This window comes from Pipra filicauda, unplaced genomic scaffold, assembly GCF_003945595.2.
Source record: "Pipra filicauda isolate LSUMZ 115617 unplaced genomic scaffold, ASM394559v2 scaffold475_size475193_pilon, whole genome shotgun sequence".
NCBI lineage: Eukaryota > Metazoa > Chordata > Aves > Passeriformes > Pipridae > Pipra > Pipra filicauda.
Window position 1 is genome coordinate 410,737 of NW_024104615.1, and position 64,391 is coordinate 475,127.

Consider the following 64,391-nt stretch of genomic DNA (forward strand, 5'->3'; position numbering starts at 1 on the left):
TGATCCCGTGCAAGAGTATACTGGGGAGTATTGCTGTGTCTCAGAGAGAAGTGGGATGTCATGGAAGCAGTTCTTTGTAAGTTGGTTTTATCATGGGAACTGACCTGATACCTTAAAAAACCTTCACAAGCCCCAAGGATTTGAAAGCTTCCTAACATGAAGGTAATCCTGCACACAGTACAGTGACCTATATCAAGATGAGGACCTGGTAACACCACACACAGATGCAGCTTCACAGTTTGAAGAGGCTTTTGTTGCAGAGGCAGCACTACAGATCTTACTGGCATTCCTGCTGAAAGCTTGGAAGGGATCTGATGACATTCAGTACAGCCTCCTGTCATGAAGACGCATGCATTTTTATAGTCTACTGTGAAAAATTTTGGTAGAATACATGACATTCCTTGATAGACTGTTCCAGAACATTAACACATTTATAGCTTGATTTTTTTTCCTAATATTTAACCAAAGTAGTATTTGCTGAAACTTCAGCTGCAATTTCCCTTGGTTTGTTGTGATAAGCAGAGATAATAATTGATCACTGACCCCTTTCCTTATAATAATCTTTTACATTTTACCATTTTGAAAGGTTATCAGCATTACCTCTCCCCAGTCACAGTCATCTCTTTTCCAAAAGTAACAAATCCTTTCCTCTTTCATTTCTCACAGATAATGCTTTTTAAATGCTTCTGACTATTCTTATTGTTCTTTTTGGGAATGTCTTCCTTTTAATGTCTGGTGCTTTGACCTCTCCAAATGAGGTCACACCAGTGCTACAAAGAGTAAATTTTGCTCAGTTCAGTGACACTCCTGCTAATACATCCCAGAGGGAGATTGATTTTCTATGCCACAGTGCCTCACTGACTGCGTGTTTTTTCAGTTTGTGACCCAATCCCAATCCCTGTTCTGCAGCTCTGCTACCTTGCCAGGCATTGGCCATTTTGTGCTTGATTTTGTCTTATTATCATCGTCTGCACTTACTTCTACTAAACTTCACTTTGTTGACTTTAGATCTTCAGTTTCTCCATTCAGGCTGGTTCTGCATTTGGTACAAATCCAACAATTACATTTGCAGGCACTGTTTTTACCTGTAGAGATTCTGCTGCTCAGCAAGTGTCCCAGCAAAGCAGAACCAAGGCTGGAGTGGAGCTCTCCAGGACTGGGGTTCCTCATTAAGGAAGGCCTCTCAGGAGCATGTAGACGAGGAATAGCAGTAACGTTAGACATGCAACACTTGCTATCACTGTATTAGTTTTCTTTTGCTATAACTCTAAGATTAAAAAAAAAAAGAAAAACCCCACCTTCATTATTCTGCTGGTAACATCCCTCAAATGCTTTGGTCTTTCAGATGTTGGTATCTGCCTACAAACAAAAGACTGGGTCCCATGCACACTCAGCAGGCCTCAGCTGAACTGATCCCTTTTAACTGGCTGCATTCTGAAAGCAGTTCACACACTAATGGGAGAGAATGTCATAGTCCGGGAAAGTCTTTGTAACTCGATGGACCTACGAACTCTTGAAAGCATACTTAATTGTACTGAGTGGAACAGCTTGCTTTTAAAATGCAACTGTTGTTAAGACCTGTAGATAGCAAATTAGAGCTAATGTACAATGACTTTTAAAAGTATATAAGCCAGCAGATGCATACATTAAAAATAATGCACAGAGCAACAACAGAGAAAAGATATTCCTGAACTTTTTGAAAAGACATAAGTTAAATAATAATATTATTGTAATAGGCAGGAATCGGCCTAAATTGCTGTCCCAGTGGCCAAGTGGTGCTGCTAGTAAAATGCCTGCACAGATACCATGTCATAGCAGATGACACGAGTATTTCACAGTGCTGAAAGGAATGTTCTGTTTCTCCACCCCACAGCAAAAGAAAAGACATTGCTTGCTAAAGTACTTAATACATTTGAAGTATGCTCACTTGAGACTAAAGACAAGCTTTTTTTCTCTTATGACTCATCTTAACCTCGTTATAATTTCTTTAATAACAGCTCCCTTCAAGTATATTTTGTATATAAGAACTTGAGCCAAGTGTGTTTGACCAAGTGGGTATTCATCTTATCAAGACAGTTTATAAAGAAAAAGTTATGTAAATGTTTCTCTTAATTTATAAAATGCGCCACAATTCTGTTTTTTGAACTGTGTTATACTGGCCTAAGATCCTACAAGTGAAAAACTATCCAGAACTGAATTTTACTTGATCACAGAGAACACCCCTGGCATAGGCAGGGGATTTCCCACACTATCTCTGTTTCTCTTGACTTCTTTTCATTCACTGTCTAGGATAGAGAGTATTCACACATAATACTGTTCTACTTTTAATTTTCTATAGCGTGCTTTGGGGTCAGACTCTTGTTTGGATCATAGACTGAACTCAGCAGCCGATAGCAACTGAAATTCCAATCTAGTCTAAGGAGAACAAGTACTTTTGCCCCAGTCAGGGCCTTAATATGCCCCATGGAACAAGAACTCAAATACTTCTTCATATACATGCTCTGCACACACACCACCACTGCTTCTGGTTAGAATGTGTATTAAGAATGGTATGAATTTTATTTTATGGATCAATTGTTACTAAAAATAATTACACAGCATTAGGCAGCAGCCACTTTCAAAAATGTCATTATCACAACTGCTGGATTAATCTAAAAAGGAATACCAAAGTGATTCATTTGTATTAAGGGAGAATAGGCTGCAGGCTATGATTTCAAAAATCAATATTTTTTTTAATACAGAGGAATAAAACAAATGTATTAGGGTGCAGTGGCTTATTAAAAAACACTCTCAAACAATTCTGATGACATGTCATTAAGACCACCAATGGACAAGAAGAGCCTGGTCAGTGGTCTTCTCCAGCCATCAGTACCCATTTAGTCAGTACTCTGGGACCAGTAGCCGTGGCAAACACTTCCTGAAAAATTACTGTGCAGGTTCAAATGTGCCAAAGGGCTCTGATTTGCAATACATGGGGAGTTTCATTCTCACAGATCTGTGTCTCATAACTTGCTTGGAAATTTTTGCCCATAGGTGAGCCAACGGAAACAGCTTTCAGCCGTTGCACTTCAGAGTCTGGTACAGTAGCTTAAATTACTACCATTTCACTAAAACTGTGCAAACTAATGTGTCAGGCTATAAACCACGTCAACTGGGAAGCCATAAGGTACCATATCCTGAGCTACACTGTGCCCAACAATGCAATGGCTACAGCAGCTCCCATATCAGACAAGCAAGGCAGACTGCCCCAGGCAATGCTCCTGAAACAATATCAACAGCTTTGTCCACTGTAGCACCGATACCACTTCATGATTTAGATTCTTGTGCTGTTATGGTGGTAAGAGGTAAAAAAGGCTACAGGATAGATGTAACAGAAGTCAGGTTCAAGGTGAGCTAAACCAGTGTAGTTATTTCCTACCTGTAGAGATCAGCAGTTTAGTGTGAAACACTGTTTTTTCTGTGAAAGCATATAGACTCAAACTACCTACAATTATGCACTGCAGACATTTGAACGCTATCTAGTTTTGATTCATTGATCAAATATATTACATAACACACAGAATCTGTCACACAAAACCCGAGACAGAACCGTCAAATTTCACACATTCCTTTTGGTGTAAATGTGCGAGACACAAACCCATTCCCAAACTTACTGGAATATGAGATAAACCTAAAGATACATTTGGGCTGTGACTGTGAAAAATAAGTCTATTTTCTGTTGCAAATATGATTAGATATGCATTAAATATGTGTATACTGTTAGATATGTTCTGTATGTTAATAAGTTGGGCCATAACAGACTAGCAGAGAATCTACTATTCTCTGCAATTGGAAGAACTTTTCTTTCATTGCGGTTTGTCTGGTTTCACATTTGCTTTTCTAGCTTCTATGGTTGCCTTCCTTGCTTTGGCAAAAGATCATCTGCAGATTGCTCTTTTTTTGTCTCATTATGAAATATACAATATCTCATTCTGAGGAGAGAAATGTATACAACTTGCTCTAGAAGCAAACCGTGCAGATTGAAAGAAAATGGTTTAAAATACAGTCACTAGAAGAAGAAAGTATAAGCAGTCTTGGAATTTTAATTGTTTCTGATCACGGAGAAAAACATATATGGTTTTGGGGAGCCTACTCAATAATAAATGTAGAGGACAGTAAACAAAAGCTTGTTAGTGGGATAGTCTTTCCACCTGCAAAATAAAACAAAGAATTCTAATTTTAAAAACCCAACTCAAAAATTAACATTCAAAGATCAAAGACAAACCATGAAAATGTTTTATCTCAGTGTCATATGAAGATTTCTAACATTAGATTTCTAACAGTAGAAAAAGGGTAGAATACATGCTAAATAAAGGAAACAGGAAATAGAAGAAAATGCAGTCATAAAACAAAATTGCCCATGTTCCTGTATCCATACCAGTATCAGAGGAAAATGAATTCTAGATGGAGCAGAATTTTTTTTCATTGGTATTGTTGTGTATATTTCTCCAGACAGATTAATAACAGCTGCTACTTCTTCAGCAGCCTAGCTACAGCTGTACAGAAACGTGAAGAAAAGTTCAAGTTATTTTAAGCTGCAAGGATGAAGTTTTCAAGGTGGTCTCTTAGGCAGCAGCAATCTCAATCAGAAAACTGTCTTACAATTTCTGTCCACAGTTCTCAGCTGCACAATGCCACGGCAGCTGGTCATGCTGGTAAGGATATATCATGTCAGGAAAATTCACAGCCACTAATGATTGTGTTACTGTGTTAATTATTGTGTTGCTGTAATTACTTCTGCCCTACTGTGGTAATGCCTGTAGCCACAGGACCTCATTACATTAGGCATTGTATAAGAAGATGAAAATTGGATGGTCAGGTGTTTACATCATGTTAATAGAGGCGGTGGCATAGGGTGCAAGGAAATGGTTGGATGACGGTACTCACTGAAATAAAAGGTGTGCACAGAATAGCGGATGTCATCCTGATCTTGGGATTTGCAGCAAAGAACTTAAGACAGGATTGTGGGGTAGAAGTTTAAACAAAATACCTTTGGATAACAAATGACCTAATGTAGCAAAAGATTTATCTCTATTATTGTGAGCTGATTTATCAAAATAAATGTTTAATTGCAGTGATTAAAACAGTCAAGTGTGCAGCTGTTTACTCCATCTACAGAATTAAATTGAGATAAAACACAAGGGTCTACACTTTTTCCATGTTTGTTTTTGTCAGATCCATAAAAAGCAGACTTTACCAAGTTCATTCAGCATGTCTTTCATGTGACTGATTTCATCTTCCTACAGTAGAGTGTCAAAATGTGGCAGCTGACCATACTTATCTATTTTTAGAAATAGATATAAAATTGAAACTAATCAGCCTTATTGTGGTAGACTTTCCACAGACACAGTGCAGATACTCCTTGATCCAAAAGGGCAGATGAAGAATGGGGAGAAAGCGCACAGAAAGCTAAGTGCAGTTTAGCTAATTTTTTTTAAAGAGCAGAACAGGGCTTTCTACCACCAGCTCTCAGAAAAGCCCAGCATGCTTTTCACTACTCATTTTGCTGTTTTCCTCCATCCTTCTGTAGCTCCAACTAAAACACCTGTGTTTTCCCAGATTCTCCTTTTCCCCTTGGATACATTTCCCTGGTAGATTTTGAGGATTGGCTGTGTTTGTTTGGAATTTCCATATGTCTGGTAGACAGAACTGGTGGCACACTGTACTTGTGTGTGATTAGAAATCCCTGGTATGAGTCTACCATGTCAGTCCCTGTGCGATGTCTGTGCTTCAGTGGGTGAGACATGAGTAGCAACAGTACTTGGCAAACTCTCTGCAGAGGACATCCCAGGCAGGCACACAACAGTCCCATCCCTGACAAATTACTGCTTTTTTGTTCCTGTGCCTGTTGCTGCCAAGAGCCTGATGCATGTCAGTGTGAGGACAGCAGGACAGATGCAGCCAACCAGTGACACCATTAGCTCTGATCGGCCTTTGCAGGCTCTTGCTTGAGCTCTTGCTGCTCAGCCCTCCTTAGCCTGGCCACCACACAGTACTGCTTCCAGTGCATCCCAGCTGCCTTCTGTCCCTGGTTATTCCTGCAGCATGTGAAGCAGCCAGCTCATTCAGCCTTGGTCTCTTTTCAGCCTGGCCCCATTCAGCTTGATGGCCTGCAAGGCCAGCTTGGGTAAGGCCTGTGTGACCACACTGCAGGCCCCACTCTGGGTTCACAGTCATATTCATAGAATCACAAAACCATTAAGGTTGGAAAAAACTCTTAAGGTCATCGAGTCCAACCCTTAACTCAGCACTGCCATGTTCACCACTAAACCATGTCCCCAAGTGCCACATTTATATGTTTTTTGAACACTTCCAGGGCAGCCTTTTCTGACTACCTTTTCAGTGAGGAATTTTTTCCTAATGTCCAATCTAAACCTCCCCTGTGCAACTTGGGGCCATTTCCTCTTTTTCTATCACTTGTAACTTGGAAGAAGAGACGGACTCCCACCTGGCTACAGCATCCTTTCAGGTGTTTGTAAGGAGTGATAAGGTCCCCCTGAACCTCCTTTTCTCCAGGCTAAAAAACCCTAGCTCCCCCAGATGGTCCTCATCAGACTTTTGCTCCAGACTCTTCACCAGTTTCATTGCCCTTTTTCTGGACACACTTCAGCACTTCAATGTCTGTCTTGTAGTGAGGAGCCCAAAACTGAACACGGTATGTGATGTGCAGCATTCAAATCACTGAATGATAACAGCATCCAGCTTCAGGGGCTTTTTTGCATTCCCCTGCCACAGTTACATTTCCAAGGCAGGTTTTTATCCCTGTGTCCTGATGCAAGATGGAGGACTGTTCACTTCCCTGCTGACACAAAACACCCTCCACATGGAGCAACTTTCATAGAATCAAAGGATCATAGAATATGCTGGGTTGGAAAGAACCTATCAGAATCAAGTCCAACTCCTGGCCCTGTGCAGGACACCCCAAGAATCACACCATGTGCCTGAGAACGTTGTCCAAAAACACTTCTTGAACTCAGACAGGCTTGGTGCTGTGACCACTTCCCTGAGGAGCCTGTTCCTGTGCTCAGCCACCCTCTGGGTGAAAAACCTTTTCCTGATATCTAACCTAAACCTCCCTTGAGTCAGCTTCATGTCTGAACTTTGTTCAGGCTGAGGGCTGTGGTTCCCAGGTGTAAGTCAAGGAGAAACTAAATCTCCGTCGATGCACACCCATTGCAGAAACGCGATTTTTTCATAAACCCTGGGCTCCGGCAGCTCCCCCACCTCAACAGGGAACAGGGAGGCCGCTCTTTTCTCTCCAGTTGAGGCTGGGCACATTTGGGCTTCCCAAGCTTCCGCGCGGGTGCCTGTCTGCGGGAGGCGGTGCGGGCTGCCAGCGGCTGGGAGCGGGCGAGCTTCCCACGCTGCCCACGAGATGTCCTCCCTGCACCAACACAAGCCCTGCAGCGCCAGCCTGAGAGCGGCTTTATGCAGAGGCATGGAGCCAGATAAACTCCTAAATTCAATATTTATGATGATCCCTTTTCCCCAGCGTGGTCCAATTTGGGTTCCCGTGTGCTGAAGCACGTGCAGACTCCGGTCGCAGGGGTGGCCCCGATCTGCACGTCCCCCGGAGTACCCCAGGTGCCGTCCCTCTCCTGAATCCTGCTGCATGGCTTTGGACATCTAATGAGATAAAAGACTTTATACTAAAAATAATAAACAGGTAGAGAGAAAATAGCGTATTTGGCAAAATGTTTATCGTATTATTGACTCTGATTTCTGTTAATTCCCAGATTTTGATGATGATGGCAGGCGCCATCTCCCTTCCCATTCCTCCACGCTGCCCTTGTGTAAAACCAGGGGCAACATGTGACAGTCAGGGGGTATAAAACAAAACAAAGAAATGCAACTGTTCTGTATATGGGGTCATATCACAGCCAGAGCACAGAGGTGACAAGAGAAGCAATGAGAGGTCAGTGTCAGCATGGGACACCATCTGTTTTAAATTCTAGTTTTAAGTTAACACTGCTTGGCCTCTGTACTCAGCAACCAGACTTTTCTGTCCCTGCAGGCAGATACAAGTAGGTGGAGGAAAGTACATCAGTTGTTTTTGGATATGGTTCAGAGACCCCAAGCCCAAAATGGGTGACCTCCACTGACTGTGAACTGATCAATTCTGTGCATTCAAACAAAAAAAAAGGTAGTCCTGCCTAATCTCTCCAGATGATTTTCCCGCAGCTGTGGAAATGCCACTACATTCTACTTAGCTCTCACAATATTCACAGGGTTGTCTTTCTTTAAAAAAGTTATTTGCATTCAAGGATAGAAAAGGGAATATATGTGATATTAAAATAGTAAAATATGTCCAAATGTCTTATAATTTGAGAGTCAAATATCTTTCACTATTGAGGAAAATGCAGAAACATCTGGTTTAATTATCCCAAATTTAACTAAACTTTGAATACAACTCAGACTATTTTAGATGTAAAAGCCCATCAGTGACAACACTTACAGAAATGTAAGAGTATTTTGGGCAATATGAAAACGAACCATTTAATTACTAGAAAGACGGAAGGGGAAGTTATAAAATTTATAAAGTTATAAAATTCACTTTTAGACTTAAAAGTGGTTCATTCTAGTTCCTGGTATGCCAGTATTAAATTCCACATATAATTAACCCTTAAGGACCGTAAGATATTTCCTGAATAAGTACTTTCTAAAATCCTGGTTGAGAGAAGAACCTCATAGACTGACAGAGACTATGGAAATTTTGTGCCCTATGAAAAAAGCAAAATCTAGATCAAAAGTGAAGAACTCCTATATACTCTTCCACTTCTCCAAAAAGGCTTCTAGATAGGAATACCACTCATTTTAAATGCTAATATCACTCTGTCTTTAGACGTTCATAAACTTCATATTATCAGAAGCCAGGAGCATGTACTGGGAGCTATAATTCTTCACATGCACTTTTCTCACGTTCCTTCCCAATTTCCCACTGTACAAACCAGCATATTTTGGCCAATCAAGAATGAAAATTCTTATGTTATTTCCCAGCATACTTCAAGGAATTGGTTTGTAGTCACAGCAGACTTTTCAGGATGACTGTGTGATGACTGGGAGAGCAATATGAGGTTAGAATAAACCAATGACAAATGCCCACAAGAAAATGAGCATGCCCCTTTTGATAATTGTTGCTCCTCTCCTGAGATTACCTGCTGCTGTCTTCCTCCTGGGACTGTATAGGATGTTTTAGATAAGCTGAGGCCAGGTCCTGAAGTATCTTGAATACAGACACCAAAACATTAGACTGCTCTGAACTATATCTGCTTTGTCTCTACAAGCACTACTATGGAAAGTGCTTGTAGAGTCAAAAGGCCAAGTCTGAAAAGATGCATCCTGTATCAATCATATTTTCATTCTTTACTGCTCAGAGTACCTAAATACTGAAAGTTTCAAGTCCTAGTACTCCACTGCTGGAGACTAGCCAAGACTTACATCATAATGTCTCTTTTAAAGAGATATAGAGCTTCAGAGGAAAAAAAAATACACTCATCCTGGGTAAGTTATATAAGTATTATTTTAGCAGTGTAATTATACTAGTCCAATTGTATAGACAACTATTTAGGTTGTGTTTGTGAGTGACTCTTTTCTCTTATATAACTACTCACTATAAAACAGTATTCAAACCAATGCTTTTAGTTTCAGAATATGTTGAATAGTAGGAGGTTGTGGTTCAGCTGCCAAGCAAATCAGAGATGCACACTCTCCCTGGGTATGAACAAAGGAGACAGTTCAATAGCAAGCTCGTTCAGGGACTTGAGAGTAGTTATTTCACAGCTTCTGACCCTAGATCTTTAGAGTCACTGTTCAGAGGAACAAATCAGGTGCTCTGTGCTTCTTCCAAAGATAATACAACAAGGTGAAACTACAAGTCTTAAATGCAGCAACCCAGAGATGGAGAAAGCAAGTATGTACCCCAAATTTCCTTGCATTTACTAATGCATGCTTTCTTAGACTCCTTTCATAAAGTTGTGTTCTGCAATGTGTAACTGCAATGTGGGATTTCTATTTGGTTAGTTCATACCATGCTGCTGTCAGCATTTTCCCTTGGTGACTGCTGCTGTGTTTCTCATAACATCTATTCTCATGTTGGAAAAAGGTAGGGTTTAACAAGCCCTGTGGAGACACCTTAGGAAATGGGAAGATAATGCTCTATACATACATTTGCAGATATTATTGTCTAGAGACATGAATTCTTCTGCTGAGAGAATATAGAAAAGCCTCTTCTCTTTCAGACTAAAAACTCAAATTGTCACAGCAAAAAAATTCAAAATCAGTTTTCAAAGGTCCAGATCTGTTTGGTTTTTTACCTTTCCAAAAATTTCCTTCATGTTCCCCAAGTCTTGCTAGACTAATGTTTGGGGTGGCTGGGCACCTCAGGACTGAACACTGAGGATTTCCCCATTGCTGGCTCCAAGCAGTCCTCAGGTGGCATTTGTAAAAACTGAGAACAGAAGACAAGTTTGCAAGGAGCCACATGCCTGGCTCCAGAGCTGTGTGCTCTCAACTTGCCGTTGCCCCTTGCTCAGTCAAACTGGCAGATTCTCTTCATGCCCTCTCAGCAGACAGTTGTTCTATTCAATTTTTGCTAAAACATCTTCCCACAAAACACTTCAACTTTGATAGATCAGCACTTTCAGATGAAAAATAGTTCTACCTAAAAATAAACATCTACTTTAGCTTTGAGAGCTGTAGATTAGATAATTGTATCTGCAAGTACTGACTTTGAAGCTTAGATATAAACATCTCCTTAATACCCAACCAAGCTCTGCTAAGAAGAAAGGATGACTTAGAGGGCAATGCAGAAGCTGGAAGAGCCTGAGGCTTGAGATTAAACCCTAGCTTAATACTGGTTGATAGTACATCCTATGACTCCCAGAAGGGATGACACAATACAGCGGAGAGGGACCAGCTTTTGGTCGTGTTGTTTTCTGTTCCTGTTAATTATGTCCTAGACTGAGGTATTTGTACTCTGCACGTGTCTGCTAATGGCAAAGAACCTGTTACAGTCACATTAAAAACATTTTGCAATCTGTCCTGAGTAAAAAGCTAGAGCAATGTTATGTCTTTTTACAAAGAATGTGCTTCCACTTGGGTTCACTTCATAAATTACATTCTAGATGTTTTTATCACACTATATTGACGCCTAAAAGTGAACTCTAAAATTCATAGCTATCTTCCTCTCCTATTTCAACTAAAATGGTTTCTTTTTATACCTTTCTATGGCGAACAGTGACAAGCTATTTGTCTTAAAAAAAGTTAAAGGCAGCACCTGGAAGATTTAAAGTTCATACCACCCAGCCACCATGTGGATTATATTCTCAACATCATGAATTTAGGGTAGGGAAAATGTATGAAAAGCAGCTGAATATCTGACCCAGGTTCCCCTTGGTTTTATGCAACCCTGCACAGAAGAGGGAGCACAGTCAAAGGCACTCCAGCCCTTGGCTCTAACATACAGCAATGCTGAAAGTATGTGAAAATGCACTGGCTTCATAATGACTCAAAACTGTAGATAAGGCATATATGGTCCTATGACTGTGAACATAGAGGGAGTGCTGCTAGGGCAGTGGTTTGAACATAGATTTAAAAACTGTGAAATGTTTCTGTCAACTGCTCTGATCCCATACCTGCAGTTGCGCAGCTCATTGGCTACACGTCTAATTACCGGCATTTTCTCTTTGGATAATATGAAAAGGTCTACTCTACAAAGCGTATCCTAATAATTCAAAATTTTAAAATGGTTTTAATTTCTTAATAAATGCAATTAAAATTTAATTTGGCAATATTGTATGAGGTTTCCTTAATCATATGCGACATCTATTACATACATTATCCAATGTACATAATCTTTCAGAGCCTACAAGCAGTATATCAAAACCTCCATGTTGCAAAGAGCAACATCACATCTGAAGAGAGGGGACATCAGCACTGGTCCCACCCAGTTGAGGCTGGGTTAAATGGACAGCTGAATCCTTCTGTGGCACAGAACTGTCTGTTCCACTACATTGCTCCAGTGGCTGAGGGTTCAGATCACTGCCCAGACTCAGTGCCTCTGCTACTCCATAACTCATCACGTGACACAGAAACAGCAGAGCAACTTCAACAGCTCATGAGTTGCTCAAGGCTCTAAAGTCACATTTGGACATTCTGGATAGAGGATATGAATCATGAGAAGTCTGAGAGCTTACACCAGTGTTAGTACTCACAAATGAACAACTTCTCAGCTGAACACTAGGTAAAGGACAGAAGGAGAAATTCTCAGTTCCATCCTGTAGTTCAGCCTACTTGAAGGAGTTGTACTGGTCTAAAGGCTGTAGTAGTCATTTTGGTGACATCGTTTATTAAAAAAAAAAAAAAAAACTACAAGAAATTTGGTAAGCCTCTCTGGTCCCCATCATCCTCAAGGCTGTCAGAAGACTATCTTCTTCTAATTACTGTGAGCTACAGCAAAGCAGTATGTGCTGCTTAGGTGACACTCGTATGCCAAGGCCCTTTAAGACTCTGCACAGTAGCCTACCTTATCCTCATTGCACAGCAAAGCTACATCACTTGCTGTACTTGCTGCAATCATAAAGTACAGCTTGCCCCAAAGCATACTTTGATCTCTGTTACTGCTCTATTCAGAAATTTGTTTTTCTTTCTCCCGGATTGCAAATCTCTACTATCTGCAAGTGTGAACTACCAAACAAGTTTATTATCCCTCTGCAACATTTTTGAAGCTATTAAAGCATGCAGAGATGCAAAAAAAGGGAAGAAAATCTGGTCCAGAAAGTGGGAAGACTGTTGAAATTATGGTGTCATATTTTGAAATTCTCCTAGGAGGAAATACATGGTTAACAGCAAATATACGTGCTGGTTATTTAAGAACTCCCCGCTTACATATCTTTGTTCCTGACAGTTAATACACTCAAGTTTAATTAGATTGTTATTAATCATTGCTAGTTTCTTGCCCAAATCATATTAAAATTTAATTGGTATGCTTCTTACTTAGATACTTTTGTTTACCCTATTTTTCTCTTCCTCCAGGAAACCCGGGTTTAGCCACAGAGCCCCATTCCACTAACCTCAAAAACAACCCATTCCTTTTTATATCTTCATTTTTTTCCTGTTATTATGCTCTTTTATCCTGTTGTATTTTTATTCCTCTCCAGCTACTGAGGAGCTACTTTCCTGAGCACCAGCATTACATACAGCTTGAATCTTGAGATAAATGTAATAACTCCGAAGAGTTTGGGCAGGTATATCTGTGCTCTAAGGCCTTAAATTAGAAATGAGCACCAAATTTAGATCAAATCAGTTATACAAATCAGCTGTTTATATAATTTTTTTCTTGTATCCTGAGTATGATAGTATCCTGTGGTGGCATATGCAATCAATAGAAGCCAGTTGTCTCTCTGACATTCACTGCAGGTTAATAAAAAAAGGTTAATAAAAAACAGAAGGAACACACTAAGATCTCATTTTCTCCTCCTCCTCATCTATGTCGGTGTTGAAGAACTGGTTATAATTAGAACTCTTAAATCTTATGAATGTAAGTGCTGAAGGACTCTTTAGAGCTTTGGAAGGAGTTGCTTGGAAGGATTTGAGAAAGCTCTAGAGAACAGTCCTTCCTCCCTATAGCTTGTTAACTAGTACCATGATGGAGGGAATGTATTTTGTATTGGTAAAGATCTATACACACCTTCTGTTTTCCCCGGACACTTGAGTGAATATTGAACTCCTGACTCAACCACACAGAGGAATGGTGAAATTCTTAAAACATGTCTGAATCTCCTGGTACCTGATGAGCTAAAGGATTTTTTCTGAGCAGAACAAAAAGTAATTACTTTAATAAAATGTTATATTAAAAACATAATATATGTAAAATAGTTAAATGAAAAACCTTAAGACATATTTATGATAGAAGGCAGGACCCCACATGTATATAGGTGAAATTATTATGTTTTCATGTTAAAAAGCTACAGTTTAGTTCAATCCAAGTTGAACTTGGGTCTCTCATTTTGCAAATCTTGATTACAAGTAGCTTTACCCCGAAGAATGCTGGATAATACTTGATCATTTATTTGCCTTCCTATATTCCTCAAGGCCAAATGAAAAGCTATCTGTTTCCCTAAGTTAAAATACAAAATGGTTCAGTCTTGGCTCTGAGTAGAATATTATTGATTCATCACGTTTCAAGCAAGATGTTGCCTGACCTCAAACCCCTCATAACTTGGATCAGATGAAAGGATTTTGGATGATGACCACAGACTCACCAATATTTGTAGGCTGAACGTGTAGCTGGATTTGTGATGGCTGGACATGGATTGGCTTCCATATAATTTGTCTTTTTATCATTTCTATTAACATTTTCTGTTTGTCAGGTAAAGCATCAGCATGTAGTGCCTTATAACACATTTGCCACATAATGAGGCTAATGAACACAGAAGTATTTTAGCAACTTCATCTATTGTGCTTTCACCAGTTGATAGATAATTGCCATAATGGGACACTTTGCTATTTTGATCTCCTAGAGCATGAAATCCCATTACATATGTACACTAATCAGGGCTGTCTATCAGTCCTTGCTCACATGAATAACTGTTTACAGACTCTGTTCCAAAACACTTTGCCCCACGCTCTCTTTTCCTAAGGTTTCTGCCACTTTCACCTCCCTTTTCCTAAATATAAGATTTTAATGTAATTAACTGAAATAAAGAATTAGTTTCTTCCTATGTCATACCTTTCTTCTCCTCCTCCTTAAATCCTCTTCGAGTCACCAAAGGAGGGGAGAAGAAAGTTTTCAGAAATAATTTCATAGTGTCAGAGGATAATGCACGTTGGAAGGGATCTACAGAAGTTCTCTAGTCAAACATCGTGACCAAATAAGGGTCAGCTATGAGATCAGACCATGTTACTCAAGGGTTTATTCAGGCAGATGTTGTAAACCTTGAAGGAAGATTGCACAGACTCTCTGGGCTCCTATCCCACCTTTTGGCTGTCTTCATGGGGAAAATGGCTTTTCTTACATCCAGTCTGAACTTCTCTTGTTTCAATTGATATCCATTGTCTCCTGGCTTCCCACCACCCACTGCCATGAAGATCCTGGCTCCACCTCCTCAATCACTTCCTTGTGGATATGGAAGACTGCACTTAAGTTCCCTGAAGCCATCTCTTCTCCAGGTTGAACAAGGCCCTTTACTTCAGGTTCCACTCACAGGGCAGGTCCTCCAGCCTGACTGCTGTGCTGACATTTTGCTGAACTTGCTTGATTTTATCACTGTCTTTTGTTTTCTAACAAATGCTGGTAGAAGAAGATAAATGCTTTCTTCAGTCTACAAGCTGTGCTGCTGTTAATACAGCTCAGAATGCTTTCTCTGCTGTGCTAGGGCATACCACTGGCTCATGTTCAAATTTCTGACTGCCAGTAGATTCAGGTCCTTCTGCACAGAGCTCTTTACAGCCTGTCAGTCCCCAGCTTGTATCATTGCCAGTAGTACTGGCAATACACTTCCCAAGTGTAGGACTTTGCTCTTGTCCTTGTTGAGTTTCATAAAGTTCCTGTTGGTCCATCCCTCCCACCTGTCAGCATCAGCCCAACACTCAAGAGAATTGAACAGCCCCCTCGATCTGATGTGGTCTGCAAACTTGATAAGAGATGTAGTCTGTCCCCTCTACAACTCTAGAAATGTAATCTGAGGATGTGGCAGGAAATGAGTAGGGAAAGATACTGCTGGGAAAAGGTGAGAAGAAAAGCCATGGGACTGAAAGAAGATTTTAGACTTGGCTAATACCTAATTATCAAGTTTGTGATTACTAAGGGCTAAATGTACAAGGGGACAGTAGGATGATGCAGCTGTTTTTTCTGGGGATTGATATATTTTTCTATGTTTTTCTGCAGATTTATAGCATTGTAAGTAGGAAGAGTTCTGCACCAAGAACTGCTTTGTCTCAAGAAATCAGTAAAATCTCTTGAGAAAAAACTGTGCTCATTGTTCTTGTGGAAAAAAGCAAGACTGCATTTTCTGATCACTTCGGTTATTTCAATATAGTAAACACTTTCAATATTGTATACACTTCAGCTTTGTCATGTACCCTCAGAAGCTCTGACTAGAGGCCATTTGTCAATGATTTTTGTCAATACTCTGGTCTATGTACCATTTTCTTCTCATTAATCATCAGCTTTACCTCTCCCAAGTATGTCAGGAAGATGATGCAGAGGATTTGGGTAGCTGAAATTCGTATTTGCAGAGAACTGTCTCCCTAATGCTTTAATTTCAGAACTACTGTAGCAATATAATTAAAAATCAATGGCTGGCAACAGAATAAGTTTCACAAAATGTACATAACCAATATTTCAGTCATGAAATATTTCTTATGAAGCCTCAATTCATCGTGGTTTGCAATGAGAGGAAACATCTTTTATTTTTGCAATCCATATAGCTGGAAAAAATGAGACATTTTCAGACAATATAAGCCTTTCTCTTTGTCTGAAATCAAGTTGGCAGAAAACCTCTGTTATCACCTGATGGAGAAATTCGTGGAGTGCATTTCATTCATATCTTTGACTGCTGATACTCAGACCTCAGGTCTTCTCAGTCTCTGTATGAAGTTAATACTCTGCAATACTGTTGCTTAGAAATAATTGAAGCTTACCATGATGTTCTTAAATCACTCCTCTCTTAATCTTTCTCTCTCCTATAAAGACAATATCATCACTTATATTTGAAGACCAGGAATCTACATCAGAAAACCACATTATCATTCAGAACCAGCACTATTCACCCAAGCAGAATGGCTGGATAGTTTGACTAGCTGTGTCTGCCAGACCCTTATCCTGATATCCTTGGTTTCTCTGAACTTTTTGCCCACTATTAGCTGTTGACTAACCCTGTGCTAGTTTCAGCAGACATAATGATGCTGTTTCTTTTCAGTCTTGGTGTTTCCTCCTTCCGTGGGTTAAACAGGGCTAACACTCTCCATCTCAGATGTCTTAGCTGCAGAGAGGGAGGGACGAGTTAGAGATACAAGTTCATGACCTGGAAACATGTCTTTACCTTGTGTTAGACAATGGCCCTGCTGAAAATCTTTCTTCACTGCTCTGCAGCTCTCACACAACAATCTTCATGACCCTAATGTAGGGTATGGCCCCTAAATGACAATTATTATAAATCCTGTGATAAACTCTGTGTTTCCCACCAACTCTCTGTTTCCCCGCTTATTTTGTAGTGCCTTTACTGAATATATTTCTAAGGATCCTGAGTGCACCCTCCCTCCCAACCAGGGATCTGGCAATGGGGCTCAGGGCCAAGGTAGTCAGTGCAGGCACTTCCTGAAAGACAGTGCCACAGAGAGGACCTGACAAGCCATCCCAGGGCTGTGTCTGACCCAGAGCTCCTCACCAGGACTGATCCCACATCCAGTGGCTGACAGACCAGCACAGCCTTGGCCCATCCCCACAGACAGTGCCCAGTGCGTGAGGCTGAGGCTGCCTCGGTGCCCATCAGCTGCCCTGCTCCCTGTCCTGCCACATCCTCAACCCCTGTGGAGAGACCCCAGCACCCCAGCCCCAGGAAGCCACCTGTCCTTGTGGAGCAGGGACAATACCCACTCAAATACAGCTTATCTGTATTATCTATATATTTATATCCAGTCAAATAGAGCTGATGATCTATACTGCAGGTATGGTTTTACTTGGAATCCACAATCCATCTGATTGAATGATTGAGTCCTGTTCTTCTGCAATCAAGTCTTTGGATACAAATTTCACATTTATTGGAAGTTTCAGATTGAATGCAAGCATATGTACACTCAGCCAATGCAAATACCATGAATGGCAGTAAAATGTATTTACTGCCATCTCTTCATCTTAATTCTCCATGACCACGTACAAGTGCAAAGTCAACTGCTGCTCATGCCACATGCTGCTGTAAATCCAACACTGCTGGTGATCTCAGTCCCACCACACTGCTCTGCTTTGCTGTTAGCAAATACTGCTTTACAGTTCTCTTTCTAGCTGCTGCTTTCACAAAACTAAGTTCAATCCCAGGGATGGATGCACTCTGTGCAAGTTAGTAACATGAGGAGCCCTTAAAAATAAAGACTCTAAAAATTGAACTATAGAACTGTTAAATATTACTGTGAGGTTTGCTTATTTGGTAGATCTTACCTTAGTGCCTGAATTTCACTGTCCATACAGTGCTACAACCTCTCTCACGTTTGGCCCTCACGTAAGTAAATGCAGTTCCTTGGTGAGCTCCACAGGAACCGGCATCTTGGAAAGAAAAAGATGCAACAGTATTGCACTGCAGCTCTTGTCCCTGCGTTGAAATTAGGCCCTGACATGCAAATGCAGCATCTCAGCTCTTCCCCTGTAAAATGACCAATATAGCTGACACATGCCCCATCACGTGTTTGCATCCCTGAGCTCTCCGTTACATATCACCTTCTGTATCCTGAGCCACACTAACATAATTTAACACATTGGGTCTCCAGGAAAATAAGAACTGGTTTATGGGACTGCTTAAAGAAATGTTATAAATGGGCTTTTCTTGCAGCACACCAGCTGTGTGACTCATGCCTTCCCCAAACCCCTCCTCCTCTAGGAGGTACTCCTCCTCTGAGTTTATCATAAATGGCTGTGTATAGGAGAAAATTATGCTGTTTGCAAAAAAACAAAAACATCCTTTCCCACAACAAGCTGTAGAAAAGCAAACAGTGGGTATATAAAAGGTTAACTATTTTAAAGCACTTCAAAATATGACAAAAAATGTCTCCCCTTCAGACGAATCTAGGAACCATAGCCAGATGCATGATAGAAGAACTCTTCATAATACAAATACTTCCAAGACCCTTTAGTGTCTTTCTTCTCATGCTACCTTCTGCTACAAACTTTTTCTTGCCATTTATCTGCATTTGCATTAGTCATGTAAGGAAATTAAGTCATATGACATCTTTAGTCCCTTGAAAGTAGTCTCATCTATGAAAAGCAGTCTCATCTATGAAAATGTATTTTCGTAATTTGCAAAGATGGTAAGATGCTTACCATCTTTCTGAGAACAATGCAGTTCAGTGGCTCTTCAGTGGCTGCTATTAGGCATCTGCTGTACAAATGCCACAATCACTTGCATAAAAACAATCAGTCCAGTCAGCTAGAGTTCATATGTCCTTCGGATAAAGTCTCTGATGAATAGACCCTCTTCTCTTTCATTTCCAATCTATTATTAATAACATTCTCTGTGATCATCCAGGCACAAAGAATTAAGACAATAACTTTCTAAGTGAATAACAGAGCTTTAGCTTGCCCAGTAGAATAACAGTCATTAAGTTTCTGCCAAAAGACCACTGCTTCAGACATAATGATGAGCAATTACCATACAGGCTTGGAAGGTGTTTATACATAGTATATTAAGCTTCCCTTTTCTTGGAAGTTGCCTTGTGGTAACACAAAATGCATCAATTAAATTACCTAATGAAAGGTATTTCAATATAAAACAATCTTCATTCCCAGTGTAACCATCTCTTTTGTAATAATATAACAAGAATATAAATTACGGCTTTTGTGTATGACAATCTTTCTGTAGACAACTCAATGGAAAAAAAAAGGGTCAAGGTAGATAATATTTTTGTGTTGTGAAATAATGAAAAACTTTAGAAACTAAATTCTTGGGACAAGGAGGGAGATATGAAAACAAGCAGCAATAACAGTTTCCTTGTCAAACAAGCTCGTCTTTATCCCTTCTGACTTCAGACACTGCAGGCAGCCCAAAATAACACCCTGCTAGCCTCACACTGAAATGTTGCCTCTATCTCTCTCCTGTGTTGTGGTTTAACCACAGCCAGCAACTAAGCACCATGCAGCTGTTCATTCAATCCCTCACAGTGGGATGGGGGACAGAATTGGAAGAGTAAAAGTGAGAAAACTCATGGGTTGAGATAAAAACAATTTAATAGGTAGAGCAAAAGCCACACACAAAAGCAAAGCAAAACAAGGAATTCATTCACTGCTTTCCATGGGCAGGCAGATATTCAGCCCTCTCCAGGAGAGCAGGGCTTCATTACGCACAAGGATTACTTGGGAAGACAAACACCATTATTTCAAACATCCCCCACTTCCTTATTCTTTACCCAGCTTTATATGTAAGCATGGCAGCATATGGTATGGAATATCCCCTCAGTCAGTGGGGTCAGCTGTACCAGCTGTCCCCTCCCAGCTCCTTGTGCATCCCCAGCCTCCTTGCTGGTGGGGCAGCATAAGAAGCAGAAAAGGCTTTGAAGCTGCACAAGCACTGCTCAGCAGTAACAAAAACATCCCCACATGTTCAACACTGTTTTTAGCACAAATCCAAAACACTGACCCATACCAGCTGCTATGAAGAATATTAACTCTACCCCATGCAAAACCAGTACAACTTACTATATAAGGTGGAAGTGTTCACAGCGTTCTCATTAAGTATTGCAGCTGTGAGCTAGGAGATAAGCAATCACAATTTTGGCATCAACATTACGTGTATGCACAGAGAAGATGAATGTAGGCACAAGCACTTGCTGAGATCTCTGACCTTTCAACAGCGTGCATGTTACACCTCCTGTTGTTGGACTGCCCTGATACCATCACACACCCTCATCCTTTCTTTGTACCGTACCCAGCCACTCAGGACTAGCCATGAAACTGTCATTCTTCATGCATAACTTCATGCTGTCTTCCCTTTCAGAAAGCAACCTGGCAAAGGGAGAGAGCACACTGCACAACAACTGTTTCTTGGCTGTATCATTTGAACACAAGAAGGAAATATGGTTTATGGGCTGCAGAAACTGTAGTTGCAACCTTCCAAATTTCATATCCTCTTTCCATGAGTTTTGTGTGTATTTTCCTCTCTACAGTTTTCATTACTTTGTCTTTTCAACAGCCATGAATTCTTTTTATTTCACTCAACAAAATCTCAAATGAAATAATTGTTTTACCACGGAGGAAGTTTAAATATGGAACTAGCACAAGGCAACACCCAAATTCTGAATGCATCCTGAAACACAAAGGTATTAGAATCTGAGATACGTATCTATCCACAACATCCTTCTCCCAAATATCTCAGCTGAAGTTCTGCATCCGGTTTGCAGAACTGCAGTGCTCTTCTGTTCCTCCCTAAATTGTGGCAAACTCAGATCTAGGTCTAAACTTTACACACAAGCATGTCTCTTGTTAAGGGAACAGGAATACTGTGGGCCCTGTAGTGCCCATTTTTGAAAGTACAGTTGTTCTTTCACTTCCAAATACAGGGAAAACAGATTGCTACACTGCAGTTACAGAAGGTGATATATGATAAGAATGAATGTTGTAATAGAGTGTCCACAATTCATTTACCTAAAAGAACCACAAAAACCCCCTGCAGCATTCTGTATTTTAACCTTTCATCAAATGCAAACATAAGGCTACTCAATAAGACAGTCAAACTTTAGGAACTCTCTCCTATGCATAAGAAGGACTTTTTTCTGAGTAAGAGTGATGACCAGAAGATTGATTGATTAATCCATTGATCTATCTTCTGATACAACTTCTGCTACAAATATACATCTTCTGGTCAGATTCCTAGACTGATCTAAATAGTCTCACAAAGTTGCATCCCTTAAATTTTGAAATGTTCTAGGGAGTTGTACCAGATGATGGACACTAACAGTGATGCTGGGTTTACAGATTGACACACCCCTAAGAGTTAAATACCTTTGTGCTTGCCTTCATGCTTGCCAATTATCCTAAAATTATCCTTAATATAACCCAGACTAATACAGAACAAAATTTAAAAAGCTTGGATTCAGCATGGTATTGGAATTGAGCCCCTATACAAAATGTTTGCTTTCTCTCCTTTATTTTAAAAAAATGCCTTCAGGAAAACATAAATTCTAAATGAATTGATCCTTATTTATTTAATGGAGAGGGGGGTGTATTTATTAGTAGTAATTAACTACTATTAAAAATACTAATGTAATTATTTGTTAGAAGTAAATTTTAAAGCATTAGGAGTTTACATTTTAAGTCTTTATAGGAAGTAGAGTTGCTTTACAAACAGTGGCTGAAAATTTGACCTATTTTAGCTCTTTTTGCCTCCAATTTCATAATTTTGTATATCTAAGCAATTTAAACACGCTTTCTGGCTTCTAAATATTATCTGCATTCTTTATCCCTTTTCTTGCACTGTACAGGTCTCCTTAACATGCACCTAACCTAGGAATGTAGTAACAGTCAGGTTCTCTCATCAGCACATATTGCTCTTGACAGTGCTTAGCTGTAAAAAATCAAGTTAGCTTTTAATCATATGTTATAAATGACTTTCCATTCTTAATGCACAGTTGCAATCATTTTTGCCCTTTAAACATGGTTGAAATTTCTAATATACTTTCTTGGCTCAGAAGCTAGCTTTATTTAAAAATTGGTAACTTGTTACTTGTTCGATTGATTTTAAAAGTGAAAAGGCATTATCCAAAACTAGTGGGGTTTGTAGATGTAAAGCAAATACACATTGTGGAAATTTCAGGTAAAGAACTTGCTGAATAATACAGGACTTCCACATACGAAGAAACCAGATTTAACAATACTAAAGTTCAAATTTAATGTTTTAGAGTAACATGCTGGCACTTACAATATATTGCTCATCTGGTGGTGTGTGTCTTACAGGTTAAAGAGATGTTCCAAGAACTTTCAGGTATGCAGAATTGTGCAAATAGGCCTGATGAATGCCAAGTTATTATGTTTAAATATAACCGTAAATGAATCATAGAATCATTCTGTGGTAGACAAATTATGAGTATATATATATGTGTATATATATATATATAAAAACATTAGTCAGATGTACAGCTCTTATTCATAGTACTGTTGGTCGTGAAGTTTTTGTGAAACCCTGAAATAACCATCTGAAATAATTTTGAAAAGCTGAAATTTCAGAGTCATTAGACCAATAAGTTCATGAAAAAATGTTATCTAATGAGTTTGTTTAAATTCTTCTCTTTAAACAGAAGAGTAGGTAGGATGCGGATTTTGCCAATGTCGGACTGAGCAAAAAATCTGATATCTTCAGATGAATTTTGTCAAAAGAGCAAAATATTATTGGTATATAGCACTGAAGTCCTTTCAAATAGCTTAGTCTTCATGCCCCTTAGAGAACAATGGTTCTAAAAATATCTTCAGTATTTCCCTTTTTACTTTACTTAAACTATGTCAAAAAAGACTGTGGCCTCGTCATTCATGTAAACGAAGAGCCTACACAATTTCTTCCAATATGAGCAGGTTAATCTACAGAAAAACTTGACTTCCCTGTCTTCTTTTTTTCAAAGCTTCTAAAGAGCTATAATTAAAAGTATGTCAATGTGTCAACCTAAGAATGTTTATACAGCAGAGTCAAACTGAAAAAAAAGTACTCCCCTTCTCGTGCTCCAGGCAATATTTCTTGACCTCTCAGTTGCTCTTAAGGAAAAGAAGGGGCAGGAACATACATTCAATTGGGAAACTTACCATGTTCAGTAATAAGGACTTACACTGCAGAGACAGGGGACTGGGACAGAGTGATAATGCAATCTTAATAATTTTTTTCCTCTCAGTCAGTCTTGCTACACTGAGGAAGGGCAGCTGCACAGTTACCCAACTCTAGGTGAAAGGCTTAGTTTCATTTTTTGCAAAATCCCCAAAAATGTGAGTCCTTCCCACATGCATAAACGGGGGAAATAGTCTAACTATTTCCGCATTTCCTGTTCCTCTTTATCTTTTCTTTACTCTTTTCTATATTCATTATTAACAAATGGACAAATAGACTGTACATCTGGTTCAGCTCTGGCAAGAACTCTCAGGATGCAAGTAGCAACAGCTGCCAAGTGTCTTAATTTCAAAACGGAAATACTCCTAGGAACACTTTCTGTAAGAGACTGATTGATATTTGCTGCCAAGTGAAACAGGCCAGTCCCACAGTTAGGACATTTTTGTAACTCCTTTCCTTTCCAAACTCATACTAGCAAAATGCTGTCCACGAATTCAGTTAAGAGATTGTGAGGGAGGGGAAATGAAAGATGTTTTGTCCAGACATTTTGACCCAGATTGCTAGGATTTCATTTTATGAGCTCGTTTTGTGTAAGCTGAATTGGAGTTATGATATATTATTCTTTGTTTCTTTGTTTCTCCTATTTTAATATAACAATTCTATAAAATAGTAACTTCACGTTTCCTCTACCAAAGCAAATGCAAATCTAATTTTACTGAACTGTAAAGTAGAGCACTTCAGAATGCCACCAGAGGGTGCCAGTGCAATTGCAAACTTGAAATTCTGAGTTAAAAAAAAAAACAACAAAACCAAACACGTAGGGAAAGATCATCATCCTGCAAAATGGCAAACGGCAAAGAAATAAAGACTATTGTTCCGAAGCATGGCATTTGTGCGTCCTGAGACAAAAATCCTCACATTCCAAATTACTCATATTCGGAACAATAATGTAAATGAAAAACAACCTTGCTTATATTTTTTCCCTAGGAATAGATGCATCATTCTGCATGGCATTGCACTAAATTAATTATTGTTTTATTATTATTTTTATTGTTTATTTTCACTTTGACAATGTCTTCCTTCATATTTTGCCCCACAAGAATTCCTCAGCCTTTTTCTCATCTCTTAAAACTGACATCTCCAAACCAGGGGAGCTGGTTGTAGATCACCATCTCCCATCCCTATTAGCTGTGAGAAAGCTGTAAAATGTCTTGTGACTCCACCTAGCAATGCATCTGATACCTTTCCTCTTAATGCTATTTCTTTGATTTTGCTAGAACTAAGAGTAATTTGGTGATTGTTGAGCAATATATTCCAGATACATCATAGTGTTAAGCTCTTACTTCAATTAGCTGTGCTCTAAGCACATAATTCCCAACAGTTCCTCATTTGTTGTTTTGGCTATTCAACTGACTTTAAATATTCATCTCTTGTTTCAGATTTAAAGTGCAATTTGATTAATTTCTGCATCTTTAAGTGTCAGAGTTTCACAACTGAGCAAGATGGTTAACCATCCATCACATCCTGAGCAATCTCTGGTGAATGTACACATTTGCTTTTCTCTATCATGAATAACATTGGAAATGGCAATTAATTTCTGTAAGGGCTTTTTAATGTTTTATTTTATTTTTATTGAAAAATCTATCCACTTCCCTTCTACTACTTGTTCACCCATCAAAAATTGCATCAGTAGCCAAAGAAGCCAGTTCCAGGACTGGCATGACTTAACAGGACTAGCAGTTTCTTCCAGCCTTCAGATCGCTCTTTTGCACTCCCATGACTTCCAAGTCATGGGGCATCCTATTTTTTCTAAAGGAAATAGTGAAACAAAAAAAAAAAGTGGGGTGAGGGGAGGAAGAATAGTGAAAAGGAAGACAAAAAAACTGCCAAGTGGAGAAGTTAGAAATGGAAGTAATAGTACAACACATGGCAAGGATAAAAATCAACTATTGAAATGAGATTTAAGCCTTATGGGTTTTTGCTAGTTATGAGGACCACTTCAGGTTTCTCCAGGTTTCCCTATGCACATGGATTACTGCAATCATTGGAATATACCCCTAAGTAAGGAAAATAATGTGGTTTCCATGCCATATGGTCCTTGCATCATAAGAAAAGGAGAAGGGAGGAAACTATTACCCCACGAAGCCATAGTTTTGCCTAGAAAGGGAGCTATTCTTCTGTTCCACATCCACAACACAATGAAGTAGCAAATGGTGACAATTGGAGAACCAGAAATGCACAGTGAAGCCAGCACTACAACAAATTATAGAGTGCTGGTAGCTTTGATCCAGTGTTTGGTAGTTAAAATAAATGAGTTGTCAACTTTGTCTTTTGCTGAGACTATTCTTAGCACTTCTGGGTTTTTAAATATTCATCTCTTCGTTTATTTTCAAAACATTCTTCAAGCTCTGAAGGTCTTCTCTAATTGAACTCTTAAAGCAAGATTTCTAGCAGACATATATATTCTTCATATATATATATATTCTTCATATAAATAGACATATACATATATTCTTCATATAAGCTCCGTTAACTCATACGTCATTTAAAAGATTCCAAACATTCATTTGGTTTGCTTTCTACTTAATGTTAAATGCTTTTACAGGCAAAATGTACCTTGATGATGCACTAGAATGTTTCAGTATCTGCTCACAATGCTGCTTTGTCTCTCAGCTACAGTGTTTTCTAAACTGAGTTTTTTGAGTCATTAATACATTTTTCAGTGATGCATATCTTTCTATCATACTAAAACTTCTCAAAACCTTCACAAAAGCAGCAAAACATGTAAATATCCTTCTTCACTTCTACTACACATTCCCACCGTGTTTTCAAGGTGAGGTTAGTTTCCCTTGTCAGGGAGGTCAGATAAAACCCAAACTGATTTCTATTCATTCTTTGCTCAGCATACTGACTCTTTTTTTACTGACTGATTTTTCACTACTGCAGCATACTGACTCTTTTTGTTTTGAAGCTAATTATTGACAATCTCGAGATTCTAAGAAATGCCAATGCTATTTCAGACCAAGTCAGACCAATGGTGAAATTGTTTGGGTCCACTGCAGTCTTTCCTCACAGCCAGAAAGTTATGATTATTCTTGTAGTCATATGGTAGACATATTCTAGTATCCAGAACTGCATTACACAGGAATACTTACATTAGTACACAATCTATTTGGATTTTGGAGTATCTTGATATGTGTCTAAAGGCTTTGTTGCACAAACACTCTTTTGGGATTACTCTGAAACAATACATCTTGTACACAAAAAGAGGTGTATTCTGCACATGAACTTGATAAACCTTCTTTCTTTTAATTACTAAGTCCTATCCTATTTCTAAGCAGGGCATCTCTCAGTTTTTGTGGTTGTAAATTTTAAATTATTCATTAAAACCAGCCAACCTCCCCGGTTTTATGATACCTCTTCAGTACATTTCCTTGACAATCCCTTTTGAGGGCAAAAGTGATGAGAACGCAGATTGCCTCTGAGAAGAAATTATTCTTATTGGAATTATCCATTGGATTTAAATCATGCTATAGGAATAAAAGTGCCCAGATTCAACTGTTCAACTGTTCCTTTGGAGTAGTTTTTACCCAAAACAGAAAATGCAATTCTGCATGGGCACTTCTTGTCTATTTTATTTCACAGTTCTTGAGACATAAATTTTCAAGCCCTGAGATTCCTCCAACGAGTTTTTAAAAGGCTCCATTTATTAGACAATCCACATGATTCAAGACAGAGGGGAAACCGCCCAGCTCTGTGGCTGCATTTAATACTGCATAAACTATACTAGGTATGCTAATAGGGGAAAGCCCCTTAAGTTCCTCCTCCCACTAATCCACCAGGCACTGACGTACAATGTCACAGTCCTCTTTACCTTAAATTTCTTCAGCTCTTCAGCTGTTAATTCACACAGGATGTCTGATCGCTCATTCCCTTAAGTGATGTAAATTGATTTTTCTAATAACTTCTAAAACTTCATTTTAGCTTGATCAAAATACATTACCACAGAAAGAGATCACTGAGTCATACAGACTGTATGACAAATCCATTAAACTGGACAGAAATGGTATAAGGTCAAAAACTACACAGAAAGAAGTCCTGTAACTTAATATGTCATTTGATAACTCATACATTCTTACTGAAAAGCTCATTAAATCCTGTGCTGTGAACTTTACAGGGTGCGAGTACAGACAAAAATTAAAAGGAAAATAAAGGAGAATTAAAAAGAAAACACAAATAGTAGATGAAGCGTTGGATATGTGTGAATGGGCAGGAATAAGAGCATACAAAATAGCTATGAGGATTAATCAGAATCAAATATATTCAATTTGCAGCAGCTGTTTGGGACTGGGGCATCCTAAAGACCACACCTAGAGAAGGGCTTCACTTCTCATCTAAGGTTTGTGGTTTTACATTGATTTAGAAGAATAAATTTGCAGCTACAGAAGGCTCCATCACAGGTCATATTGCCATGATGACATCAGCTGTGCTGAACCTCAACATGTCAGTAATAATATATGTTACTTGTCAAGGCAAATAGGCATCACCAGGTGACAGAGGTGGATGACATCAAATTGAAGGGAGTAACTGATAACCTCAAGGCCAATCTACTGAACTATTGAAAATGGTGCTTCAAGAGCCTGTCACACCATAGGCTTTCCCCAGGTCTCCAGCAGGTCCAGAACTCCCAGCCAGATCTGCTTTGGCCCTCACAGACAAAATTAAGAAGACAATAAAATGCCTTGCTGTAAGCCCGGCTCTGGTATTATGGAAGCGCTTAGCAGATGCCAAAAATTTGCAAGAGTTGTTATGGAGACAGCAGAAGTCCTGTTCCAAGAGAGGACAGCCCAAGAAGACATCCATGCAGGAGCCTGAGGCAAAGAGCAGCAGTAAGGGAAGATCTGGCTGCAGCAAGTGCCACAACTTACACAAGGGGACACAGCTCAGCTCCCCAACCACAGGGATTAATGAAGAGAAGCAACTGAGAAGTGACTGGCAAAAAGATCTAAACTAAGTGTGAGTGGTCCTATAAAATTCAAACATGAAATGTTTGATCTACCAGAAATTCTCCCAGCTTCAAGTGAACCATTCATATCTTTTAAATAAAATTTGAGCACGCACAGTAAGCGTAGACCTGCCTGGCAACGCCGATTTTGATCCTGCTCTTGGAGGTTTAAAGCCTATCACCTGACCACAGCCCTCCAATACATCTCATTACACTACATCTAAAGTAATGAAATTATTATGAGACTGCTGTTATATTTTTCACTTGTCAGGGCAAAATTTGAATCTGTTGCATGCACTGAGAAACACATGTTCCTATTCAAACATTTAAATTAGAGGGCCAATTCTCAGAAATGCTTTGTTTACAGGACACTTATATTTGGAAGTCTACGTATCGGTAGCTGTTTGGTCTTTAGCTATGATTACCTGAAAAAGCTAAGCTGGGGTCCTTGTATCCAAAGAAATATTAGCAGTAGTGGAGCCCATCAAAAGAGAACACCATTTGTTCCAAGCACTTGTTTATTATGTGGTGTTAATTCTTCATCTAAGAAGCCAGCAAATTAAATATAGTTTCCTGTCTAATGTCACTGCCATACAAACTTACAACCATGTTTCTGCTGACCGGGTCAGCATCAAGACAGATGGTCAGTCTGTGTCCTGCCTTTTACTCTCAAATCTCAAAGTAGCTGGTTTCCATTTCCCTCGTTCCTTTTTTAGGTAGGTAAGAAGCAGGTGCTCGGGTCCTTTCACCTCAAGGACTGCTGACTCCAGGGCTTCTCAGGTTCCCGTAAAAAGAAACTCTGCGTGAACGAGATGCAAAACTAGAAACGCAAAGACACCCGAGCCCCTGGTGCTGCTCCGATCCCCCCGCCCCGCCTCCAGTCCGGCAGCTCCCTTGCGCTGCCGTTTCCAGGGTTCCGTGCCCGCAGGTTCGCGGGCGATGGGGCGGGAGGGCAGCCAAGGGCCGCGGTGGGAGCACCACACCTCTCCCCGCCCACGCCAGGTCCCGCAGGATCCAGGAGAACACGAGCCCGGACGCGGGCGGGGCAGGGCCGGCCCCTCCCCCGCAGGGAGCGGGGGCGCGGGGGCCGCTGTGGCCCGCGGCTCCTCGTTAGTATAGTGGTGAGTATCCCCGCCTGTCACGCGGGAGACCGGGGTTCGATTCCCCGACGGGGAGGGCCGCGCTGGCTCGCGCGGGCGTTTTTTGTTGCCGCGCGCCGCGCTCGGCCGGCCGTTCAACTCCGCGCGAAAAATGCTCCGCGCGCTGGCACCGCCTCTGCGCCCCCCCGCGGCGGGAGGGGAAAAAAACTAGTTCTTGGCCTCCCCGTCGGGGAATCGAACCCCGGTCTCCCGCGTGACAGGCGGGGATACTCACCACTATACTAACGAGGAACTGCCTTGGATGCTTGTTTTGTGGGAGTGCCTTTATACAAATCCACACAAACACTCCGCGGCGGTGGGAGGTAGGAACGGGGGGCTTTCGGCAGAGGAACGACAGGAATGACCTCCAGGGAGCGGGAGTAGGGGCCCGCGAGCCTGCGTACGGCGGCAACGGCGCGGGAGGCGAGCTCGGCACCACCAGGGGGCGGGGGCGGGGGCGGGAGGCTTTTGCTGCTGGGGGCCGGTATCGGGGATGTGGGTGGGGACGTGTAACGCACTTGCTCGGGAAAGCGGGAAGCGAAATAGCGGCGGAGGAGAAGGGCCGGAGCGGGAGAGGACCTGGCCGATCAGGTGCGGCAACCGCACCCCCGCGGCGGCCCGAACTCGCCTCACCCGCCCCGCTCCTCGAGCCCCGGGGGTCGCGCGGCCGATGGCCCGGAATGGGCCACTTCTAACTCTGAGACGGCCCGTGCCCAGCAGGACCTCGTGGCGCAACGGTAGCGCGTCTGACTCCAGATCAGAAGGCTGCGTGTTCGAATCACGTCGGGGTCACTTACTTTTCTTCCCTTCCTCGCAGGGGAAACCGAGGAACATCATTTTTGTTCTTTTCTTTCCCCCTACAGCCTAGAGTCTACTCTTTTCGCTTGAGGCTGAGAGGGCAGCACGGTGTGGAGGGCTTAGTGGGGGTCATGGCATAGGATTGCTGCTGTAGCAATGTAATCATAAAGATCCCGTTGGAAAATTGGTATGTCTTTGTTTATGGTCTTTGTGTATATAGGACTGTCTAATACCACGCTTAAACACAGAAGGCAAGAACCTGTCTAGAGATTGACTTTTATAAAGACAACCCACTGTGTGGAAATGATGAGGAAAAAGTCAGAAAGTTGTATAGATTTATAAATAGATGTATAGATATATAACAGATGTATAAATTTTAATGGGGACAGAGCTCCCCAAAACTGCAGGGGTACCATCGTTTTCAGTACAAAAATTCACATAACAAGGAGAGGAAGTAAAAGCAGAGGCAGCGAGTGGTCTTGTGTAGTCAAGAGCTCAGACATATGCTTGTCTTAAGAACCCCGAAGAAGAATGAAACCCTGACAGGGAGGGAGAGGGGAGCAGGGTGCCCGTGGGGGGCACCTCAGAGGGTTAGGCTGAAGAACAGAAGAGTTTTCTCAGAGTAGACATTTCCACACGCTGAGGTGCCAGAGGCAGAAAGGCACAAAGAGTACTTAACTTTGATCTACACATGAGATAGCGAGTCCTAGAAGTAGTACTTTAGTGATTTGGAGAAACTGTAAAATTTGACACTTGATGAAATTGAATTAGAAGAGAAATAATAGTTTGTCAAGGGCCTGAATTTGAGGAACAGACAGAATGCCACAGATACAATTCTCACTTTGTAAGAACTGATGATTAATATTGTAAACTGTAGAAGAAAGAATACAGAAGTCCTAGAAACCAGACTCAGCGGTCATCAAATTATGTGGGTTTTTTTAAGCCAAGTAATTTGGGGTTCACATGCTAATATTTGTTCCATATATGCTTAAAACCTTTCAAATACAGAAGTTCTACATCTTCCTTAAGCAATCTGTTCAAGTGCTTTCCTATTCTTACTATTACAAAGGGACTACATGTAGTTTAACCCTGATGTCTCTTTTGCTGTAACTTAAATCCAGCCTTTGTGTCATTGTGCTGGAGAACAGGTTATTCCCTTCCTTTTTATAGATACTTCTTACATATCTGAAATTTGTTATGCCTTTCTATAGCTGTTCTAGAGTAACAAACTGTGTTTACTGGGGCTCTGATTGTTTGTATCACTTTCCCTCTGGAGTCTTTCCAAACAAGTTGCATTTTTAAATGCTCAAAACTGATCACAGTATTTCAGCTGACTCAGATTTTACCAGATCTGAATGGACATGGAGGACTGCCTCACAATGCTACGCTGATGGGATTTCCATTTATGCGGTTAGTCCTTTTTTTTCTTTCTTTTTTTTTTCTTTTATGTATAATCTGTGAGATGGATGCATTTTGTATGGGATGCATAATCTGTTACATATTTCTGTGATCCCACAAAGTATCTCATCTCTCTGCCTCACCATCCAGAGAGCTGGATATAAGAAGTGGTGGCAATCTGCTTGCATTCCTATACCTCTGCCAAAGCAGGTGCTCTGCTCTAAACATTCCAGTTTGTTGCCCGGCAATACCTCTGGCTTGCAGTAAGGGGTTCAACTAGTGACAATACAGAGGATCTGCTTATAGGAGTCGAAGTTTTCCAGGCGTGATTCACACTAATATACCTGAGTGCAGGTTGTCACAAAACAGTCCATCTCCCTCTGCTCTGTCCATTCCTGCTTGCGCGTTCCCCTCCTTCCCATTGGATCACATCTTGCAATGGCACAGCAGCAGCTGCTGGCTCAGCGTGCAGATCCAGCGGCACAACTACTAGATCCAACACAAGAAAAGCACCAGGAGTGCGTGGGACAGGATAGAGAGCAGGATCATCCCCTTCAGCAACAACCATAAATACTAATGGCTTAGTTAAGGTTTTTGTCAGCTGTTTGGAGAGAGAGCCCATTGTCCCTAAATCAAAATAATCTAGTTATGTCTCAAAACTAAATGAAAAACTTAAATGTGCCTTAGCTATATGCAAACTCTCCCTCTCAATTTCCTACCAGTGAAGTGGGGATAGTAGTTCTCTTTAATCTCACAGCTGTTTTATCAAGTTGACTCCATTAACTCTGGGACACTTAAATATTCTGGTGGGTATTTGTCTCTTACCAGCATTTCAAGAGCACATGTGCTTCTGTGCTTTTTGTCTCCTTCTAACTTCTAAATACTTTGTTTTTAACCCAACTGATCTCTTTATGCAGATGTTTTTTCTTATGAAATTGTTCCTAGCTAAATATAGACAATAACTTAAAATCATATAAGCTTCAAAAAATTGTGGTGCTGAGGTAATAGCTTACACATGGTAAACATAGCTTTGGCATTATCTCTGTCTGTGTATGATAGAAATAGATATACAAATAATTATAGTTTGGAAATGATTCAGTGTAAGAAACTACCCTGAAAATTGTCCTTTTCATTTCATTTGTCAGTGTACTTAAGTACGAGCTGATACTTCTGTTTCCAGTCTTTGTTGGTACAGGCCTTTGACTATCACAGTGTCAGCAGTAAGAAGTTTTAAAGCAGTTGTACACATTTCTTTCCCTACCTAGCTGTACAGTGCTGGACACCCCTGTATTCATCTGTCTGTGCACCATGTCAGGCAACACCACAGAGCAGCATTCCCCAGTGGCTGCCAGTTCTAGAATTGCTCCAGAAGCAATGTGCTCCATTATAGTAAGGCACGCTTTTTTTCCTTATCACTTTGCCATTTCTACTTCAGATGTTTCTAATAAAAAAGCTAGAGTCATTAGGAAGCCACCTAATTTTTCTAAATTAATCAAGAATGTGGAAAAGAAATTATTGATTCTAAAAAGTATAGTTACACTGCGCTATAATGATTAGGCAACTGCTTATTTTATTTATAGTAATGCTTTCCAGTTTCTATTGCCTTACTCAGATGGAATATCGTTTTCATAGTGAAACCCGCTGTGCACCAAGACTGAATTAATACTTCATATATAGCTTTTTTACATTTCCTTATCAGCTCAGTCTGAGGCAACGGCATGTCTGTAACACTTACTTAAATGCCTTGGCTATGAACAAATTTATAGTCTTCACAATGTTATGTGTTGAGGCAAATGTTACACACGAATGCCAATTATACATCTATACTTCATTATGAATTGTTTTCCAAGTCCTCCACTGAACTTAGGTTACTTTTTTGAACACACAGATATAGAAAATATATTTTTTCAGTGTATCACAACATAAACTATCTATCTCATTTTTATGGGTGGCCTTAGAGATTAGAAATTGCACACTTGGAGAAACTCAGAGCTAGAAATCTGAGACAGTTTAAGAGACATTCAATGTTTTCATGTCAAAGACGAATGTATGACTGAAAAATCTCTTTCTCACGCTCAGGAAGACTAACAAATTCCAGACATTTGGGAGGGTCCTACAAAGGAAAGATTTTTGGCTTCTCCTTTCAGCATATTTCACATTTTTAGGCAAGCTTACAACAGTTTTTTTAACCACTAAAAATGGCCATAGTCTCACAACATTTGCATTTTTTTTCCTAAGCTTCCCTTTTGTTAGCATTTATACTGACAAGAGGTAAAGTGTGACTACCTGTTTCTCGGGTAGAGGCAGGTATTCTGGTCTTTGAAAACCAGAACTTGCTGCTAGGGATAAACATTCAAATACTGGAATGCTTCACAGAAGGCACAGTAAAACAGTTCCATGTTATAAACAATGATGAAACAAATCCTTGGATAGGCATACGGACCACCTCACATTTGTGGGGTTTGTTCCCCACTGTAACAACATTAGAAAGATCTTTTGAGCTCGTTCATAATGGACGCATTCCCTTAGGCCCCTTGACTGCTGCCTAATGCTACAAAATGTGACTTACTTTCCTTCAAACAAAACAAACAATAAAGGTGTGGATCCTCGGCTGTATAAAGGTCTACAAGTTGCAGGTTCCAGTGTTAATCGTCATGCATATGTACATTTTGGTGCTTTCTTATATTACTTTCCCATCTTTGCTTTGCCTGGAGAACACCTGTTGATCCCAAGGTGCAACAAGAAAGAGTAGAACCCGTAAAAAGTGTAGAACCGGTAGGAGACAGCTTGTGCCAAGGATTGTTTAGGGACTTGGCTTCCCAGAGAAGTCTATTGCTCTGAAGAAAGGTGACACTAAATTATTGTATGGTGCTTTTTAGCTTTTGCTGCTTTGGAAGCGGCTAAAGTTAAGGCAATAAAAGAGTTCAGTATCTGTGCAAGGGAGTTACATCAGTTTAACAATGTAACAGAGTAAATAATTAACAAAAAAGAAAAGATATAGTTGGGGAAATGACTTCCAAAACTTAAATGGACTGTAAGTATGTACTTTAATTAATATTAATCTGAGCCACAACCTCAGTGGCTCCACAACCTCTGTATTGGAGTTTGAACAAATAGCCAAAACATAAGATGTCAAGTTTCTGCTGTCTTTACGCTTGTATGCCAGTTCTGCCTGACAGCAAAAAGGCAAAAAATACAGATCCAAGATAAGGCCAGTCAACCCATCCATTTTTTATGATCAAAGCTGAACTGTAGTGATTTACTACTTCATAACCATGTTCCTGTTGGGTTTTTTTGTGCTACACTTAATGCATTAAAGCCAGACTTACCATCAACATACTTAGACTTCAAGCTCAAGAGTTTTAATTCCTTCCACTCCTAAAGGGTCACTCACAAGAAAAGTCAGCACCACCTGTATTGCACATTATGAACAGTATGATGAATTGCAAATGGTGGCTGCATTGTTGTAAGAAGCACAATTCAGGCCTATTGCGCCATTATTGTCCCTGGTGTTAAATGGTGACTGCACCAACGTTTTAGCTTGTATTTTCACTGTTAATTTTGGCTAAAATTCCCCAGACCCAGTTTCCCCTTACACTGCTTTAAAACATTTTAGACTTGGTATGAGTTGACATGGTTATTTTTTACATTAATATGATAGCTGAAGAATCTCTCTGAAGCATACTGTGCAACTGGTTTCATATCTGAATAAGAAGCGAATTCTTAAAGGTAGGGGAAAGTCTATTTTTCAAGGCACCTAAAAGCTTTTTAAGGTGAAAAATACTATCTACACTTTAGTACTATCAAATTTGGAGAGGAATTAAATTTCCTTTAACTATTTCCAAAACACCTATCATTTAATATCCACATTCCAGGAGAAATTTTGGGTAAGATATGCTGAAAAATATATAGAACCATCTCATTTGTTCTATTCAGGCTTAAAAGTAAGTGATACTAGTCAATCCACATTGATACATATTTGCTGTGTATGCTGTTAATGGAAGATGTTTCTGCCCACTGCTCAGCCTTGTTGTATAACAAACTGAATAGGTGAAGTATATGCAACACCAAGAACCAAGCACTTTCAGAGAGAAGTTATAATGAACTTCAGATGATTGCCACCTCATTGAACTACTTGCACTAAATTAATTCGTCAAGCTAAACTTCTCACTTGTATTAATTGCTTTGTTACACCACACCAATTCTTCAGTGGGAAGCATCAGGCTTCCTGGGAGTGGGTCCTTGATTTGCCTCGAAATTACTTTCCACAAAGATAACCCTCATCACCTTCATCTAGCTGATACTGCAGCTATGGTGAGATCAACAGGAACAACAGCCACCACGACAGCTCCATGGTGGAGCACACTCGAACAGTGGAAATCCCTCTCCTCAACAGCAATTTAGAACTCTTTCTGGAACATAAAGAGGAGTGGGTGCAAACACGAACAATCCTGTTTTAGGTCCATGACTGATGGGCAAATTAAAATATTCACATTTAAATTCTTATCTCTGATACTGGAAGGCAGTTCTCAAAAGCATAGGATATATAGTCAGTTCTAAATACTAAACCTTTCCCATCATAAAATACAAGCAGTACATGTTCCCAGTAAGCAGTATGTAAGCATAGAAAGATTTAACCCGCTTGTTTAGAGACTGCAAGACTGTCTTTAAAACTCAGTTCTACTTCCCCAGCAGGGACACACTTGAGAAATTTTTGAAGTCAGCTTTATAAGTAAGTAAGTAAATAAATAAATAAAACAACTACGTGCCTTTCAAACTCTGAGAAACTATAGATGCGATTTTTATTTTTTTTTTTTTTTTTAAATTTAAGTCACGCAACGGCAGCAGTCGCAGTAACAGATTAGCTACTGGTTTCCCGGCTGGATTTCTTCTGGAGCCCACAGCTAACGGGTCAGGCGCAGCCGCGCGCTCGGGCGGCGGCCAGCGCAGTTATCCCGGGGGAGAGCGAGCTCCTGTGTCCGCCCGGCCCGCGCTGCAGCCGGCGGGAAGGAGGCAGGGTTCCGCCAGCCCATCGCTCTGCCGAGGGGACAGCCTTGGGGGGCGGCGGCGCGGGCAGAACCGGCGGCAGGTGACCGCGATCACTGCAGGTTACTAGGATCTCCTTAACCGCCCGCTGCGCTTTCTCATTCCCTTCCTGGCGGGGAGAACGTAGCCTGTGACCCGAGAGGGCGGTGGGGAGACCCGGGAGAGCGCCAGGCGGCGCTGGGGGGGGGCGGTGCCGCCATGAGGGACAGCTCCCCCCGCCCTACCCAGCCCCGCGCGCGAGCACCGCCCCACACGCCTCTCCCGCCCGAGCCGAATTTAAACTGCGTGACTGTCCCTCGCGCAAAGCACCAACGCTGCCGGGGCCCGCGCGCCTTGCCCCTTTGCCGCCCGGCAGCCAATAGCGGATCCGCTTCCTTCTCCTCCCCGCCAATCGGGGCGCGGTTTATTGCCGGCTGGGAAGGAGCGCTCGTTGCGTGCGCCCGCCCGCTGTGGAGCTGGTCCTTGGCGCGGGGCAGGCGAGTCCTCCTTCTTCTCCTCCTCCTGCTGCTCCCCCGCCCCTTCTCCCCGCGCTTTGTTGCTGCCTCTCCTGGGAGAGCGGTGGCGGCGGTGGCCGGCGGCGATGCCCGAGTTTCTGGCGGACCCGTCGGTGCTGACCAAGGAGAAGCTGAAGAGCGAGCTGATCGCTAACAATGTGAGCCTGCCGGGCGGCGAGCAGCGCAAGGACGTGTACGTGCAGCTCTACCTGCAGCACCTCACCGCCCGCAACCCGCCTGCTGTCGCGCAGCCCGACTTCTCCAGCGACGAGGAGCGGGAGCCCACACCTCTCGGCGCCCGGAGCCGCGGCGCTGCCGCCGCCGGGCGGGTGAGTACAGCCGCCTCCCGCCCGCGCCGCGGCGGCTTCCCGGCAGCCTCGGGCCCGCTTTCCCGCCCGAACGGGGCGGCCGCTCTCGCCCGCCGGCCGCGGCGCGGGGACCGCGGTGAGGCACCGGGGCGCCCCGCACGGCCTCCCGCGTGGGACCGGGGCACCCTCCGGCTCGGCTGAGCGCGCGATCGTGCCCAGCGGGGACGGTCCCACCACCCGGGGCAGAGCGGCAGCGGCCGCTGCGTCGAGGGGGGAGCTGGGACCGCGGGTCGGTGCCGGGTGGCCGCCGACTGCGCCTCCAGATCGCGTCCCACCTTGGAGCGACTGGCCCGTGCGGGGGGGGCCCTCCAGCAGTCAGGGCCGCGCGACCGCGCGTGGGAGGGTGCGACAGCCCCCCGGTTGTAAATTGGGAAGCCTTTACTGTGGTTTGGCGGGCGGTCTCCTAAGTAGAAAATTTCCGTGTTGGAAGAACGAAGCGAGAGAACCGCGCGAGGTTGCAACTTACTCTGGGAGAGGATTCCCGTCAGCTGTCTCAGTTGTACTGCAGCAATGCTACGCGGTGTAAATACCTCTAGATGAAAGGAGGAATCTGTGAGGGAACAGCTTTCACTTAATGAAGTGGACTGTTTAGTGTAAAGAGGATCTGCATAATGTAGATGTCTTGCTCGTACCTCTAAGCATGCGTTTTATAGCAAAGGGCCTCTGCTGTATGCTCAGTTTGTCCAATGTATTTGCTTTCTTAGACTTTATCATGTAAAGGAAGAGGGGGAGCTGAAGCTATTTGGAATTTTTCTCTTTGGGAAAATGTGATTTCCTTCTTAACTTTCAATAAGTGGTCTGTAAACTTGCATATATTGAGAAAGCAATCGTGTAATTGATAATTCTAAACAGTCTAGTCTCGAGTAAAGGCTTGGATGCTGATTGCCAGTTTCTGGAGTTGTGGTGTGTGTGATATTACAAGTATTTAATTGTATCTGAGATACTATCTTTCAAAGCTCATTAGTAAAGGGAGTGCAGAGAAATTGAATCCCTTTAAGGTGTCTCATGCTTTAGCCTCCAAAAAACAGTTCTTGAGTTAAGAAATTGAAAACTGTAACTTCAAGACGAAGAGATTTCTAACCAAGTTATTTAGCGCTTTTTAACATCTGTCTAATTCAAACGGTTAACTGGCATTCACTGAAGTAACTTTACAGTGAACTAGACACTTTGCTGGCTTACAGTGATCTGCTGGTAGCGCTCATAAGGTGCTTTTGAGTAAAATAGGATGAGCTTGGGTCTGACTTGTTTCACACTTGTTGGAGGAGGAAGGTCTTGAAACTGCTGAAGTTTCTATCCTAGATCTGATTTTTCCTTTCCACAGTGCTGAAGTTTAAACAATTAAGGGTGACTTTTTTGATGTTTACAGAATGGGTGGTACTCCTACACTGCTGTTAACAATGTCTGGAAGGCTGTGTGCTATTTATGCTTATCTTGTGTATTAATATCAGAACACTGTATCATCATAACTTCCAGGACTTCAGTGAATATTCTAGTGATAGATGTTCAGATTTGGGTCCGTTGTGCCCTGTGTTGTGTTGTTTCCCCCTGCCAAAAAATCCAACCCCAAACCAAAACACACAAAAAAATCCCAGATAATACCCACCAAGCAAAACAAACAAACTTGGAGGATGTATGTTTGTTGCCCGCTTTGTGCAGCTTAAGCAGTTCTGAAATTGCTTGTAGCTTGATTACCTGTTGTCCCTGTTAATGCCTTCTGGCACAAGAGTGCTTTTCTGATCAGCTCTCCTTCAAGAAGAGTAATCTACATGTCCTCAGAACACTTGGAACGGAGAGGTAGAGCAAAAGTAAGTCTGACATCCCAGAGGACTGGGGTTCTGGTGAGGAAACAAAGCAAAATATCTTGATAAGATTAAGAGAAGGTGGAAGGGGAAGCACACAGACCCCTGAAAAAGAAGAAACTAGAAATAAGGGGCAAAGAGAGGAAGCGGGAACTGCAAGGTTTTATGGAAAGGAGGAATAAAATAAAGGAATTCCGTATTACCTGTAGTCACTTGGTAGGCTCTGGAAACAAACCTCTGTCTCTAAACTCCTCTGTGTAAATTCACTGTTCTATACTGGGCGTTGCTTTTATGTTTTACATTTAAAAGGGCTAGAAAACAGTTTTTACTGGGTGCACAAGGAAATTAAAAGTACTTTATAGCATGTACTGCTATAATGACATGTTGTTAGGTTGAGATCTGAATAACAAAATTGCAGTGTTTTAATAGCTCCATACTTGGTATTTCTCTGGCTCTAGCTTAATATTCTACAAACCTTAAACCCCACCCAAACCAAGCAATAATAAATGGTTAACAAAAACCCCTAACAAACTGATTTGGGAGTGAAGACTCACTCTTGCTGTTGGAATGAATGAATGCTGGATGCTTAGAGGGAGAAGCAGTAAAGGGTCAGAATCACTCTTGGAGCAGAGGAATGTGTTATTTTGAATGGAGGAGAGGAGCAACACAAGTGAGAGACCTAACCTCGTTTTTCTGAAGTTTGTACTTTTTCGGTAGTAATACCAACACAACAGTTGTCAATGCTTAACTGTGTGCTGCCTGCTGAAGGCCAGCAGTCTTGACAGCAATTCTCTCTTGTTTAGCTTCTTTGAAAGGGTTGGGATTACAGTTAAAAAGCAGTCTGTCCTTACTTTATGGCATAGGCTGTCAAAGATCTACAAAATATATTCCTTAATACGGCTTTTGGTGTGGAAAAAAAGATATTGTAATGAGGATACTGTGTTGGCCTGAGTAAGGGTGGTCCCGGCTTGGTGGTGTTCACTGGATGGGTTTACTGGTCATTGGGATTTCTCCTATCCCGCTCTGGGCCGTTTCACAGTTCCCTTTGTTAAGAGCCAATGCCGTGACCCCCTCCGGTCCTGCAGCCCGCTGGAGTTCAGTGCCCGTGTCTGTGGAGCAGTCGGAGGGCAGAGCGGGTGCGGCCATGGGCGGCAGGGGGCGCTGCGGGGCCGGCGGCGCGCGGAGGAGCCGCGTGTGCGGGAGCGAGGCCGCGGCTGCTCCTGTTGGAGCTGGGTCGGCACCTTACGGGACCAGTCGGCTGACCTGCGGATCCTGAGGAGGGGAAGGCACTGCTTCTGAAATGGACAAGTTCAGAGGAGTACTCTGAATATCTGTGCTGCAGTCACTGAAGGCTAAATCAGGGCTCTTGATAGTGGAAGTTAGTGTTTTGACATTGCTGTAATCATTAGTCATTTTAACCTGTGTGCATTGTCATTTTAGTGTTCTTTTTTCCTAAGTTCTGGGCATTCGAGGATGCATTTAGGTGCACATTTTCTATTGATAAAAGTTGTGCAGAGACAAAACCCTGTAGTTTTAATTGTGCTACAGATGATGCCTTTTCAATCCACCAGTCTTTCCAGCCCACCTCTATGAATACTAAATCCAACCCAAGGATATATATCTCACTTTAGCTATACTCTTACCAGGAGAGGAAAAGCTTTTAAAACCATGCCTGTTCTTGCCTCAGTCTGATAATATTGTCTGGAAGAGTCAGCTTCTCTAGCTCTACTAATGTCTTTGAGCAACTTTTTCCCCTAAGCTTGTTTAGCATAGTGGTATGTGAGGACAGTGTTTGGGTATTTGAGACACCTGTTTCCTGCAGGGGAAACCATCTGCATCTGGATGCCCCTGGTCTTGGTTAGTTATGGGCTGAATATCAGGACAGAGCTCAAAAGTAACTATGAAATTGCATTTTTGCCTCTTTAGGACCATTGTTTTAAAACACATGCTGAAAATACTGTCTTGACACCATTGCCAAACAGGAACTGTTCAGAGCTCAGAATGTGTAGGTTATTATGACTTAGCTATTTGGTGTATATCATGTCCTGGAAGAATCTCTTCTAAAACACATTGAGTGAAATTTTTGACCTTTAAAGTGATGATTTGAAAAAGATCAGTCAGATGTCTCTTCCTCAGATCTGTCAGTGAAGGTATGATGAAATCTTATGGACCTGTTTGATGAAAGTTTGTAAGGGAGACATATCAGGTAAAGATGTTTGGGTTGGTTTGTTGGTTTTTTTGGTTTTGTTTCTTTGGGGTTTTTTTGTGCTAATTAAGTAGCCAAGTAAGTTCAGAGCTAGCTTCAATCCTTTATAGTGAGAATGGTGTGGTAGTGATAATATCTGTACCTGAGGTAACTGTGGCTTCAACTCCTTCCCTATGGAAAAGAGAAGGTAAGTAAAACTGGTAATTTATGAAGATTAGGTGTGTGGAAAGTGAAACTGTACTCAGATAGGTGAGTTAATGTAAAGCATATATGCTTACCTAGTGAAGAAAGAGAATCTATTTGGTGTTCCCTGTGTGTGGCTGTATGTCTTGATGATGATGTGCCATACAAATGTGACCCAGAATACGGATTTAAAACCTTTGTGGCCTTTTAAATGGCAGTCATCTGCTGGCTGAGTGACACCTGTGGGCAGTAGGGGAGACATGACCAAAGTAATTCCCACTACAGCGAGAAGTCCTGCCATGCTGCTCTGCACCTTCAGATTTTCTGCAATTCTAGACTCATGAACTAAGGAGATAAGCTTGTTAGAGTGCTGGGGTAATAATTTATATTTAAATAAAAGAATCCCACTGAAGTAATTTTTGTCTAGCAGTGCATGTCAGTTGTACACCAGCCAGGTCTCCAGGTCAGCATTCAGTTGATTGAGCTATGAGACCCACCAGTTTGGTTTCTTGATTTGGTTTTTTGTTGTGAATTTTTACTTTTCACCTAAGTGAAAGAGAGTTGTTTCTGGAAACAACTCTTCATTATGTAGCATTCATCTGCTTTCAAAGTGGGTACATTCCCTTCACTGGAACCCAGCATCTGAAGGGAGAAGGGGTTGAAAGAGTCGAGTAGTCCCTAATCTTATATTTAAGATTTTATTTAGGACTTTTACTGTTTACCTTTATTTAGGACTGTTACTGTACTTAGGCTTGAAAATTCTAAGTCTGACACTTACTAGCTGGTTAAAAGGTAGTGAGTTTTTTAAGTTGTGTGTATCAGGATCTTTGAATTACTGCTGCATAATTTCCTTTCCGTTGTTTATTTTGTCTGTCCTGTAGCTCTTGGTAAATGTTGTCTCCAGGCCTTTGAGGTTAAAAAGTTCAGTAGGATTTGGTTTAAGAAAAGAAAATTCTACTGTAGGAAATGTTTGTGTATGGTACAGAGACCTCTCTATTTCATAATGTAAGTCTATTATTAACACTTCACATATGCAGCTCCTTATCTTCACCTCTCCTAAGAAATATTTATTTGTTACCAGAGAGAACTCTGTGCCAACTGGAGAATTAAAGAGCATTCTATTGGTGTGATTTGGCCTTTCTTTAGCCTATCTTAACCTCATTCAGAGAAACAGTAAATAGGCCCTGACTCTTTCTGCTTCTAGTGATGAATCTGCACCTGTTTGGGATTAAAATCATTGTGTATCCTGATGTAGGTGCTGTTTACCTTGGGATTTGAAAATGCTGCTTTTGATGATGTCTCACAGTTGTTTATATTATTTAATAGCTTCTTCAAGATGTTACTTATGCGTGTCTTTGGAACAGAGCTGGGACTAGTACAGGTGCTTGTGAAGTTTGCCTGATAAACTGGTCTGTGGCTGTTAATTGGTGTTCATCAGGAATGGCAAAGGTGAGGTAGGCAGCTTCCAAGTCTGAATTCTGATCACTTGCGTTTTCTGCTCTTGTTAATGGAAGAATGGGAAAGCTTTGTGCAGTCAGGAGATGATACTGAGAGAAGATGAACTTCTCTTGTGCTCTTGTTCTTCTGTCGCCCTAGCACTGAGAATACTGTGTGGCAGCCCCATGGTTATAATTCACTACAGTACTTGTTTGAAGACTTGGTTCCTGGGTAATCTGAAACTGAGCCTGACAGATAATACTACCAAATTGCCATCTCTTTGGTATGAACAAATCTCTCTCAAGTGAAGTGTGCAGATCCTTTTCCATCTTCGGTTTTCTATAAAATAGAAATATGGAAATATGTTTTTAATGCTGCTAGCTCTGGATGGAATTAGATGATCTTGAGATAAGGATTTATAGGTCTGGGTATATTGTTGCAAAATATACCGCACCTAATATGTGCGAAGTGATCAGTGGCACCACCTTACTGTGGCCAATCCTGGGTATTGCCACAATCTCATTTTAAGCACTTCACCTCTGCACCACAGTAAGACAAATTTTACCAGTGGTCACCAGACCAGGAAAATGTGTGTGTGTGTGTGTGTGTGTGTGTGTTTGTTGTTGTTTGATTGCTTTTTAACTTGCAGTGATAAATTTTAAAGCTAGCTCTTTTGATCTGTCTCATGGCATAGTCCAATGGACAAGTTGTCCTGATGCACAGGAAGTGTAGTGGTGCTTTATACTATAATAGTAGTGGTAATTAGAGCTAATGTTGTTGCTGAGGTTAATGCTTTCATACCACAGCCAAGATATGAGAGAAATTCTTCTATCCTGCCTTACACTAGGGGCTGATCTTGTGGTCCAGTGAATGATTAAATGGCAACTTTGTACTTGTACCAGTGAAGTCATTTGCTTCTGCACTTAGGAGAACAGGTGTTCAAAAGTAAAAGTTGTGACCTTGAAAAGCACAAGATAATCAATACATCTGGCCCAATTATTGAAGAGCATGGATTACTTTCAACTTTTTTCATCCCCTCCCTGCTCTTTTTCTCTGCTGAAACTGATTATTCTGATGGTCTGTGTGTGACGGTAGTGCAGGAAAAAGTGAAATAGTATTTGGAAGGAAAAACCAAACTCAAAGATACCATGAGATATGTGAGTTTACTTGTGTTAAAATACCATAGTACTCATTACTTGCAGTTAGATTTTTGATAGTTAATATTTCTGTAAAGCATCCAGCAGAATGCTGAATAGTGCTTCTACTCTATATTGTCATAGCATTTTCTGTGGTCTCTAAGTGATATAAAGGTAGAGATAGGTAAAATTAGGTTTCCAGTTTCTTCAAAGTGTCATTGAAAAGTTGATTTCCTGCACTATGCTAATTTTCTTCTGAAATACGGAATAGCATCTTGGTTAGTCTGCTTGATGATGTGTGCAAACACCGGAGCTGTCAACAGTCTAAACAGATCTCAACAAGAAAACCCAGCATTTGTTTTGGAACTCTTTTTTTCTTCCTTACTGTTTAGGCAGTTCAGTAGTCCAGAAAAAATGCACTGAATATGAAATTTAAGTTAATGTGATACTTGAAATAGTGTTATGGCCAGCACATTCAGAAGTGAATAAAAGTCTCATATAGCTCCAGGTTGGTTGTTTTTTGTGTGCTATGTAAGTAGGCTCTGTTGCTTCAAAAAGTAATTTGGAATGGAATGATTGTTAAAGTGAATCATAAATCTGTCTTTAGTCAAATCTATCACTTTAATGACCCTGTACCTTCTTCAGACTGCTTGCAGTCTATTCCAAGAGTTCATGATAATAGTTCTTTTCAGCAGCTGATTTTAAGTTCACCATGCTGGGATATTCACAATCCAGGAGTTAGAGGAAAATCTGGAGTCAGTTATGTTTGGGAAATCCTCATGCAGTCCCTGCTTAACTTTAAAATACTAAGATACTTGGGGCAAGACCAAGCTTACATGCAAACAAATACTGAACTGGCATTAAGGCCTAGTCGGATACTGTTGACTCATGTCAGTCATCTTAGTGTTTTGGTTCTGTCTTACAAAATGCAACAAGAAAAAGACATGTTAATTGTGACTGAGTGTTATAGATTGTTTGTATTTGGAATTTTAGTCTTTGGTTAATACCAGAAAACCCAGGTAGGTTTGCCTCTGGGCAGCCAAGCTGAGAAAAATAAGTGTAGAAATTGTTTCTGTTTATATCCTACAACTTTGAAATACAAATACAACTTATTTCAAAGCAGTATCAAGATCTTTCTTAGTTGAGAGCATGCTTTTTTATGTCTTACCTCTTCACTTTCTTCCAAATTTTGGAGCTTGAAATGGCTGTTATAGTAGTAGGGGCTTCCCAAGTTGAAGAAATGTTACGATCACTCTCTTTGGGTTTAACGGAAACTGTTAATTTAGGAGTAGCATCTCCACAGATTATTTTGATAACCATATATGTGGTGGTGGTGGTGCATTGCCAACTGTTTAAAATACTGTTGCCAGAGTTGGGTTTAAAATTTGTAAGAGCTACAGTAGCAGAGGCCTAAACAGACAGGCAGGATTTTGAAAATTTGAGATAGTTTCTGATTTTTGCCTTTCTGGCACCTGCTTTGTAATATCATATAATCTCAGAGAGAGTGCTAGGACAAGTAGGAAGAGGGGTTTTGAAAAGTTAGTTGAGGGGATGTACACACTGAAGAACTTGTTCCATATCGTTAGAGGAGGAAATGTTAACCAACTAAGTAGAAAAATGATGTGAAGAAGTACCAATGGAACATAAATATTTGTAGTTTAGTGTAGAGATGGTGAAACAGCTAGAAACTTACTTTTTCAATCATATGAAAGCAATCCCCTCCCGTTGTATGCTTGAACTTCAAATTAAAACACATGACCAGAATAATGAGTAAGAGGTGGTTTGTTTTGTTTTGTTTTTTTTTACTATAGAGGAGGTCTGTAATGGGTATTTCCTTCCTAAGTAGGAAACTTGTGCATATTTGTTTAGTAGGTGTAAATGTTTGTACTGTTTCACATAAGCTTTAGTAGTGTGGGGGGAGGGAGAATATAATAACTTTTTTCTGGGTTTATATGTTTAGTACTCTTACGACTTCTTTTTCCCTTAGAAGAAAAAGATGTGTTCTGTATGAACTGTAAACACCCTGTCTCTCATTTCTCCCTCGCACACTCACAGAAAGCTACGAAGAAAACTGACAAACCCAGGCCAGAGGAGAAAGATGATCTAGATATAACAGAGATGAGTAATGAAGACCTTCAAGAGCAACTTGTGAAGTACGGAATAAATCCTGGCCCAATTGTAGGTAGGTCAACTGAACTAGCAAATACTCATCTGTTTAACGTATTTCTCACTAAACCTCACTTGTGAGTGCTCTAAGCTCCTCTGATACAGTTACTTATTAATACCAGTGCTGTTTCAATACTACTTCCTACTTAGGATGTTTTCATTGAACTATTTACATTAAGACTTGAAGCATTGCAGTGCAGACAAGTCTGCAGTTTGCTCCTCTTGTGCTCTAGGCCAGCTGGAGATGTTCCAACTTCTGTTCTGAAGCTGTGTAACTATTAGTTAAAGTTCAGTGCTGGGGTAATTAGGTCTTCTGATACAGAGGTTGAGATCTGGGCCCACGTAAATAGAAAATACATCTTACATAATAACCTAATAGCATTGAGAGCAGAATGAGAACAGGGAACTTCCCTTTCCCTAGAGCATTTCCTACTCACTGCACTTTGCAGTAATGTTTTGCTTTGCTAATGTTTTTTTCTGGCCCTTTGAGCCCAGCATTCTGTTCTTTGTGCTGGCCTACATCAGGAGTAGTCCTGACCCCAGCCTAATCTCCTGCCCTGAGCACTCATCTGTGATGTGGGATCCAAGTGCCTTGCCTTTCAGATTGTGCACTAGCCTAATGGCAAGGGGATTTGATTTCACAACTCTTCAAAAAAAGATTGTTGTCTGTAGCATGCTGAGCCTTCTGTGGAATGTCCTTGAAATCCTAGGGGGATGGAAATGTCAGTGATGGAGACTGCAGTCCTGTATGTATTCAGAGTCTTATGCACAGTATTTTCAGTTAGCTGATTCTGTATGCTTTCCCATGCAACCTGTTCCTCTTGGATGGTATTCAAATCTGCAAAACTCGAGAACCTATGCAGTCCACTGGAAAGATGTTCAAATTTGGTCTAATTAAAAGCCTTTAGTTCTTATAGGGGATGGATTCTGTTTCTTGAGTCTACCACTTCTTTTTAAGGGTGGTTTCCTCTTATCTGAAAAATTCTAAGGTTAGAATTTTTTTTTCTGCAGTTCAGGCACCAGTCACCTCTACAGACTTTTGCCAGCACAGTCCTGACGTGGAAGTGTGTGCTAGACTTGATACCTTTTAAAGATCTGTCCTCAGAGATCGAGGGAGCCAACCTAATGGCTAGATCCAGCAAACAAGGTTCTGTTGCTGCTTGCTTGCACCATCTCTGATGCTTATTGGACTCAATTTGCCAACAAGGCACAGGCTAAAGTTGAAGGGGCGGTAATTCCAGGGTAAAGGAATTAAGAGAATAGTAGTGCAATCTGCACGGAAACTGTTGCCTTTGAAATGTCAGACTCACTAAATTTTTTGTGAGGGCATAACAACTTCTGTATTGCAGCATATGAAACAAAACATGTAAGAAACAGGTAAATTCTCTTTCCATCGATTTCATTTTCATAACTTTCAGTGTACAAAGAGACCTATAGTTTATCTAAAAATTCTCTTAAACCAAAAAGTTAGAAGCCTTAGAGGCAGAGTTATGTACCTAGAGGTATGCATTGTGGGCCGTACAAACTGATTAAAAATAAATAATATTCCCAAGGAATATGTATCAGCCAAGTTCTATCAATCAAGTCAGGAAAGATGAAAACTGTATCTTTAGCATGTATCCTTCCTTTGTTATAGCTACTACTAGGAAACTTTATGAGAAAAAGCTGTTGAAACTGATGGAGCAAGGTCCTGAACTGAAGGAGCCTGTGCCTCTCCCAGCGATTACAGCTACTGAGAACACCAGACAGAATGGAAACAGTGATTCTGACCAGTACAGTGACAATGAAGAAGGTAGGACTAAAGTGAAACTTGCATGGGAATGATTCAAATTATATATCAATAATTTTTGCAGTAGAAATACCTAAAGAGGGTATGGCCTTGCTGTTAGGTGAGGCTGTAAGGTACTGCTGTGAACCATGTGAGTCATGTGCTTCATCACAGAGTACAAGCACAGTGATCCAGGTCCCTGTTCTGGGAAAGTAAACTTTTTGCTACTGAGCTTTTATCCATTTGCTCCAGACTGGAGCCTGTAAATCTGAGAGACAGAGAACTGTGTATTAGGTGCTAAGGTGTTCTTTGCACTTGATACCGAAGTACCAGTGCAGTTTTGTCGTACGGTGCTCACAGCAATTATTTACTATGGGATATCAAATGAATGTTTGTTTATTAAACTTTTGTACTTTTTATAATGTCTCACTTATGACTCAATCCCTTTTATGCTCTGTTCCTTATAGATTTAGTTTGGGGTGGGTTGATTGGTTGGTCCTGTGTGTGTTTTCTTTGTGGTTTTAATATCAAGTTTGTATCAAAAAAGTGTAGTGGGGGAAGTGGAACCTAAATCACACCATCGTGCATCTTACAAAAAGTAGAAGTATAGGCTTTAAAGAGTGACATGAATGGAATGTTAGATGCTTATTTATAGTGTGGTTTGGTTTTGGGGGTGGGGTTGTTCTTGTTGTTTTTACAGGAATTTCTATGGAGGTAGGATAGAAAGGGTTGAATTACAGTTAGTAATTTGATTGATCTCCCTTGCATATTTGGACTTGTTTTTCAACTTTTCTCTCTTGCACTTGCAAGGGGGAAGGAATGTTAGAGATTAATTTATTTATTTTTGGGACAGCCAAGAGCCCAGTCACAAGTGACGGCTACCCCCTTATAGTTACATATGCTTCATCTAATTACTGAACTGTTCAAATGCTGGGGATAAACCTCAAACCCAAACACTCCCCTTCCACACCCACCAAAAAAAAAAAGGTTTCTATAAATAAACCTAAATAGGTTGGTGTAATGCTATTAGAATTTTAGAAAAGCAGTGGAAATAATACATTCTTATTGATGACTGCTAACCACTTGCCTTTCTATGGCATCAAAACCAAAGTTTTATATAAAAGGACAAAGCTGACAACGTCAAATGATGTTGAAAAGCTTCAATACCCATGCTACAATCAATCGTAGAATGGTACTTCAGTTAAAGGAATTGCAATTTGATACCAGTTTCTAAATGGAACTGCTGGATTGGTCAAAGCTTATCTGAAATGTAGAATTTGTAGGAGAAAATGTAAATACTTGGGTCAGTGTTTTAAAATAATTTTAAAGTTATTCAGAAGTCTTTGTTCTTCTGCATTTAATGGAGAAACATACCTGTTTCTCACAACTTTTTAAGGAAATGTTAACTCAGACTTTGTTGCCTCTTAAAGCGAATTTTTATTAAAATACAGTAGGTTTCAACTAGTACAACAACCCAGTAGTATTATAGAAACTAGTTATATTAAACCTGGTTGCAGATCCGAAGACTGAGCTGAGGCTTGAGAAGAGAGAACCACTGAAAGCCCGGACGAAGACGCCAGTAGCACTCAAACAAAAAAGAGTTGTTGAACACAATCAGGTACGTTTAATTTAGTGGCACGTGGAATAGCTACTAACTGCAGGTGATGTGCTCACTAAACACCTTACTACTTTTAACATAATCACATTTGACTAAGTGAGCTCTGCAGTTTTTTTAAAAGTTCTTTCAGAAAGCCTGTTCTAATACAGCATGAAAATCTTGTGAATTAACTATAGGTGCCATTTTTAGCCTGTCTAATAATGTTCAAAGTTTGACTTTAATGTTCTAGTCTGACTTGCCAGCTGCTATAGCACCTCCTAGAGAAGAATAGTAGGCAACCTTAACATGTTTAGTTTTGGAAACCTGACAGGTTTTTAAGTCCCATGGGCTGATGTCATCCTGTGGGATGTTTGTGATCAACTCAATTTAATAAAAGCAGCAGTTTCTCAAGAAAAAAAGGTTTGGAAAAAGGGGTGGGTTTTTTATTTTTAAAAAATGTTTTTAAATACATACATATCAAACCATATATATATGTGGTGTATATCTGTGGATATATGTCTGCATTTTAAATAAATCTGTTTAATGACTCATTTAAATATATTACATGAAGTAATGTATTTCAGTATATGCCTAGGTGTGTGTTTGTATACACATACAGTAGCTATCTATATAATATTTTTTCTTCAACTATGTTTGTAGTAGCAGTACTAGATAGACATGAATTTGTTTAAAAGCTGGTCCTAAGAAGAAAAATAATAAATACCAAGTTTAGATCTGTCTTGTATGTACCACTTGTCCTTTACTTATCAATAATATTAGTTCTGTTGTCTTGACAAAAGAGGGATTTTACAGAAGCGCTTTAGATTTTCAAACTGCTGAATTCTGGATTTGGTAGTTGGTGGCTGATCTGTCCTTGTGATGTGACAGTGTCACGAAATACACTGTTCCTCAGCTTAGGTTAGGGGGTCTTTATATTTTCATCTGACCAATAATAGAGAGGTTTTGCTACAGGAAAGGACTTGTATAGAAAACATCCAGTAATTCAGAATCTGACTTGTTAATTGCTTGGTGTATTTTAGCAGATCACAGTGACTTTTCTCAGTACTTCGTGGTAAATGCCAGATACTTGCAATTTAGATAGTGTGTGTATATAAACATGCTTTTACTATGAATGTCTCTTAAAGCAGGTAGTATGCTTTACCTTATTATTTTCTGTGTGATCTTGAGTAATACAGTAGAGTTATGGAGATTTATAAGTAGTTCTGCTTTTTTAAATTGGATTTTTAGAGTACAAGCTGAACAGATTTCACTTCTACAAATCAAAATACACACGTAATTCAACGCACCAAATGTTCCTGACTTTATCCAGGCAACTTCTGCTCGTGATGGTCTTCATAATGGACATCTGAATCTTTAGATTCTTGTATTTTAAGAATTACTTTTTTTCTAAATTGCTATTCAGCCAGAAATCCTTGTCAGATTCAGTGTAATAGAGATATTTAATTCTGCTATGAACAAACAAAAATTCTGGTCTTCAGGAACCCACTTACAGAATAAAAGGCAAGAGATATATAGTGAGGTATTTTTGTGACATTTTCAAGTGATGATTGTTTACTAAATTTTTGGTCATTCTATTTCACTGTATTAATATTATGTTATTACCCATTTTGTCTTGCAATCTTACATGTGCAGTCTAGATGCAATATTTTGCAACTTACATATTTTAATTACCAGTAGTTAATCAAAGGAATATCACTTGATTAATCAAAAATTGATCTAATTTCAGAATTATGTCTAATTCCTCAGAAAATGTAACTCTATTTTGTTAAACCTTTTACCTTTCAACTCCTGATCTCTGTGTTAAAAAAAAGAAACCAACAAAAAGCAACATCTGAAAAACCCCTAACAAACACCCCCCACCAACCCCCACAAAAATTTTCTTGAAGCCAAAAACAGCTCAATGATTTTGGCTAGCAAATGTGTGCAGTTATATATTTGATGAGAATCAAACCTGAAGATGGAGAAGTTTGGAGGTTTTTTCCTTCTTCTGTGGAATCGGATCTTAGTTTTTCAGCTAGTATGTCAAGGGACTATACTTGTTTTGCAGAATTATTGCAGTTGTCATGCACTGTGTGGCATTGGCTTAAAGATTATGAGGCTCTTAAGAGTGGTGGGCAGTGTGGTGTGAGCAGATTTCCTAGTTACTTCTAGGTCCTGTGCAGCCCTAGTTTTAGCCCAGACATAGACAGCTGACAAGATTGCCTGTCCTTTGGCAAGGATAGGTGTTGCTTTTCTCCTGAGAAGAGAGTGCAAATAGATAGTCACTAAGCAGACTGCTGCAAGAGAAATTGGGTCGGGAGGTTGAGCAGGCTTATGGGCCTTACCAGTTAGTTAGTAGTGGAGGGCTGGATGAACTTTAGCTCAGCTGTTTGTCTTTAATTATGTTTAATTAGCTCCTCATAGTGAACTGGAAAAGTTGGCAGAAAACCCTAATTTGAATTCCCCCTTGTAATCTGGTAGGTGAATATAGAATTCAAACTCTCTCTCTACATATATACTCTCAGGCCTCAGTAAATGGCAGTGGACAGAAAGAGGCAGGCTAAACAATAAATTTTAAAGAGTAATGTAAAACTACTCTCTCTCCTTGAGACATTGTAAAGTGACATTCTGCATGTGCTATGTTCCCCTCCTCCTTCCTGAATTTTTTTTTTTTGACTACCTGGATTGTTGGTTTATTAAAAATAAAACATGCAGCATTGCAGCTGCTGACGTACAAATTTTATGTGGCGTACACCCAATAAAAAGCTTTGTAAATGATAACTGAGGTGAAGTCATAATCTGTAGCTTTGCTGCTCGTGAGTAGTATGACAGTTAAAAGCACATGCTAATAGTGCTTGCATATCACACCATTGTAGCTTCTCTGGTTATGTAGGTGTAGGTGTACCTAAACAAGTGTTACATTCTTATAGGACTAGAGGCCTGCTCAGTTGACAGTGAGGATAACCATAACTATAGACAACAATTTTTCTTTCTTTTTTTTTTAATTATTTTGTTTGTTGACTATGCTCTGCTGAAGTATGGTTGGGTCGTAAGCAGTAGATTCTTGTTTTTTCATAGACTCTTCATGCAAGAAAAAAATTGAAACTTGGTTCTTAAAACATATGACTGAAGCATCTGGAGAACACAGAGAGGCAGTTATTAGTGAAGTACTTTTAACTTTTCATTAGAAGATAAGTAATTCCTAGTCAAACAGTCTGGAAGGGGGAGCTCTCCACTATTAGGATGAGAGAATTGTCTTACTGCCTTCTTTAGTGGACTGTGAGTAGAACCACTCTGAAATTAATATTGTTCCCAAAGCTTCTAAAGAACACCTCTCAAATAAAAAGTGTATGAGGTTGAGCTGGGGAGCCATTATTGTAGGTTGCAGATTAAATGTTTCTTAAGGAAGAGAGGACAGTGTCTGGTGAATATTTAAAGAGGGGTTGTAAGATGTTTCATCAGAAGTCTGCTTAAATGGTAAAGAAATTTTGAGAATTAGGCCAAAACCTACAATTCTGTATAAAACGCCTGAATCTGTTGGGACCTGAGGTCTGTGCATTTGTTTTTTTAAAGTACTTCAGTGACTTTGGAATAAAGTGAAACACTTGTGCTCCCTCTGCTGGGTATGTAGTTGCTATAATATAGAACTCATCACAGAATCATAAAACTGCTCAGCTTCTAGTTTCACTGTCCCCTCTCAATAAATAAATACTTTTCAGCCTGTTCTCTCAACACATTGTTTTGGGGCTGATGGTGTTCTAGTGAAGTTATTTCTGCTGTTGGACCTGTAACTGACAATTGCACCAGTGCGCGTAACTTTGATCAGAGCTGTGTGACTTCCAAAAGCTTGGTAATACATCACTGTATGAGGTGTTAATTTGCAAAGATTTCAGTTATAACAAAGTAACAATTTTTATTTCTAAACTTAACCAAATAAAAAGGAAAATCTTATATGTAATCTAGAAGAAGCAGGCCCTCATCTCCCTTTCCCTCCTGGGATTAGTTTTGAGGAGGGTATTTTCCTTGAGCATAAAACTTGAAAGAAAGCATAGAGCGATCTGTGTTTGTTAATGGCTATAAGAGTTTGGCGCTTTCTGTTGTTACTTAGATTTGTAAATATTTGTGTCAGGCTTGATCTTTTAAGCCTATTGTTATGTGAGAATTTTTAGTTTCACCTCTCTATGTGGAACCTTTTAAGATTATAAAGTATCTCCACTTGACTCCTGTGGAGACCCCTGGAGATTAGTTCCTGTTGAAATGTAGGTGGCTGTGCATAAACCATTCCTATCTCTTCTTGAGAGAATAGAGCCCTATCTGTGTAGAGAAGAAGGGGATGCTTTCTGCTTATGCTCACAGATTTTTATTTTTTTTTTGGGTGTGTGTGTGTGTGTGTAGGCAGGTAATGTAAGGTAAGGTAATGTGTGTGTAGGCAGGCCTGAAAGCTTCATGTTGTCTGCCTATGACTTCATGTGACTACTCACAGTATTAGTTAGCTCACTCTATTGCAGTGAGCAAATTAGCAGTTTTTACTGTTGGGCATTATCTACTCAGTTCTGTATTTAAACAGTAATGTGCTCTAATGTTGTAAGTATTGTGGTCAACTCTACTAATCTAGCAGGCTATTCATTATTGAATGTATTAGGATCCGGTTTTTTTGATCATAGACATGTTTCTTTTGGAGTATGCATGCTATTTTAGCTTTTGGTTGTGAGTATCCAATGTTGGCAGCTGGTTTTCATGTATGTGATCATGTGTTTGATGCTTGAATAGACCTATTCTCAAGATGAAGTTACTGAGACTGTCTGGACAAGTGGATCTTCAAAAAGTGGACCTCTCCAGGCATTTTCTAGGGAGTCTACAAGAGTGTCAAGAAGAACACCAAGAAAAAGGGTGATGAGAGGCTTATTTTAAGACAAGCTTTTTTTTTTTTCTTCTTCTCACTGTTAGGGTCCCAGTGGCTATTTTATTCAATTGTTTTCTTTTGTTTGTTTTAAACAAACAGGTGGAAGCTACAGCACAGTTGCCTATAGATGATGCTGTAATATCAGAGAGTACTCCCATAGCTGAAACTATATTGACTTCAAGCAACGAGACCCTAGTAAATATGCTTAGTAAATATGTTTAATCAATGGTGCAAGTGGCATTCTTCTGTAATGTGTCTTCACTGACAGAATCATTCTGTTTTGGACAGATGAAAGACTGTTTTAAGGAAAGTAAGACTATTCAGTAGTCTTGAAACTACATATTCAGTATCTGGTTTAGTACCTAACGCTGTTCACTTTGAAATGGGACTAGGTAGACACCTAGGTCCCATCTGATGTCTTCTTGGGGGGAGGGTTGAAAAGAACCAATTTAAAAGCTTAGATATTTTTCTTAATTTATTGAAGTACATGCAGAATATTTGCTTTTAAGTTTGGCTTTTCTCATGAACTAAATAGCTTTTATGTTTCTCAATGGCTTAAAAGAAACTGCTTGGAATGATAAGCTGTATGTTTCCTGTGCTTATTTCGGAGTATCTGTTACATAACCTTCTTGAGTTAACTCCTAACATGCATATATTCAATGCACATAAAGGTTTTGTTGTTTGGTTCTGCCACCTTGCCCCCTTTCATTTTGTATCTTGGCTGTCTCTGAGTTTGAACAATTTTGAATCTCGGCAGGTTGTCAATAGGGTGCCTGGAAATTTCAAGCATGCAGCTCCTACGCTGTCAATCAGTGAACTCTCAGACATGCCCAGAAGAACACCAAAGAAACCACTGATGACAGCTGAAGTAAATAAATTAAAACTTAGATTGCTCTTGCTTACTCTTTGTGAACAAAATTCTTGTGTGTATGTGCTTACTTCTGAGTACAGAGGGGGGTGGAGGATGTCATTGCCCAGGTGACAGTCAATATAAATTAGTGTTGTCACATGACATGAGAGAGTATAAACTTATTTTTATCTTCCTCTTTCAGATTTGGGGGGGTGTGTGTGAAAATCTTTTTTTCTTTTTCCTCAGACAAATATGTTTTGATGTGTTATTTCTCTGTTTGCTGCTCTTTTTCTGAACAAAATAAAGATTTTGTTTTTCTTTTAAATTCTTTGAATAGCTCAAAATAGAGCAGAATTGGGCCATCTACCTTTGATCTTGTAGATCAGCCTATCCTGAAAAAACACAGTGTGCTTTAATTTAGGGAATCAAGCAGTAGGATTACTTTAGACCAAACACCTGAATTAAAAAAGCATCTGTAGATTCCTGTCAGTTATCAAGACAGAAAATAATTCTTTTACTGTTAACCTATTCAAGCTGTCAAAACTATATCTCTTGGAGAACTGTCTAAAGCACCTGCAAGTATATGTAATTCTGTTAATGTAATACTGTAATATTGTGGAATTTTACATTGCAAGATAATGCTTGTCTGACTTTAAATGGAGTTCATTGCTTTGTGTAGTTACTGTAGATAAAACTTCTATTAACACTTCATTTACAATATGACTGGAATGTAGACTTATTTATCAAATAGAAGGTTGTGGGAAAACTTGATGTTCTATTCCAAGCTGCTGATGTTTTTTTCTATCAGTATTTTACTGTGCTATTACAGCATGAAGAGACAGATTACCCACAGCAGTGCCTTTTTAATCATGTTCACTACAACCAATGTTGTGATCTGCTCAACACAGCCATGATAGAGGTGACGGTTAAGTTTTTGATTTTTTTGGTTTTGGTCATCTACATCATTGGCTGACAGGTGTATAGTATGTATACAATATATTCTTTATCTTAAAGGAAACTGAGGAGATCTCTGAATGCTTTAAGATACCAAGAGTGACCAGACGTCTGCCAATAATTAAGGTTAAATGAAATTCTTAAACCCAAGAATTAAACTTCTTGGGTATCACTGGGTGACTCATTCATTCTTACAAATTGCACATGGTTGTGGTCACTGAGATAGCTATGCAGACGCTTTTTGTTTTTCTTTCTGCTTGGTCTGCTTGGCCTCTAACTGCTTTTGGCTTCCTAGGTGCTGGAGAGAACTGCTACAGAAGAAAGAGTAGAAAGGGATATTCTGAAAGAAATGTTCCCATATGAAGCATCAACACCTACGGGAATCAGGTATTTCTAAGGTTTATGGGGGCTTGTTTGTCAGTTCTCTTAAACCAGTTTAAGCTGAATTATATCAATATAATCTTTTGATTATATTGATAGATTTCTGAGGAACAGTTTTTGCGCTTTAGCTCAATGACATTTTTGATGGCCACCTAGTTCTTCTGTTCTATATACAAGTTTTGTTAGCCAAAACAGGTCGTTCTTTATTTAAATTGGGGGAGGGAAAACAGAGTAGTACTATAATAGGAATTATTATTGGAACTTCTGGGTGCTGGAAGTTAAAGGGAAAGGGCTTTTTTGTGGTAATGACTTGCAGTATTTAAGTTTTTGGCTAGATGCAACTCCATTAGGCCTGCTGTTAAATTAATGTAAAAAATATATTTGAGTTTTCTTTTGCAAAGCCAAAAAGAATTTTCATATACCCTACCTTTTTCTTTAAGTAGCAGTACTGTTGTAGTCAAAGATTACTCTTAGTATGAATAAGATGGCATCTAGGAAGGGCTATTACATTTTTGTGTGCAACTTTATATTTAAACAAAAATTGAAGCAACCCTATGGTTAATTAGGCAATTCAAAAAACTCTGCCCTGTTTAGAGAATGAGACAGTTTCCTTGTGTTAAGCTGTGAAATCATTTTTTGTGTTTCCGACATATTAATTTTAGCTTCAATTTCAACTGCAATTGCATAAAGTCTGAACGATAAGGAAAATATACAGTACCAGTTACTGCTACTGTGGTGTATTGCTGACCACTCAGGTTTGCTTTCTCTTGTTTTTGAGGTCTAGTTAAATCTATACCACTTTTAAAATAAAAATTATGCATGTATACTTCTTGTCTCTAAGGACTTGGCAATGTATGTGGTTTTTTTAATCCTTACTGCTTTGTCTTCTGTCTCTGTGTATTGGCTTAGCCATTAGAAGATATTTTATTGGCCAGAGATAATCTTATGTTTAGAAATTCCAGCAAGGCTGCGTAAGTGATCATTAAAGAAGCAAATAGAGACACTTCCTAGAGTTTTATTGCCAGTTATGATCCTTTTATGTGGATAGGGTAAAGTGGCATTTGAGAGTTTTTTAAGGGGTGTTTGTTTGAACACTGAATGATTAACATATCTATGATTACTATTTTGGGAGTTTGATGGCTATTTCAGGTACTGAATTCACCAGAAATAATTTAGTTCTTTAGTTATACTAAAACTTTCCTGTGTACTTTAGATTGCTCTTTTAAATATGCAATATTTCAATTTGTTTTTTTTTTAATTAACAGTGCTAGCTGCCGTAGACCAATCAAAGGAGCTGCTAGCCGGCCTATAGAGCACAGTGACTTCAGAATGGATGAAAGTTTCTCTAAGTATGTTGAAAAATATGGTACCTCGGCTGACATCAGGTCGGAGAAACTACCAACAAAAAAAGAACGGTCCATTCCCCTGTGGATAAAAGTTCTTCTCTTTGTTGTTGTTTCAGTCTTCCTGTTTTTGGTTTATCAGTCAATGGAAACTAATCAAGGAAATCCTTTCTCTAAATACCTGAATATTGTCTCTCCGGGCAGTGCCAAATGAGTATCTTTCTGAAAGGCACACCCGATTTGATCTCCTATTTTTAATTGTAGAGAACTCTTCTGCCCTCTCATCGGCTCAAGGACTTCTTACAAATAATGTGATTGGAACTTGATAAATTGGATAAATGAAGAAAGATAATATTAAATGGACATCGGTAACTTTCTGGACTTTGGACTAGTAGGAGATCACTGCCATAGGAGTAACATTTTTTTAAATCTTTGAACTTTTTGTAGGCTTTATTTTTTTAATGTGGACATCATTTAAATTCACTTTTGAGAAAATGTATATTTGTTTTTGCAAGAACTTGGAAGCTGAGAAGGGCAAAAATTTAGTAAAATGTGAAGCTGTGTTTTTAAAGCTTTTCCTTTGTACAGAAAAGAAGTTGTACTTCTATCTCTAGATTATAGTGGAGAAGGATTTTAACATGGGATAAAGGGAAATGCATTTCTGTATGCATTTTTTCAGTAACAATTTGAATTTGATCTCTTAGGGTGTAGAGAAAGTACAACAACAACCTTTTCTGTAGATTACTGTAACTTTTTAGTAAATGTAACTGTAAACCTGTTTGCATTTCTGTAAAAGTCTTAGTATCATATTAGTAACTCTGTTTAAGTGTAACTTCATTTAAATGTATCCCTTCATTTTAGTGCTTACAGTGTTGTAGGAACTGAATACAAAACTAATTGGCAAGACATGTCTTAGAGGAACTTATTTATTAGTAATGTGTGGAAAATAAAAATTGCATCAATATAATTTGCTACTAAAATACTTTTTTGGGTCAAGGTTATCTGAAGTAGTCTAAATTCCAATTTAAGCAGTGGTCTTTTTTCTTTTTTAAAAAAGCGAGGTCTTTCCAACACAGCTTTATGTGATTATCTTTGAGTATTCATGTAGAGAAGTATTCTCAAAGTGTGAAAATTCCATATGAAGTTTTATTCTTGTATGAAGAGGGCATTGCTGCATTTTCTGCTACAGTTTCATCTTCTAAGGTGAGATTTACTACTTTCATGCAGTTGACTATTTTTCTCAGTGGAAGCATGCTGAAACACTCTCTATTGTGTAACTTGGTTGAGCAGGCAGCTGACTTCACTACTACCAATGAAGAGTGAGAAGCAACAATTTTTTTAAAGTGAATGTATACATTTTTGGTGTGCTTAAATCTGCAGCATACAGATGTTAAGTCTTATTGCTTGGTACAAAATTGCAATAAATCATACTACTTATTCTTAAAGTGCTACTTATAAAACGCTGAGAACATTAGTTAATAGTCAATATCTTTTTACTCTAGGTACAATTATTGTGTAGACTATAGCAATGGGGAAGCTTTACTTTCTGTGAACTTTGGGACAAACATGGTAATTTGTAGCAAAGCAATAGTTTTGGGGTTTTTTTCCTGTTTAATGTTTTTTTTCCTTCTAAACTGCTTTTTTGAGTAATCTAAATAGCTAAACTTGTGTCCATCCTATAGAAAATTGTAACATAAGACATTCACTTTTGGTGTCAAAAATGCAGAAAAATAAAAATGATTTTAATGTGTGTGGATTTTCCTTATCAAAATAAATGCATTGCTGAAAGGCAGGAAAAGCAAGACAACTGATGTATCAGTGGTGTCATTTTGTGCTGCTACAGTCTTCCATACTGAAAAAAAAAGTTAAAAATCTGATAGTAAGATCAGTTCATGTCACTTGGTGGGATGAATATTCAGCATTCCTGCACAGTAAGAGTTTTGCACCGTAATCCTTAAGCCTATGTTAGACCTTTAATTTGGATGGGAGGAGAAGCTAGCCTTCATTTGCTTTTCAATGCTTAAGGAACTTCCTTTTCACTTTAAATTCTCTCTCGCACAACTTTGCTGCATGTTTTAACATGAAATACATCTTTCTCTTCTAGCTACATGAAATACTTTCAGTTGATCTCCTTCAGGGATACTGTTAGCATCATTTAAATAAAAACAAACCACAAACTGAACTGCGATGCAACTAATTTCATCATTCTTTCATTTTGCACTGGTTTGGAGAATCCTCTCAACTTCAGTGTTACTTCACAGATGGTAAGGAGTTTTCTACATAAGTCCTTAAAGTAACTACATGTAGGTCAGTTGTAGTTGGAAGGCAGTGCACCTTCAAGAAATTAATGGGCTTTTTATACTTGAGGCATTTAATGGTGTGAAATAGCCCTGAGACTAATACCTTTCTCTTCCTTCCTCCCCTGGCCCCACATACGGATTTTTCAGCGTACCTAAAGCTATTCATATTATTCTAAGAGTAACACATGTAGTATTAGCTGAATAGTTGTATCTGCTTAAAGCCTAAATACTGCTGTGTAAGTTATACTGAAGTATACAAGTGTACTGTAGTCTTTCTATCAAAGTGCTGAAGCAATAGGAGCCGGTGGGGTTTTTTTCCTTTTACACACTTTCACTTTTGTTCCATTAGTTCATCTTGTCTCCTAGACAAAGGCAGGTTAACCTTTCAGAACCAATCACAAAATAGAGTAATTTTATGGAGCAGTATCCAAAATCCAGTAGCAAAAATTAATGGAGTTCTGATGTAGTAAGTATTGTTTAAGTCCTTTTTGGGGCAAGGGCTACAGAAAGCCTGGAAAAGGCCTGTGAAAGTTAATGGGCATAACAGTGTTGTTTTGACTTCATGGGGTTTGTTCTCATGATTGGTCATACTGCTCAGAATGCTGTGCTGAAAATATGACAGGTCTTGATTTAACTGTCTGAATTAGAGCTATTACAGAGCTTGTGGTTTTTTCCTTTAAATTGTGTGCTTATCTTTTAAAATGTATATGGTCTCAGGAGCTTGGTATCGGGCTGCAAATCACTAGAGGATTTTCACTTGCAGTTTGAGACTTAATTTTATGGCATGTGATCCATGGTGAGACTAGATGAGTAGTGTCTGAGGCAAGAAACTCTCGAGATCTTGAATTTAAGTTCTGTGTGTGTTTTGAAACCTTGATTTGTATTTATATAGGAAACAGTGTGAAGGAATGTCTTCTCCAAGTTTACTTTCTATAACAGCATGCTCAGTACTGCCTACAGAGTGATTTCATGTCCCTCCTAGGCTTAGTCTATGTGTGTTTTGATTTGTTTCTTGTGGCACAACTTACAACACCCTTCATGGTATTAAAATTTCCTGCTAATTACCTTCTTAGATGGTTTTGTGGACAAAATATCTTTTTAAAAAAGTGTTAACTAGTTTATACAGAGTTAAAGCAGAGGAGCTGAGTACAAAAAGAATGCCTTTAAATAATAGACTGTTCAGCAGTGAAAAAAATATAATTAAAGTTGTGCAGCATGTCTTGCTTTGATATGGCTAAAGTTACATATTGGGCTGAAACGCTTTAAGAAATATTTAAGACTTCATCTGACTGCTTGCAATAGATACAGGGGTGGGTTGTGATGTATAATTTTTAATTTTGCGTTTACAAACATAGGTGTTTTAATATGGCTTTTAGTGTGTGTGTGGTAAATCTGCCTGTCTTTGTCTAAAACTGTCCTGTGACCTTGGCTTTTCTTTCTCCTGAGGGTGTGTACCAGGCTGCTTTGCACCAGTGCAACAGCAAGCTACAACAGATGTATAGTACATGCATGTGTTCATACAGCTCAGGGTCTACAAGTTAATTCAACTTGTAAAGCAGTCCTGAGGTGGCATAGACCCCTTACTATGTATGTATTGATATAAAAAAAAATCCCACAAATTTTCTGTCCCACCTCACTTTGAAGTTCTTTTTTAGCATTGGTAGTCTGTGGTTAAAAAATGGTAACTTTTTTGCCATTGCCTTATTTATTTATTATTTAGGTAAAAAATGTTATGGTTTATGAAGGAAAAACATGTAATATCTGAGAAGGGTTTAGACTGTATAAAAGATTACTAGATGAGGACACTCATGACACCAACTAATAAGAAGAGGGGAGGTTTCACTACTTTCTGCATTCAGAGGATGTGAACTCCTGTTGTTCAATGTAGCAGGCTTGGATACTGCTGAAGGAGATGCTGCAGTGTTAAGGCTTCCCTTGGGCTGTGAAACCTGATCCATTACTGACTCTTAAGTCTAGTAGTTCTGGTGTTGAAACCAGGAAAGTGCACATAAAATATATGCACAACAGGAGCAGATGGTGCTGTGCTAACCCGGTTATCAAAGGTGTGGATGGTGGTTTCACTATCTCACTGTATATTTTTGAAAACAATGTTACCTGGAATATTAGCTCATAAGAGCTTTGATTTTGTTTGCAGGCTTCACCAAAATTTTAGAACTGTAAAAGTTATTGTAAGATAGGAAATAGCCTACAATGTCCTGATTGTATGCTCTTTAGGGGGACAGGAAATGGAGGGGGGGGTCATGGTGGGTGTTAATAACAGAAGGATAGATGAAATTAAGAAAGTTTGGTGTTGCCAAACTGGCATTTTCCTAAACGGATAAAGCTTAAAGTGCTACTGATTAAAAAGATGTATTTAATTTGCAATAGCCCTTTTTACTGTGAATCTGACAGGTGGGCACCAAAAGGTAGCATTTTTAAAGTCTTCATCTGTCACTGCCTTCAATGTGTGTCAGAATTCAGATTGAGGTGGTTTGAATTACAGGCTCTTGCTACTTTTTTTTCCACATCTGGGAAAGGTTGAAGATATTTCTCTGTAAAATGGTATGCATTCAGCAGGAGAACATGTATTATCCCTGTATTTTCATGGGGCTATGTTAGACTGCTGTTTATTAGTTCTTGTTAATAGCACAGTTGTTAGTTGTCAGCTAAAACAAAAAAAACCCTGTTCACAGACTGTAACTCAGAAGTATCAGTACTAGTTGAGCACATAAATTGCCATTAGGTGTCTGTAAATAAAGTCTTCTGTTCATCCTTTATAATTGGAAGGAGCATAGGTTTTCTATATGTTAATCAAAAGTCTGCGAGAATTGCAATCACTTATATCCAATTTCAAGATAAGACTCTGTCTTTATCACATTTAGAGATTATTAATGGAAAATAAATATCAGTGGTTTCTAGATAAAACATTGCTAACAATTGCTTAGATTGCAAGTAATGGCAAAATGAACGATTCTGGCTTGTTTTCATTGCTGCCACTGGCAGTGAAGTGAACACTTGAGGCTCTCTGCTGGTTGCTAAATGAAGGTATTTAAAGAATTGCAAGTTTAATTTGACCTTTTCCTAGAAGGCAGCTGGAGTCTAGTTTATTCTAGAGGGACCTGACCAACCTTGATTTCTGTGGCAGTGCTATTAGGTGTGTCACTTTTGCCTGTGTGACAGTGTGCCTCGATCAACTTTGTTGTGAAACACAGTGAGTAGAGCCAAGGCCTAAAGGCTCTCCTTGGAAGTTTGATAGGAGCCACTGAGCTGAGCAAAGGAGGGTGTTTCTTCAGTGTGGTAGTGCAGGTGTGCTGTTATTTGCATTATGTCTCTTTGCCCATAAGTAATAGCTGTTCAGTGCATGTCTCTTGCTTAGCTGGCTTCTGCACTTATGTTATCATGGAGCACTATAATGAAAGGTGGTGAAAAAAATGGAGTTCTTGCCTCTTTGCTAACTGGAGAGCTGAACTGTGCTGTGCCAGTTTTATACCATGTAAATCACTAAAATGAGTGAAATCACCCTATGTTAGAAAAGGCATAGTTTAAGGTAGGTAAGGCCAATCGTGGGTCC

General features: G+C 39.8%; 1 protein-coding gene, 1 long non-coding RNA gene and 3 other non-coding genes across 7 annotated transcripts; 3 read left to right on the forward strand and 2 right to left on the reverse strand.

Moving 5' to 3' along the window:
* Window positions 1-29,054: 29,054 nt before the first annotated feature.
* LOC113993764 lies at window positions 29,055-30,347 on the reverse strand. The gene is made up of 2 exons (XR_003542763.2): window positions 29,929-30,347; window positions 29,055-29,353 (listed from the first exon to the last, which is right to left on the reverse strand). It is a non-coding gene; the product is annotated as an uncharacterized LOC113993764 (long non-coding RNA).
* TRNAD-GUC lies at window positions 29,659-29,730 on the forward strand. The gene has a single exon. It is a non-coding gene; the product is annotated as a tRNA-Asp (tRNA).
* On the reverse strand, window positions 29,874-29,945 carry TRNAD-GUC. The gene has a single exon. It is a non-coding gene; the product is annotated as a tRNA-Asp (tRNA).
* Window positions 30,348-30,413: 66 nt separating the features above from the next.
* Window positions 30,414-30,485, forward strand: TRNAW-CCA. Its single transcript has one exon. It is a non-coding gene; the product is annotated as a tRNA-Trp (tRNA).
* Window positions 30,486-37,339: 6,854 nt separating this feature from the next.
* On the forward strand, window positions 37,340-60,331 carry TMPO (thymopoietin). 3 transcript variants are annotated; one of them, XM_027732222.2, is made up of 9 exons: window positions 37,340-37,758; window positions 46,614-46,740; window positions 48,361-48,516; window positions 50,010-50,110; window positions 54,860-54,979; window positions 55,092-55,187; window positions 55,750-55,860; window positions 57,092-57,183; window positions 58,443-60,331. In XM_027732222.2, the coding sequence occupies exons 1-9, from the start codon at window positions 37,516-37,518 to the stop codon at window positions 58,732-58,734; spliced, it is 1,338 nt and encodes a 445-aa protein (XP_027588023.1). In that variant the 5' UTR covers window positions 37,340-37,515; the 3' UTR covers window positions 58,735-60,331. The 3 variants fall into 3 exon arrangements, with proteins under 3 accessions (XP_027588023.1, XP_027588026.1, XP_027588027.1); XM_027732225.2 differs by lacking the exons at window positions 54,860-54,979; window positions 55,092-55,187 and having other exon boundaries at window positions 37,344-37,758; XM_027732226.2 differs by lacking the exons at window positions 54,860-54,979; window positions 55,092-55,187; window positions 55,750-55,860 and having other exon boundaries at window positions 37,351-37,758.
* Window positions 60,332-64,391: the final 4,060 nt, after the last annotated feature.

Coding starts and splice junctions, on each gene's coding strand:
- TMPO (XM_027732222.2), top strand. CDS start 37,516: ATGCCCGAGTTTCTGGCGGACCCGTCGGTGCTGACCAAGGAGAAGCTG. Junction 37,759..46,613: donor GCGCTGCCGCCGCCGGGCGG/GTGAGTACAGCC, acceptor GCACACTCACAG/AAAGCTACGAAGAAAACTGA. Junction 54,980..55,091: donor GAAGAACACCAAGAAAAAGG/GTGATGAGAGGC, acceptor TTAAACAAACAG/GTGGAAGCTACAGCACAGTT.